Here is a 72,089-nt window from a genome sequence, read left to right on the forward strand (position 1 = left end):
ACAAGTTTCCAATAAAAGGAAAATTGCAAGGAAATAAAAGAAAACCCTAAAACTAATCTTCTAGTAATCTTTTCTTCTTTTTCTTCACTTTATCCCTGCAAAATGTAAAAAAATAAACAGAAAGACAAACAAACTATTTATAACATGTCAATACTGTCATTTTTTATGCAGAACTAGATATGAGCATATATTTCCAGCATTACATGGTAAGTAGTGCAGCATCTGTTGTTAAGTAATGATGAGAACCTCAGGACACCATCATTGGCATGGCAAGATTAAGGAGCACCTATTCTTATCAGTGAGAGTAGGAGAGAAAGAAAGAAAGTGAAGAGACCAGTGTAGCATCTGTCCAAATCAGATTTAAGAGAGAGGGAATTGGCAAGGAAAGATATAGTCCATAACCCGCAAGAAGAAATAGGCCATTGATAGCACATTTACTAAACATCTGCTGTAAGCAGAACACATACACCCACTTACACATGGGTAATATTCTGTATATAGGTACACAAGCACAACACATGCACCTGGTATAGATAGGAGTATAAGCATGGATCTAAATCATGTGAAACATATGAAATAGCTAATGCAAAGAAAGAATTATCACTACATGCAACCATCAGGACTATGTCCTGTACAATATACAACTAAACCACCAGTAGATGATGTACTAAACCATACAAGAAATACCAATACATGGTATTTAGATAAAGACTAGTATATATCAAACACAATACCAGCTTGAAAGAGAAACTATAATTTTATACCACTACGGGAGCAAGTCATGAACTACAGAGTAATTGCAGTAAAGAGATGAATCAATATATGTTGATCAATAAGAGAGTTACAGCTATATACAAATGAAGGACTATATCCTTTATAAGATAACAAAGAAACATTAGCACTTATACATATGAACAAATAGAACCAGCAGCCAACTAATAAAGAAAGTAGCATGTGCTATATGACAGGAACAATAACATCTATAAGACCAAGATAATTGCAATGATAACAGTAGGGTCATGCCATCATTCGATCCAATCATTGCAGAACTAGTTGAGCGACAAATCAAATATAACAGTAGTTCCATTGGTTCAGCCAACAAGTTAACAAAAGTTTACTTCCTACTAATTTTGCAACTCGTGATAATAAAGAAAGCAGAGCTCGACATCACAGCAACAAAAGTGGTAGACTGGGAGCCTGGAACCATGCACGTCAAATTGCAGAGCAGAAAAATAGCAGTACTACCTGGAGCAATAAGAAACTCAACAGACTGGGGCAACATTTGGAAGGAGACAAGCAAGTACTACAACAGCTAGCTAGGCTGAATTGAAGATTAAAAAAATCATATCTTGAGCATGATTATACACGTCAAGGGGAAGGGGTTCACGGCAGGGACCTTCAGGTCATGGCATGGCTTGCATCTCTCCTCCGCATGTGCATTGGTTTGCATCCAATCCTTGTAGTACAATCCATGGACGTCCCTCCCTCCCTGCATCTCTAGAACAACACGACACTTAAATGTCATCAACTTCCGTTGCTACTGAATAAAAGAGGAGCAAGATGAATATGCTGCATAAGACATACATGGAGAAGCAAGCTTCTTGAAAACAGAGGAGATCCATGATGGTTGTTTTCATTCGCAACAGAAGAACTCAAAAAAATGCGCAAGTGTATGCTATCTATGGATACACCACCTCCACCAGTACCTAGCTCCCAAACTGAGAAAAGAAATCCATTCATATGCAGCAACCCAAACTTGACTTTGAGAGAGCGGACTGATTAACATTTTTTTGTTGCGTCGAATTTTTCACAAATAGAAGCACTCCAGCAACTATGAGAATAAATCATAGAGGTTGGCCGAACTAATTGGTGCACTCAAACGATACCTGAGAGCGGCCTGATGAACACATTGTTAGGGACGCACATCTAGCTAGTTTCCTGTATATCAATTAAGCTACTAGCTTGGTTGCTTCTTTTAGCTAGCATACACGTACGGGATTTGTTATAGCATACATAAACAAACACACGTTTCTTTTAGCTAGCTAGGCAGAAGTGAAGATTGACCAAAATCACATTCATATCAAGCAATGTGAAGCATCATTATACAAGGAAAAGGGGGAACAGAGGAGTGCGGAGGGGCTCACCATGGGGGTGCTTTAGCCGATGCAGTGCACCGCCGTCTCGCCGGAGTTTACCCGCCGCGTGCGTCCGCCCCGCAGCCACCGGGTGCAGGAGCACCGACCACGAGGCGGAGCCGCCCATGGGACTTGCGGTGGGCGTCGGAGAGGGCGAGCAGAGTCGCCAGCGACACGGCGGAGTTCGAGGGGACGCCACCCTCGAAACCCTAGCCATGGGGAGGGGTCGTGGGTGAGCTCTCGGGGCCGCGAGAGGCGGATCTGGCCAGAGGGAAGGGAAGAGCGGCGGCAGGGGAGCACGGATCTGTGCTGCGCGCCGGCGAGGGCCGCCGGAACACGCCGGAATCGAGCGGCGTAGGCAGCGGTGGCGAGGGTTTCGTGGGTGGGGGGAGGGAGCAGGGAGAGACAAGCGAGAGAGGGAGAGGGAGAGGCCGTGCTGCAGGGTGCCTTTTCTCTAGATGGATGGATGGATGGATGGGTGGATGGATGTGGGGTGGAGAGCTAGTGGCGCACGGGGTGACTGGTGCGTCATTACTAGTTAACACTAGTAATGGCGCACTGTAACACGGTGCGCCATTAGTATTTTTGAAAAAAAAAACAAAAAACAAATTTTGTTAGTAGTGGCGCACCAGCACACGGTGCGCTATTAGTATTTTTTGGAAAAAAGAAAAAAAATTGTTAGTAGTGGCGCACCAGAGTTGTGGTGCGCCATTAGTGTGCATATTGTCTATAGCCTTTTTCCTAGTAGTGGGTGTTTGTCTAATCATTCCGTTTTTCGTGTTCCAGAGATGTTCCATATGAAGCAATAGATTATTTGCTTTAGTTATGTATCACGTTTGTCACCAGTTTCTTGTCTAGCTAGCAACAACGAAATTATTATTACAAAATCAGTAGAGAAGGTTGGGGAGACTATAAAGTATGGCCATTTAGATTTTCTTCCTCATTGTTTGGTAGTCAAAAAAATCTTGTAACCTAGTTTGAAGAAAAATTTCCCATTTTTTGCATTTCAGTTCCAGGTTCCATGGTTATGTTTCTGACACACTAATGATAGTTGATGCCATTCACATTTCATTAACATTTCTATGGTGGTATTTTTTTATGAATGAGGTAGTTAATTAATGTAATTGCGAATTATTGGTATGGGACCTAATAAAATTTAATTAGTCGCCTCCATCAGTTCCTTCATATAGATGCAGTATAAACACATACCTTTTACTCTCGGATTATGTTTCAAGTGACAAATCTCTTCGCAGTTGGTGCAGAAGTTTCCTTATGTACCTCTTATTTGGGGCGAACTTAATCTGAAGGGAAACCAATATTATGCGTTGTTATTCTGGTCAAGGATTATGTAAAAATAAATCAATTTGATTGAAGTAATTATTCACGTTGAAAGTCAATATTCCTCTCTTGCAACTTTGAGATCTTTTGTATTTTGTCTTTCGATCAAAGTTGGTCTAATAGAAAAGTTTGGTAATAGCTTATTGGCTTATTTACAAGAAAATAAACTAGGATACCCACTATGTTGTGCTGGGATACTGGATTCAATGACTAGAGACTGTTAGTAGTTCCAACATAATATGAGGTCCTTGTAGTTGACAAGCGTGCTAGGGAATGCAAATGTGATATTTGTAATACCCACTATGTTGTCATGAACAGAGGAATGCCAAAGTTGTGTGCAATGATTGTCAGAGTGGTTACCATGCTGCAAGCAAAACATATTGGTAGACAATATCATCTTATTTGTTGGTTTTATATGATCAAAAAAAGGGCAGCCCAGTGCATGTAGCTCCCCTTGCGCAGGGTCCAGGGAAGGGTCTAACCACTTTGGGTCTTTAGTACGCAGTCTTTCCCTGCAGAAAACACTTTGGGTCTTTAGTACGCAGTCTTTCCCTACATTTCTGCAAGAGGTTGTTTCCAGGACTTGATTGTTATGATCACTTCCGAGGAAATTGCCTAATACTTGATTGCTATGTTTCTAATTAGAGCACACTCTATGACTGACTTCAGTAGGGTGTTGTTTGATCAAGCTAATGCAGTTGCACCCGAGATGAGGGGATGGTAAATAGAAGATACTGGTTATAAATACATTACCATGTAGGTATTGTATATGAAAATATCAAGTAACTCTGATCAATAATTTACTATGCCATTTATGATCACCAATGATATCACTGGATGACCTGTTTCATGGTATTCAGAGAATAAAGATCCTATGAGTTGACTGCAGCCGAAGGGGCCTCAATTCTTTTGCGCCAAGAAAAGTAGATGGGGTCTGCCCAAAATATATTGAGCTATGAATAGTCGATGGGGAGTGGTTGAAATGTTTTGTGTCGCCATGGTTCCTAAATGGTAGGAGGTAGGTGTTTTGCTGAAGTAGTTCCTAAATTATAACATATATGGTTCCAAGCCCCTAATTTTATATGTAATAGTTTGCCACGCAGTTGTGTAATGCCAAATTTCTGGTTGTGGTATCTTGGAATATATTTTCCAAGGGAACAAGATCATCCATGTTTTTTCTTTAATTCATGGATAATATAAATAGACATTCTCCCTGAGATGATGCGGTCATTTGATAGGTAGCACCTGCATAAAAGGGCGTCCAGATGCTATCTAGTATATACACACATGAAGTATTTGATTTGTGCAATTTATTTATTCATAGGGCCAAACTCTATGGTTGGCAAGACACTTATGTGTTCACAAAGTTGTAATGCAATGCACAATAAAGTTACCCTATGTTTTCTTACCACTTCTTTTATGTTGTGCATAAGAAGTAATAGTATAGTCATTGAATTACATTTCTTATCTAAATAGATTGCAAACAAAGTGGAATTCAATTTTTCTATATATGTGAAATTTGACATGCATTATGTTTATATATGCAGCAAGTAAAAAAAAAGCCTGTAGCAAGGTAGGGGCATCTATCTATTATATAAAAAGTATTTGATGGGATCACTAGAAAAAATAGAATATTTTAGAAAATTCCACGATAATTGAAAAGATCTGGCCGCTTAATTCGTAGAAAAAGAAAACATAACCGTTGGATGGAGACAATCTTTTCTACAACATAAAACAGTAAAATTACCCACCTTTGCCATTACATAAATATATCTTTTCAACATCTATCTGTATATTATATATAAAAATTACCCACCAATGCCCTTGATTAATTTTTATCCTACCCCTTTGATTTATCTATCTACAAAAAGGTTAGATTAAGGTGTTTCCTCAACCATATTCTTCTGCCGCCGCCAAGATCTCCTCGGGGTGCCCTTGGACGGCCGGCCGGGCGGCCATTAGCCCCGTGCATGCACACTAGGGGCATCGTTTCATACTTGTTTAATGCATGCATCTACGTCAAAAGAAGGTATGTATGAAATCAAAAAAGACTATCTCTTACACATATATAGGCGAATGGACGAACTTGGCGGTGAGCGCAAGTTTACAAGATTAGCGTGCGGCGAGCTGCGACCATGCGAAGACTCTGTCCGCTGAGAGAGATCGAAGAAAGGAAACAGAGGTCTGACCATCAGGATTCCATCGCTGCATGGCAAGCTGGCTAGATCCAATGCCTTGTACGTGCGTGGTGCATGGCTGATGCCCTTGGACGGTCGGCCGGCCCCATGCATGTGTTGGCGAGCGTACGCGGACGGATTTGGCGACAAGCGTAGGAGGACGAGCTTGGTGTATGACGTGCAGCGAGCATGCGAGAACACTGTCGTCTATCCGCTGACAGCAATCGAAGCAATAAGACGGAGGTTTTACCACAATAGTTCCATTGTTGCATGGCAGGTTGGCCTCATACACGTACATGGTGCATCGCTTGCCAGCAGCTTGTGTGCTCAAGTGCACGGATACTTTATCAACCGGAACGGCCAGAACGATGACAGGTTTAGACGGATATATACAAGATCAATGGTAAACTTGTCTCATGACCACAGCTCAGGGATTGGTACAAGCACGTACATGTGAGGTATTATTTTCTATTGCTTCATCTATGCATGCATGTACAATACAACATAAATTCTCTAATTTTTTATTAGCAACAACTCTGTAAAACATGAGGTGTGCATCCTCAATTGGTTGAACCAAAATTATAAAAGAGCAACACACTATTGTAGGCTAATTAACAGGTAGGTAATAGTTCACAACATTTTTTCTTAATAACAATATCCCCATTTTCCGTCAGTTTTATGCACACATTTTCCACCCTCCTTTGGATATCTTAGTATCCATGGTCTAGCAACAACCGTACGATATAGATCGAAAAAATAAGATTCGGCTATTATAATTTTATCTCCATATATAGTATACTAATATATAGCTTTATATGTTGCCCTATTGCTTTCATGGGTTTCCAGTAAGATAATGGCCAATAGCATTAATTTTGTAGACTTACATGTATTATTCCAGCAACAAAATATGCTTCCAACTCTTGCTTACCCAATAGTGTAACATCTTGCCCTGTAATGTTCATTCAAAAGAAGACCCATCGACGGTTTTTCATGCCGGCATACATCACCATAACTAATCCGATGGGATGAAAGGTCAGTCACTTAGGTTGTTATAATGTTCATCTCAAAAAAATTGCATCGAATAACATCAAAGTTGGAAAACAAAATTGTGAGTGATGGTCAATGGAGACAAGTATCTCTTATTTACATACATAGTCTTTTTTTTAAATGTCGGAACTCTATGCAGGAAATTTCAGAAAAGAGAGGCCACATGCATGTGGCGTAGCAAGATCATTTACTCAACCTATCCTTTTGGGTTAGTATCTAATACCCATCTTGCAAATTGACCATTTAAAAATTAGATATGTTATGCACTTGATGCAGAATATTTATTGATAATAGGATGATCCTGCTTTCATTAGCCTTTGGCAAGAACAACCATGGCTTTACTTTTACAGATTGACATAAACTGATTAATGCAAAAATCTGTGATCACCAAAATAACGGCTAATCTGATATCTTCACTATATATCTATAATTTATATTTTTGCTCTTGATAAATCATAGAAATGTATAATTCATATCTTCATTATGGTAAATATACTCTCTGCCCTATGCAATCGACGGTTTGTCATGCCGGCATACATCACCATAACTAACCTGATGGGATGAAAGGTCAGTCACTTAGGTTGTTAGCATGTTCATCTCAAAAAAATTGTGTCGAATAACATCAAAGTTGGAAAAAAAAATTGTGAGCGATGGTCGAAGGAGAGCAGTATCTCTTATTTACATACATAGTGTTTTTTTTAAATGCCGGAACTCTATGCAGGAAATTTCATAAAAGAGAGGCCACATGTGGCATAGCATAAGATCATTTACTCAACCTATCCTTTTGGGTTAGTATCTAATACCCATCTCACAAATTGACCTTTTAAAATTAGATATGTTATGTACTTGATGCAGAATATTTATCGATAATAGAATGATCCTGCTTTCTCTAGCCTTTGGCAAGAACAACCATGCCTTTACTTTTACAGATTGACATAAACAGATTAATGCAAAAATCTGTGGTCACCAAAATAAGGGCTAATTTGGTATCTGCACTGTCTATCTATAATTTATATTTCTTCTCTTGATAAATCATAGAAATGTATAATTCATATTTTCATTACGGTAAATAAACTCTCTGCCCTATGCATTTTGTACTAAATTTGGAAGAATATTTTCTGCAGTGCTTAAAAAGGAGGAAGAAAGTGTAATCGGTCGCTAGCACAAAAGATATTTATTCTTGAACTCATGTAATGTTAGATGGTTAATATACTCTTCGCCCTATGCATTTTGTATGATCACCTTTTACTCATAAATAGAGTTTTTTGCGAGAAGTTCATAAATAGAGTTGCAAATATAGTATCTCTTGAATCATGGATTAAATTAGTTATTATAAGAAGTATGCAAAATAGGATATTCTTTCCTAAATGAAACATTGTCATATGATTTAATAGGATTTCACAAGTATGAGGATATATAGTACAATTTATGTTAACCTATAACAGAATTTGTATTCATTTTTGTGTAGCTTAAGACATGGTTTAAGAGTTAAGAGAATGTGGTTGGTCAACCAAGATGTGATCCTCTTACGTTGTTGATCCAAGCTAGGTCGGCCATGGCTGGGAGCAACTGAGAAGACTACATAATGGGGAAAGTGAAGTATCAGCCAAGTGGGACCCATGAAACCAGTGAAGTTTTGTACATTTTGTAGTGTGGACAACACTTTTAAAGGAAAGTAGTATCAACTGTGCTTCTTTCTAGAATATGGACAATGTGAGGGCAAGCTTTTCTTACATAAAAATATGAGCCGCCATTGGTCCTGTTTAGTGCACGTATTTTAACATTTTTTGCAAAAGAACTTCTTATCTATTCATCTTCAATCGTGGCAGCAAACGAACACTAGAAATAATAAATATTACATGCAGATCCGTAGATCACTTAGCAACGACTACAAGCACTGAAGCGAGCCGAAGTTGCGCCTTCGTCATCGCGCCTTCTAATCACTATATGAAATGATCATAGAAACAAATACCCACCACTACAGTTTTAATGAATATGTATACTGTATAATTTCATTCTAACTTAATAGGCCTAATTGAAAATAAATCACTTGCAGTTCAAAAATCACTAAATATATTAATATGTCAATCTTGCATAGCGTTAGCAAATTTACATATTCCTACACGAAATATGAGAACTATTAAATATGCGCTTAAAGAAAAATATAATAAAGCAATATGATAATAATGCTAGAAAAATGGTACAAATATAATTTGAATAATCTAACTGATCATAAACAAGCAGTTAGTATCACATACATAATTAGCTGGTAAATGATGAATGGATAACACATATTTACATATCAATAGAAATCCAAACATACCCAAGAAAATACTATATTCTCAAAAATTCTTATATACGTATCATCACATTTGGCTTCAACTTTTTTTTAATAAAACATTAAAGAATATGTTTTCATCATTAAAATTTATAAAATTCTAGCCCGCGCATCGAGCGGGCCACTCTGCTAGTAATAAAATAATGGAAAGATGTTACAGATCCATTATTTTCTCTTTATAAAAGAAATACGTGATGATATGGCTGCAAGATCGCTAGCCGGGTCCAGCGTCTTCATCCACAGGAGTATAGTGGACGTGTACGTACAGCCACACATGTCTGCCCATCCATCCGTCCGATGCCGTGCAAGTTGCTGCATTGCCTTCCCTTTCCGTATCCCGACGCCGCCGCGGCTCCTGCGCTGCACACCACACATTGTAATTTTCGGGCGGCGTTTGCGGAAGCGTCGCGTCCCTGTCTCTACCTCCTGTAGTCCTGTCCGTATCTTGGTGGCCACTTGAACGAGGGCATGGATAGGACATCAACATTGCTATCAGCCAGAATTTCCGTATCAGCTATATCTTCTATCATTGGAGAGAGAAATTATGGTCTGCTTAAGGCTAGTGGATATAGATATATCCTCAAAACAATTGCACATGTTTCATTTCACAACTTAAACAATGGAATAAACGATAAACTTTATCTGCTTCAGCTCAATACGGATTCAGGCACCCCCATGTATCGCATAGTTTCACCTCAGCTCCCATGGTCGATTGTTTGAATATAAGCAGTTTGCTTCAACACTTCCCGGGTATTCGTTTATTAGTTTTATTGCAAGGCCTTACTTGAGAAACCCCCCTTTCCCCCCCCCCCTTCCGCGACGCGACCACGCACGTCGGGGGGGGGGGGGGGGGGGGAGGGGGACCCTAGCCTCCGGCCCCGCCTCCCTCCCTTCCTCCCCCACCGTCGCCGGTAGGCGCTGATAGGCAAAGCTTGGTTAGCGTGGCGGCGGGGCCCTTCCTCCTCTTTCGGTGGGAGGCTAGCGCGGGGCGGCGCCCTCGGGTGGCGGCGTTGGGCTGCTGGGGGGTCCAGCGGCAGAAGGTGGGTCTATAATGCGGCGCGTGGCGGCATGGTGGCGGTTGGCCGGCGTCCTGCGCCCGGATGTGGTGTAGCGGCTGCGGAGCTCGCATCAAGGGAGGTGGCGCGCAGATGGGCGCCGAGCTGGATTCGGCCGGACCTGGCGCTGAGGGTCGGCCGGCGGCGCAGGGCTGCTGATCTCTGGTGGTGTTATGCCCTTTGGGTTTTTGTCCTCACTGGGGCCGGTGCAGGGGGCGGCGTGGTTGCCCTGGGCGGATCAACCGGTCCTCCAGGCAGCCTTGGGTGGCAAGCGCGGGTTGGGTCTGGTGGATGGCGCGAGATCCGACGGGTGGTGGCCTGAGGTGTGGCTTCGGTTCCTTCCCGCGGCGTAGAGACAGGGCAGAGGGTGGGTGGTGGGGATCTTGGCGTTAGGCAGGGGTGGTGGAGCTGGTCTGAGGAGCCGATTGGGGGTTCGAACGCCAGAGTTGCGGCTGCCATGAGTGGCCCTCATCCAGTTTGGCGGTGTCCGCTTCTTTCGGGTGTGTATGTTGGCAGGAGGCCGGTGGTACGGGCTTCTCGCCGTGGCAGGAGTTTGAATTGGTCCTCCTGCCCGAGATTGGCTGCTCCTCGGACGGCTCTGGGTTCTCTTCACTCAAGCCAAGGATGGTGTTTGCGGTTGGTTGGGGGGGGGGGGGAGTCCTCACGTTTTGGCATCGGCATAGGTCTGTGGCTCTGGTTGGTGGCACTTCATGATGCCGGCAGGTGGATCACTGCGTCAAACCGTGGACTTGGCGTTGTCTAAGCTGGTTCTCCACGACGGCTGTCTGCAGTCACTGGGTTATGCCCCCGGCACAACGGGATTGGGGGGACTAGGCGTGGGCGCTCCTACGCTGGTGGGGCCGATCCTGACTCGGTGGGTGATGTCGGGCTTTTCCTGCCATGGTTTGTGTTCTGCAAAGCGTGCGGTTGGCAGGGTCTCAGGGCTTGGATGCCGGGCCGGCGTCCCTGGGAGGTGGTCCGCATGGTTGGCCTTCAGGCGGGACTATGGCGGCGGTGTTGTCTGTGTCTCTTGGCCGTGTGGGCGGCAAGAGCTATGGCGGCGGGTGACTCGGGCGGGCTCTCTCTCTGGCAGCGGCGGCGCCCCGATCTGGACCTGGGGACCTGATCTCGTCGCTCTTACCCTTAAGACCTCGCGGTGGCACAGATGGGTTGCCGAGCGAAAGCTCTGCGCTTGGTCGCCGACGACGGCAACGCCTGGGCGTTGTTCTCTTTATGAAGACGTCATTTTGGAGCTCCTCTCCGTGTCTGGTTTCGCGTGAAAATCTTTGTCCATCTTGGACTCAACAGCGGTGGCGCCTCGCGCCGTGTTCCCTCTTGGGGCTTTGTTGTGGAGCGTACGTGTTGTAGGGTGTAGGGTGGCGGTGTTATCAGTTCTTCATGTATTCTTTGTCGATCAGGCACAGACATGTGTGATCCGGTTTCTTGGGAATGGGTGTTGTTTGAGGATTCCCTATCACTTTGGATCGTTTGGCCATATACTCTTGTGTGATCGCTTTATGTATAAAGCGGGGCGATAACCTGTTTCGAGTTTTATTGCAAGAAGAACACATTTTTATCCGGTTGCAGTGGGATGCCATCGGACTGGTCCTCTCAACAGTGGATGGATGGTGGCACCTTATTTCAATGTCAACCGATCATCTAATTTCACATCCTAACCCCGCACATTTTGGAGGGTGTACCAGCATCAATCAATTGGTACAGCTGGTGATGTTAACATTCCAATAACCTCATCATCAATTTTATTGGAAGAATCAATTAAATTACTTGCTAGTCTCTTCAGGGATTTTTGTGGGTTAAAGTTACCTGTGAATTCACTCTTCTTTTTGTGAGTATGAGGGACAAATTGGTCGAAAAATTCACCATGGCACAAGTCATAGTAAATAAAAGAAAAGAAAAAGCAATATTTGAAGTATTTCATTCGTGGTCTTTGTAACATCCAAATATTCCATACAAGTGGTCGAAAAATTCACCATGGCACGAGTCAGAGTAAATACTAGAAGTTTGCTACACAGAAAAAGTTTCTACCTACCCTCATACAAGTGCGAACTATGTCAGGACAGTACTGAAGAAACAACCCTCCACCTATTTTGGGACTGTCATTTTGCTTTAAGTTGCTGGGACTCGATTATACAAAACAGAAGCAGAGGTATCTCCATCAGGGATGAAGTTGTCATCACCACGCAAGCTTTCCCCTCTAACATTGCCATGGAAATTGTTATCATGGGCTGCTGGCATATCTGGATGCAACGAAATTCAAAGATCTTCCAAGCACAGGCGGCTTCTGTCCAATCGTGGAAAAGACTTCTGAAGGCAGATCTTTTGTTGCTCTTGCACAGGGCCAAAAGCAAGACCAAGGATCTCTTGTCTAGCTGGGTTGCAGATCATCTAAACTAATCTAAATGTTGAGCATCTTGTTCCCCCGTACTGGCATTGGCTAGGCCCACACGGCTTGTAATTTGGACTTGGCTTTTTGTACATATTTTTAATTAATATATTTGCCGTTTTCGGTTCAAAAAAATCCAAATATTCCAAATTAGGATGTTAATAGAAGCATATCATTTCATAGCATTATTTCGTGCACTTTTGGACTTTTTGAATATTCTAACCATTTTTACTTAAAAAAATAAATGAGAGAAGATAATATGACTTGAAAATGCCTTGAATATTACTCTGAATATTTGTTGGAGTTCAACAATAGTTTTCAATTAATTGAATCCCAAATGTATTTTTAGAGAATCATTTTAAGGCCCAAAACAACCGAAAAATTAAAATGAATTTCAAAACATGAATTTGGTTTGGAAATATTTCATAGTTTTGATATAAATATTTTTATTTCCGTAATTTTCATAGCGACAGCAGAATTAAGAAGTATGAGTTGGAAGATCGGGTTGCCCCTATGAGTATACATTTTGGAGCATATACGTATTGATATACATTTTGGAGCATATACGTATTATTATTTCCTTCATTTTCATAGCGACGGCAGAATTAATTGAACTCGTACAACATCGGTTGCTGGGCTCAACTACCAGCTCAATCAAGCGATTCTGCCGTCGCTATGAAGTACGAGTTGCCCCTTTCTTAACCCATCTTATTCTTTTGCACACGCGCCAAACTACTTCTATATGCTCCAAAATGTCCAGATCGAGTTGTTTGACCTGATCGTTGACAAGGGAAGCGAATCACCTAGATCCCACTTAGACTAGGACACCATGGCTGCCACTTAGACTAGGACACCATGGCTGCCAAGGAGAGGAGCAAGCGTAGACCAGCAAACTCGGGCCGAACTCTATTGAGATGCCATCACCGCCACCGGCTCAGCCACAGTGCAGGACGAAAGCTGTTAGAGCAGCTGCAAGTGAACAAGGCCGGCACAATGAGATATCACTAACCCCACCACAGAGATATTCGCCGGAGCGCAAGGCGCCCACCAAAACAGGTTGCCACTGCCGCCGCAGAGGGAACCCGATCCCCTCGCGCCGAACTCGAGGACGACGGCCTGCCAACGACACCAGCAGGGATCCTCCACTCATGGGGCAAGGCGTGATGTCGGAGAGAGAAGAGCCAAGCCGCCAGCCGCCAGCACCAGAACCACCACTGCGCACCCGCCACCACTGCTATCCCTGGACGACACCTCCAAGAAGGAATACGACGTCGCAACGCCGTCGCCGCCCAAACAGGGGACCAAGGCCTTCACCACTAAGCAGGGGGCAGAAAGAGGAGGAGAGGACCCTCACCGAAGCCTCCAAGGAGGGGATCGACGCCAAAGGCGCCGACTTCGTGTGGCCGCCATGCTGGCCAAGGGGTTACCCCAGTTCCCACTCACAACTTCGAGCTCCCAACAGCCCTATCCGAAGGACAGCACCAAGAGGGACGCCGGCCACCAGAATCAGAAGGGGATTGAGCAGATCGGGCAAGATGAGGCGGGCCTTCTCCATATGACGCCGACGCGGTCCGCGAGGAGACCATCGCGCAGCGACCCACGCCCGCGCCCCCTTGCTGCACACATAGACTTATGCAGCTTGTTTCCGGTGGTCATACAGCGGTGGCTGTCAATGGCTCGGTCAGCAAAGTCTTCGCCAATGGTCGTGGCCTAAGGCAAGGGGACCCGACCTCCCCAATTCTGTTTAATTTTTGAAGGAAATATGCCCTAGAGAAATTATAAAGTTATTATTTATTTCCTTATTTCATGATAAATGTTTATTATTCATGCTAGAATTGTATTAACCGGAAACATAATACATGTGTGAGTACATAGACAAACAGAGTGTCACTTGTATGCCTCTACTTGACTAGCTCGTTGATCAAAGATGGTTATGTTTCCTAGCCATAGACATGAGTTGTCATTTGATTAATGGGGTCACATCATTAGGAGAATGATGTGATTGACTTGACCCATTCCATTAGCTTAGCACTCGATCGTTTAGTATGTTGCTATTGCTTTCTTCATGACTTATACATGTTCCTATGACTATGAGATTATGCAACTCCCGTTTACCGGAGGAACGCTTTGTGTGCTACCAAACGTCACAACATAACTGGGTGATTATAAAGGTGCTCTACAGGTGTCTCCGACGGTACTTGTTGGGTTAGCGTATTTCGAGATTAGGATTTGTCACTCCGATTGTCGGAGAGGTATCTCTGGGCCCTCTCGGTAATGCACATCACTTAAGCCTTGCAAGCATTGCAACTAATGAGTTAGTTGCGGGATGATGTATTACAGAACGAGTGAAGAGACTTGCCAGTAACGAGATTGAACTAGGTATTGAGATACCGACGATCGAATCTCGGGCAAGTAACATACCGATGACAAAGGGAACAACGTATGTTGTTATGCGGTCTGACCGATAAAGATCTTCGCAGAATATGTAGGAGCCAATATGAGCATCCAGGTTCCGCTATTGGTTATTGACCGGAGACGTGTCTCGATCATGTCTACATAGTTCTCGAACCCGTAGGGTCCGCACGCTTAACGTTTCGATGACAGTTATATTATGATTTTATATGTACCGAAGGTTGTTCGGAGTCCCGGATCTGATCACGGACATGATGAGGAGTCTCGAAATGGTCGAGACATGAAGATTGATATATTGGAAGCCTATAGTTGGATATCGAAAGTGTTCCGGATGAAATCGGGATTTTACCGGAGTAACGGAGGGGTTACCGGAACCCCCCGGGGGTTAATGGGCCATAGTGGGCCTTAGTGGAGAAGAGGAGGGGCGGCCAGGGCAAGGGCCGCGCGCCCCTCCCCCTAGTCTGAATAGGACAAGGAGAGGAGGGCGGCGCCCCCCTTTCCTTCTTCTCCTCCACCTCTTTCCCCCTCCACTCCTAATCCAACAAGGAAAAGGGAGGGAGTCCTACTCCCGGTGGGAGTAGGACTCCTCCTGGCCCGCCCCTCCTGGCCGACCGCACCTCCCCCCTTGCTCCTTTATATACGGGGGCAGGGGGCACCCTAGAGACACAACAATTGATCATTGATCTTTTAGCAGTGTGCGGTGCCCCCTCCACCATAGTCCACCTCGATAATATTGTAGCGGTGCTTAGGCGAAGCCCTGCGTCGGTAGAACATCATCATCGTCACCACGCTGTCGTGCTGACGAAACTCTCCCTCAACACTCGGCTAGATCGGAGTTCGAGGGACGTCATGGGGCTGAACGTGTGCTGAACTCGGAGGTGCCGTGCGTTCGGTACTTGATTGGTCGGATCGTGAAGACGTACGACTACATCAACCGCGTTCTGCTAACGCTTCCGCTTTCGGTCTACGAGGGTACGTGGACAACACTCTCCCCTCTCGTTGCTATGCGTCACCATGATCTTGCGTGTGCGTAGGAATTTTTTTGAAATTACTACGTTCCCCAATAGTGGCATCCGAGCCTGGTTTTATGCGTAGATGTCATTTGCACGAGTAGAACACAAGTGAGTTGTGGGCGATATAAGTCATACTGCTTACCAGCATGTCATACTTTGGTTCGGCGGTATTGTTGGATGAAGCGGCCTGGACCGACATTACGCGTACGCTTACGTGAGACTGGTTCTACCGACGTGCTTTGCACACAGGTGGCTGGCGGGTGTCAGTTTCTCCAACTTTAGTTGAACCGAGTGTGGCTACGCCCAGTCCTTGCGAAGGTTAAAACAGCACCAACTTGACGAACTATCGTTGTGGTTTTGATGCGTAGGTAAGAACGGTTCTTGCTCAGCCCGTAGCAGCCACGTAAAATTTGCAACAACAAAGTAGAGGACGTCTAACTTGTTTTTGCAGGGCATGTTGTGATGTGATATGGTCAAGGCATGATGCTATATTTATTGTATGAGATGATCATGTTTTGTAACTGAGTTATCGGCAACTGGCAGGAGCCATATGGTTGTCGCTATATTGTATGCAATGCAATCGCCCTGTAATGCTTTAGTTTATCACTAAGCGGTAGCGATAGTCGTAGAAGCATAAGATTGGCAAGACGACAATGATGCTACGATAGAGATCAAGGTGTCGCGCCGGTGACGATGGTGATCATGACGGTTCTTCAGAGATGGAAATCACAAGCACAAGATGATGATGGCCATATCCTATCACTTATATTGATTGCATGTGATGTTTATCTTTTATGCATCTTATCTTGCTTTGCTTGACGGTAGCATTATAAGATGATCTCTCACTAAATTTCAAGATAAAAGTGCTCTCCCTGAGTATGCACCGTTTGCAAAGTTCGTCATGCCCAGACACCACGTGATGATCGGGTGTGATAAGCTCTACGTCCATCTACAACGGGTGCAAACCAGTTTTTGCACACGCAGAATACTCAGGTTAAACTTGACGAGCCTAGCATATGCAGATATGGCCTCGGAACACTGAGACCGAAAGGTCGAGCGTGAATCATATAGTAGATATGATCAACATAATGATGTTCACCATTGAAAACTACTCCATTTCACGTGATGATCGGTTATGGTTTAGTTGATTTGGATCACGTGATCACTTAGATGATTAGAGGGATGTCTATCTAAGTGGGAGTCCTTAAGTAATATGATTAATTAAACTTTAATTTATCAGGAACTTAGTCCTGGTAGTATTAGCATATCTATGTTGTAGATCAATAGCTCGTGTTTAGCTCCCCTGTTTATTGTTGATATGTTCCTAGAGAAAACTAAGTTGAAAAATGTTAGTAGCAATGATGCGGATTGGATCCGTGATCTGAGGATTATCCTCATTGCTGCACAGAAAAATTATGTCCTTGATGCACCGCTAGGTGACAGACCTATTGCAGGAGCAGATGCAGACTTATGAACGTTTGGCTAGCTCAATATGATGACTACTTGATAGTTTAGTGCACCATGCTTAACGGCTTAGAATCGGGACTTCAAAGACGTTTTGAACTTCATGGACCATATGAGATGTTCCAGGAGTTGAAGTTAATATTTCAAGCAAATACCCGAGTTGAGAGATATGAAGTCTCCAACAAGTTCTATAGCTAAAAGATGGAGGAGAATAGCTCAAGCTGTGAGCATGTGCTCACATTGTCTGGGTACCACAGTCGCTTGAATCAAGTGGGAGTTAATCTTCCAGATAAAATAGTGATTGACAGAATTCTCTAGTCACCATCACCAAGTTAGTAGAACTTCGTGATGAACTATAGTATGCAAGGGATGACGAAAGTAATTCCCGAGCTCTTCGTGATACTGAAATCGACGAAGGTAGAAATCAAGAAAAACATCAAGTGTTGATGGTTGACGAGACCACTAGTTTCAAGAAAAGGGCAAAGGGAAGAAGGGGAACTTCAAGAAGAACGGCAAGCAAGTTTCTGCTCAAGTGAAGAAGCCTAAGTCTGGTCCTAAGCCTAAGACTAAGTGCTTCTACTGCAAAGGGACTGGTCACTGGAAGCGGAACTGCCCCAAGTATTTGGCGGATAAGAAGGATGGCAAAGTGAACAAAGGTATATTTGATATACATGTTATTGATGTGTACTAGTGTTTATAGCAACCCCTCAGTATTTGATACTAGTTCAGTTGCTAAGATTAGTAACTCGAAATGGGAGTTGCAGAATGAACAGAGACTAGTTAAGGGTGAAGTGACGATGTGTGTTGGAAGTGGTTCCAAGATTGATATGATCATCATCGCACACTCCCTATACTTTCGGGATTAGTGTTGAACCTAAATAAGTGTTATTTGGTGTTTGCGTTGAGCATGAATATGATTTGATCGTGTTTATTGCAATACGGTTATTCATTTAAGTTAGAGAACAATTGTTGTTCTGTTTACATGAATAAAACCTTCTATGGTCATACACACCAACGAAAATGGTTTGTTGGATCTCGATCGTAGTGATACACATATTCATAATATTGAAGCCAAAAGATGCAAAGTTAATAATGATAGTGCAACTTATTTGTGGCACTGCCCTTTAGGTCATATTGTTGTAAAGCGCATGAAGAAACTCCATGCTGATGGGATTTTGGAACCACTTGATTATGAATCACTTGATGCTTGCGAACCATGCCTTATGGGCAAGATGACTAAAACTTCTTTCTCTGAAACAATGGAGCAAGCAACTGGCTTATTGGAAATAATACATACTGATGTATGCGATCCGATGAGTGTTGAGGCTCACGGCGGGTATCATTATTTTCTGACCTTCACAGATGATTTGAGCAGATATGGGTATATCTACTTGATGAAACATAAGTCTGAAACATTTGAAAAGTTCAAAGAATTTCAGAGTGAAGTCGAAAATCATCGTGACAAGAAAATAAAGTTTCTACGATCTGATCGCGGAGACAAATATTTGAGTTACGAGTTTGGTCTTCAATTAAAACAATGTGGAATAGTTTCACAAATTCGTGCCACCTGGAACACCACAGCATAATGGTTTGTCCGAACGTCATAACCATACTTTATTGGATATAGTGCAATCTATGATGTCTCTTACCGATTTACCACTATCGTTCTGGGGTTATGCATTAGAGATAGCTGCATTCACATTAAATAGGGCACCGTCTAATCCGTTGAGACGATACCGTATGAACTATGGTTTGGCAAGAAACCAAAGTTGTCATATCTTAAAGTTTGGGGTTGCGATGCTTATAAGAAAAAGTTTCATCCTGATAAGCTCAAACCCAAATCGGAGAAATGTGTCTTCATAGGATACCAAAAGTTACTGTTGGGTACACCTTCTATCACAGATCCGAAGGCAAGATATTCGTTGCTAAGAATGGATCCTTTCTAGAGAAGGAGTTTCTCTCGAAAGAAGTGAGTGGGAGGAAAGTAGAACTTGATGAGGTAACTGTACCTGCTCCCTTATTGGAAAGTAGTTCATCACAGAAATCTGTTCCTATGACTCCTACACCAATTAGTGAGGAAGCTAATGATGATGATCATGTAACTTCAATCAAGCTACTACCGAACCTCGTAGGTCAACCAGAGTGAGATCCGCACCAGAGTGGTACGGTAATCCTATTCTAGAGGTCATGTTACTTGACCATGACGAACCTACGAACTATGAGGAAGCGATGATGAGCCCAGATTCCGCGAAATGGTTTGAGGCCATGAAATCTGAGATGGGATCCATCTATGAGAACAAAGTATGGACTTTCATTGACTTGCTCAAATGATCGGCGAGCCATTGAGATTAAATGGATCTTCAAGAGGAAGACGGACGCTGATAGTAGTGTTACTATCTACAAAGCTAGAATTGTCGCGAAAGGTTTTCGACAAGTTCAAGGTGTTGACTACGATGAGAGTTTCTCACTCGTATCTATGCTTAAGTCTGTCCGAATCATGTTAGCAATTGCCGCATTTTATGAAATCTGGCAAATGGATAAACAAAACTGCATTCCTTAATGGAGTTATTAAAGAAGAGTTGTATATGATGCAACCAGAAGGTTTTGTCGATCCTAAAGGTGTTAACAAAATGTGCAAGCTCCAGCGATCCATCTATGGACTAGTGCAAGCATCTCGGAGTTGGAATATACGCTTTGATGAGTTGATCAAAGCATATAGTTTTATGCAGACTTGCGGTGAAGCCTGTATTTACAAGAAAGTGAGTGGGAGCACTACAACATTTCTGATAAGTATATGTGAATTGATCAGAATAATGTAGAATTATTCTGCAAAGCATAAAGGAGTGTTTGAAAGGAGTTTTTGAAAGAAAGACCTCGGTGAAGGTGCTTACATATTGAGCATCAAGATCTATAGAGATAGATCAAGACGCTTGCTAAGTTTTTTCAATGAGTGCATACCTTGACAAGATTTTGAAGTAGTTCAAAAGGGAATAGTCAAAGAAAGAGTTCTTGCCTGTGTTACAAGGTGTGAAATTGAGTAAGACTCAAAGCCCGACCACGGCAGAAGATAGAAAGAGAATGAAAGTCATTCCCTATGCCTCAGCCATAGGTTCTACAAAGTATGCCATGCTGTGTACCAGATCTATTGTATACCCTACCACCGAGTTTGGCAAGGGAGTACAATAGTGATCTAGGAGTAGATCACTGGACAGCGGTCAAAATTATCCTTAGTGGAATAAGGATATGTTTCTCGATTATGGAGGTGACAAAAGGTTCATCGTAAAGGGTTACGTCGATGCAAGTTTTTGACACTGATCCAGATGACTCTAAGTCTCAGTCTGGATACATATTGAAAGTGAGAGCTATTAGCTAGAGTAGCTCCATGCAGAGCATTGTAGACATAGAATTTGCAAAATTCTTACGGATCTGAATGTGACAGACCCGTTGACTAAAATTATCTCACAAGCAAAACCTGATCACACCTTAGTACTCTTTGGGTGTTAATCACATAGCGATGTGAACTAGATTATTGACTCTAGTAAACCCTTTGGGTGTTGGTCACATGACGATGTGAACTATGGGTGTTAATCACATGGTGATGTGAATTATTGGTGTTAAATCACATGGCGATGTGAACTAGATTACTGACTCTAGTGCAAGTGGAAGACTGAAGGAAATATGCCCTAGAGGCAATAATAAAGTTATTATTTATTTCCTTATTTCATGATAAATGTTTATTATTCATGCTAGAATTGTATTAACCGGAAACATAATACATGTGCGAGTACATAGACAAACAGAGTGTCACTAGTATGCCTCTACTTGACTAGCTCGTTGATCAAAGATGGTTATGTTTCCTAGCCATAGACATGAGTTGTCATTTGATTAACGGGGTCACATCATTAGGAGAATGATGTGATTGACTTGACCCATTCCATTAGCTTAGCACTCGATCGTTTAGTATGTTGCTATTGCTTTCTTCATGACTTATACATGTTCCTATGACTATGAGATTATGCAACTCCCGTTTGCCGGAGGAACGCTTTGTGTGCTACCAAATGTCACAACGTAACTGGGTGATTATAAAGGTGCTCTACAGGTGTCTCCGAAGGTACTTGTTGGTTTGGCGTATTTCGAGATTAGGATTTGTCACTCCGATTGTCGGAGAGGTATCTCTGGGCCCTCTTGGTAATGCACATCACTTAAGCCTTGCAAGCATTGCAACTAATGAGTTAGTTGCGGGATGATGTATTACAGAACAAGTAAAGAGACTTGCTGGTAACGAGATTGAACTAGGTATTGAGATACCGACGATCGAATCTCGGGCAAGTAACATACCGATGACAAAGGGAACAACGTATGTTGTTACGCCGTATGACCGATAAAGATCTTCGTAGAATATGTGGGAGCCAATATGAGCATCCAGGTTCCGCTATTGGTTATTGACCAGAGACGTGTCTCGGTCATGTCGACATAGTTCTCGAACCCGTAGGGTCCGCACGCTTAACGTTTCGATGACAGTTATATTATGATTTTATATGTAGCGAAGGTTGTTCGGAGTCCCGGATGTGATCACGGACATGACGAGGAGTCTCGAATTGGTCGAGACATGAAGATTGATATATTGGAAGCCTATATTTGGATATCGGAAGTGTTCCGGGTGAAATCGGGATTTTACCGGAGTACCGGAGGGGTTACCGGAACCCCCCGGGGGTTAATGGGCCATAGTGGAGAAGAGGAGAGGTGGCCAGGGCAAGGGCCGCGCGCCCCTCCCCCTACTCCGAATAGGACAAGGAGAGGAGGGCGGCGCCCCCCTTTCCTTCTTCTCCTCCACCTCTTTCCCCCTCCACTCCTAATCCAACAAGAAAAAGGGAGGGAGTCCTACTCCCGGTGGGAGTAGGACTCCTCCTGGCGCGCCCCCTCCTGGCCGGCCGCACCTCCCCCCTTGCTCCTTTATATACGGGGGCAGGGGGCACCCTAGAGACACAACAATTGATCATTGATCTTTTAGCCGTGTGCGGTGCCCCCCTCCACCATAGTCCACCTCGATAATATCGTAGCGGTGCTTAGGCAAAGCCCTGCGTTGGTAGAACATCATCATCGTCACCACGCCGTCGTGCTGACGAAACTCTCCCTCAACACTCGGCTGGATTGGAGTTCGAGGGACGTCATCGGGCTGAACGTGTGCTGAACTCGGAGGTGCCGTGCGTTCGGTACTTGATCGGTCGGATCGTGAAGACGTACGACTACATCAACCGCGTTGTGCTAATGCTTCTGCTTTCGGTCTACGAGGGTATGTGGACAACATTCTCCCATATGATTGCTATGCATCACCATGATCTTGCGTGTGCGTAGGATTTTTTTTTGAAATTAATACGTTCCCCAACAATTTTGTCGTTGATGCTTTATCATGTATGCTTGACCGGGCAGCCTCGGTCGGTCATATCTCCCCTGTTATTTCCCACAACCTTCCCCAAGGAATCACTCATCTCCAGTATGCGGATGATACGATCATTCTAGTGGAGCTAAACGACTCCTGCATTGCTAATCTCAAGTTCATTCTGCTCTGTTTCGAAGCCTTGTCGGGGCTCAAAATTAATTTATCTAAGAGCGAGGTCATTGTTACATGAGTAGATGAGGCCGAAGCTTTGCGGGTTTCCCAACTGCTCAACTGCTCTATGGTGGCTTTTCCTTTCAAATATTTGGGTCTCCCTATTTCCCCCTGCCATTTATGTTCTAAGGATTTCAAACCTTTGGGGTCTAAGGTGGGGAATAGAGTTTTGTTGTGGCGTGGCAGATATAACACTTCTGCTGGGAAAGTAGCCCTCATTAACTCTTGCCTCTCCTCCCTTCCTCGTTCACTATGGGCTTTTTCAAACTTACTAAAGGCACACATGAGGGTTTTGACAAACACGGAGGGGCTTTCTTTTGGAATTCAACAGATAACAAAAGTAAGTATAGACTTGTTAAATGGGACACTATTTGCAAACCAAAAAGCCTGGGGCGGGGGGGGGGGGGGGCTCGGGATTGTGAACACACAAGTGATGAACACTTGCCTCATTATTAAATGGTGGTGGAAAATTATGACTGCCAACCCAGGCACCCTCTGGTTTGACATTCTTAAAGCTAGGTACTTCCCAGCTGGGAGTCCGATGTTTGCCTCGGCGACCGGTTGCTCACAGTTCTGGAAAGACTTAGTCAAAGTTAGGGAGGTGTTCCGTCTTCATGTTAAGTTTGTGGTCAATGATGGGGCCTCGACTCTTTTTGGTTGGATTGGTGTACTGGGGACGCTCCCCTTTCGACCTCGTTTCCGATTCTGTTCTCTTATTGTTCTAATCCAGAGATCTCAATCTCTGAGCTCTCTCGCAAAAGCTGGGTCTTGGGTTTTCGGAGAACCCTTTCTCCTGAAGAGTTGGGTGACTGGCATCGTCTCGCTGCTCTATTCCCTTCGCTCTCCGAGGAGGCGGACTCCGTGTCGTGGCCTCATTCGGCGTCTGGGAAGTTCTCGGTTAAGTCTTTATACACTCGGATTATTTCTGGTACCAATTCTTCTAAATTTAAGCAAATCTGGGAGGCCAGGATTCCTCCGAAGATCAAAATTTTCCTCTGGCAGGCCTTCAGGAGTCGGTTACCCTCCGTTGATCAGATATAGAAAAGGAAAGGGCCTGGCTCTGCTTACTGTGCCTTATGCTCTGCTCTTGAGGATACTAATCACATCTTCTTCCATTGTGTTTTGGCCAAATTGGTTTGAGGATGTGTTCGCTCCTGGTACAATACTTCTTGGGCCCCTGGCTCCTTTGCCGATGTTCGCCTGTTGACTGCCAGCTTGCAAGCCCGCTCCAGGAGATTATTTTGGACTGGTCTGGGCGCCCTTTGTTGGGCGCTCTGGACTAATCGAAATAAATTCACTATTGAGGGTGTTTTCCCTAATAAGCCTGCTGATGTCTTGTTTAAAACGTCTATATTCCTGCAGAAGTGGAAATTATTGACTAAATCAGCGGATCGTAACGGTCTGGAGAGGCTGATCAACAAAGTGCTGTTGTCTGCTAATCTGATGTCTTCTCCGTCCGCTGGCGCTCCGTCGTACCTGCTTGGGTCTTTTGTGTGCGTAGGTGGTGTCCTGCGTGCCCCTTGTGTGGATTTATGGCCTGCGTGCTGCTGAACTGTTGCCCTCTATTTGATACCCAGTGGTGGGTCGTTCATGTGACTTTAAGTGGATGTGTGGTTTGTTGACTCTCTTTGTATGGCTTTATTTATAAATTCGGGCATGAACCTTTTCTCTGAAAAAAGCTCCCCCAGTCGCCTTAGGTCATCCTTTAAGGAAGCCCCTTCAGCTCTAGTCGGAAGATCGGGAAGAGTTGCTATATAACAAGAACAAGAGTGCATAAAAGTTAGAACATGTCAAAAAAGCCGAGGTTATGAGGTCATACATAAAGTCACTTACCAAATATAAACTCGCATGCTTGCTTTACCTCTTGTTCGGCAGTAGCCAACTAACATTTGACCAGTTACAGTTCCAACCCTTGTCACCTTTCCTCCTGGCACAGACGTGTTCTAGGTAGGGTAACACAACAGAAAACAAAGAAAATCGATCCTACACACCAGCCCAGGAGAGTTGATGAAGATGCATAGAAAGTTTGATTTGATCATTACCAACTCATGGAGCAGCGCAAGAAGAGTTGGTGAAGATCGTTGGGGCGGATTCCCGCGTCTGTGATTTACAACCTCCCAAATGTGAGAATTTTCTCCCTCAAACAGTGTATCAAAGAGAACCTTAGATAGTTCCTAGAAGAGAAGATCAAACATACAATCTCTTTACCGGATTGCACACATAGGTTGTCACCTATCCAGAACTAATCACTACTAGAGACTAGGTAGCCTTTCAACGCTACGAAACTATTTCCTGGAGGGAGATAGAGAGGCAGATCATTGCATGCCATTTGTGTGAGAACCTGAATGAGATGGAGAGCACCTATCCACCTCTATTATAGTGGAGGAAGGGTGGAGGATGGCCGCCCAAAAGGCCCCCCTTCAACCAATAGTGGGCTGCCGCCAAAAAATGGGGCCCCAAAAAATACCTCCCCACATAAAGGGAGATCTTGTCTCCCTTGCGAGAACATGGTGTTTTTGGCGCGCGTTCTATCTAGAAAAATTCCGAAAGGTCCGAGAACATTTTTGGCACCCTCCAAGAAATTCTGGACGTGTTCCGAATTTTTTTTGGCTTGATGGTTTACTTCAAAACAATTATTAGTGTAACATCCCAAAATTCTAAATTTTGGAATGTTATATTAAACAAATAATTATGATTGTTTGTTCGATTGTTGTGCGATTGATTGTGTGAAATTGAGTGAATTTGAATTTTTGTTTGAAACTTGGAAGAGAAGGAATAAAAGGACTTCCCCATAAGTGTTTCCATTTGAAAGGATTTGAAATTTCATTTGAAAGCAATTCAAAACTTCATGCCACTCAAGGACCTTCAGGAGAGAAGATGAAATGACTCCTTCAACTTTAAATGAAAGGGAGTGGGGAACCATTTTTGAATTCCATTTGGAATCCATTCCATTTTTGGATTTGAATTATTCCAAATTCCACTAACAAATTTCAAAAATAAAGAGAGGGGCAATATCACACACCAAACCAGGTGAAAATTTTAAATATAATTGAATAAGAGAAAAATAGCAAAGATGTGAAGGTAGTTTGAAATTCAAATTCAAACCCAATTAAGAGTTATTTGGTAATATGGGTAAAGTGATTCCCTTCAATGAAACATTAGGAGAAAATAAATTTGAAATCATTTTGGTATTTTATAAATGATTTTTATTGGTTTTAAATGCAACAGTGGCATTGTTTGCATTATATGAATTTCCGTAGAATTTATTTGAACTTGAAAAGTAGTTCATCATTTTGTCAACCACCCGCATAGACCGCACCCTCGCTTGCCTCTTCCCATTGACGCTAGGCCCCACCCCTTCTCTTTCCCCTCGCCCACGCCATGTCGCCCCAGAGCGCGTCCGAGCCGAGCCGAATCCCGGATTTTTCGGGATCGCGCTCCAATTATTCTCCTCGCCCAAGCTTCTGTCCTACATAACCCCACAGACTCCTCTCTCGACCCCCCTTCAGCCCCGACATAGAAAGTCACCCCAGCTAGCGCCCTCGCCCAACCAATCTCTGCCACCAAAGGTTCGGGCGCTGTTGATTTCATCGCCAGTGAGACACCCCGAGGCCTCTCCTTTTGTTCACAGCCCTCCCTTGCCGTCGCGTACCTGTTTGGCATGATCTCGCCTCTTCTTTTCCGCTGTAGTGGCGTCTTCGTGCCTGCACGCCCTCGACGAAGCATGTAGAGCGCCGAAGCTCCTCGAGCGTCGCCCCGCCGCCGTCAGTCGTCCTCGACCTTCCCCGACACCACCACCAGACGCCCCTCGCTCCACCACATCTCTTCGACACCTTGGCCGCCGCCAATGACCGCTGGAGACACGCCAGTGTCGACCACCGAGCCACCTCGCCGTCGTCTTCCTCTTCCCCACCACTATAAGCCACCACGCATTTCCCTCTATCTGATCTAAATTCAACGCCCGAGATTAGACCTAGAGAATAGTTAGGTTTATATTTAATAGATTAGTGTTATTTACGGTTAAGTCTGGTTTAGGTCGAACCAAGTCGCCTTGGTCTTTCCCTGTTAGTCGCCGCGCGCCATTTTTCTTAAGTTTCGGGCATCCGCTCGCTAGCTCCGACATACCCCCCCGGAACCAATAGCATAGTGCCACGTGTACCCCAATCCGTTGCGTATAGTTTTCCCTTATCTTTATTTCCTTTTTCTTTTACATATTGTTTTCTGTTTTTAAATTATTTATATCTTTTATTTTTTTAATTATTTTTGAGTGATTCTTTTTGCAGATGCAATTTGAGCCAAATTTGGAAAGTTTAAATTTTATTTTTTTTGAAATTTGTAAACTTGTCTGAATAAAAAACAATACTATTTTGAGTATGGTTTTGTTTTACTCTTAATATTTTTGTTTCTTTTGGTTTTAATTATTTTCATTTTTTTCACTTTTGACAAATGTTGTTATGTTTTTGTTAGTCAACAGTAGACAATTTTTTATAGGTTTTAAAATTATTTTGCTACTGTTTTGTATTAGAATTTGTTTAGGTCATAAATAGAGTTTTGTATTAGCCTTTTTGTGTTTCTTTTTGCTAGTAAGAACTTTAGTTAAATTCTTTCTTATAGCTTAGCTATTTTATATTTTCTTTTCTGTTAATTTATTAGTTTAGTATTTTCCTTTGCTATTAAGTTTTTACTTACGACAAAAGTATTTTGGCATTGTCAAGTCATGGAGATATTCTTTATAGTTTTCTTTATAGTTTATTTTGAATTTTTCTTTCGATTCTGATTCAGTTTTTCTTATTGATTTATTTGTTGCATTCAATTGTTAATTTTTATTTTGAGTGCTAGAATTTTTGCTTATATGAGTGCCATGATTTGATTAACATAGATATCTCGAAGAGTGACGAATAGTTCCATCAAGTTATTTCTAAGAGCGATAAAACTTCATCAACTTTACCAGGAAAGTTCACTTTGACCATATTGTTTACACCTATGGTTTTATTGCATTTAGTGTCACCATTTCAACAATTCCTCCAGTAGGTATATTGAATCTTGCGGTTGAGTAGAAGCATGAGGTAGGAACCCACACCCCTATTTCTAAAGCCCCGGAAATGCTATTTATTTTAATGCTACGCCATAGTAGACGGGAATTGATATGAGTGTTCGGGAGTGGTGTGAGAAGGAGAACTCTACGTCAATGATGACAACTTCAAGGCATGTAAGACCTCAAGACTTCGAGACTCGAGAAAAGATTTGAAAACACACTACTGGGTGGAATGGTCGGAGGTACCTAGATTAACCAGGAGAATTGCCTAATGTGAGCTAGAGTAGGCTAGTAATCAAGCGGAAAGTTCCACCCAGACTCAAAGAGACGAATGAATACTTCATGCGCAGAAGCTTACCTATGCAGCCACAAGTCATTATGGGCTCTGGCTCGGTTGATCTTAGTTGTGACTCTGGTTGGACAATGCGTAGATGTAGATGAACAGTAGGATTGGATGGGCACTATCAATGGTTAGTGAAGCTCTTTGAAGTACCGTGTGTGCCAGCATACTAATCCAGGGATGTCACAGAAAGCACAAAGACTTGACCGTATTGGGTCAGGTCTCTATAGAGATGGTATCAGAGCACATGTTGACTGTAGGATGTGACCCTAGAAAATGGGTTAGTGATAGGAAGACCATGATAGGAACAACTTCATTTTGTACTACTCTCGTTACCCTGAATTCTTTTATTAAACTTTCCTTATTTCAAATTGTAGATGGAGAGCTACATTCTGAACAAAAGAGAGCACTACGAGGATGTTCTTGGAGGCCCATTCCTTATGGAGCTTGTCAAACTGCTGAAGGTGCCGATACCTGAGATCAAGATGACTAAAAGGAAGTCTAGATCATGGGGAGTCAAGACTCAAGTTTTTGAATGTAAAGAAGACTGCATGACTACATACATTACCTATGGGACGTTAAATCATGACTATGACATGGGCATAAACACTGCCATCCATGATGCTATCGCATGTTTATGCTATCATCACCGTGCTGATCTACGAAATCACTACTTTGGAAAGGTTGGATGGCACAAGGTTGAGGGAGCAAATATTGCCCTAACAAATGAGCAGAAGATGAAAATTTCACCTCTGTTGGTGTATAACCAGGATCTGGAACAATACGTCAAGAATCTTCAGATGGACCTTCCGGAAGCATTCTTTGACAAGGAAGCACTAAGTGAAGAGATGAAGACCCAGAAGCTGAAGGTAGCCAAGCTGAAGGAGCAAAACCTTGCGATCCAGAAGATTTTTCAGGAACTGAAGGGTAGTGGGACCATGGCTCATGCCAAAGATCCTGAGATCCAGAAGCTCAATACCCAACTCTAGGAAATACAGGGACGTCACAAGAAACTCCATGACAACAAGGATGATCTAGCAAAAGAACTTGATGAGATCAAGTCCATGCAGAAGAAGCCAAGTGGAGACAAGGATCAAGTCCTGGATAAGCTAGCTTAGTAGTAGCCCCACCATGAGAGAATAAAGATGAACATTTTGCGATTAAATTATCTGACCATACCAACATATGTGGGTGGCAATACTATTGGACTGATTGAATAAATGAATGTTTGGTTGTTTTTATTTTGTGTTTATTGATGTGGTTTGATAGATTATACCTTAAGATACGATATTCATATGTTTGAATTTATTTCAACCTTGAGAGATGTGAGACACGGAAGAGTAACAGGAGGCCTTCATATGGGAGAAGCATCAGTAATTGGAAACTTCTAAGCATTGAAGACCCGAAGTAATGAAGACTTTGTAACGAAACCATAGAAAACTAGCCCATTACAAACAGTAGAAACCATGAATTAGGAATTGTTTGTTGATTGTGGGTGGGCATTTCCCTCTCTATCTTCCCTAGACCCAAAACCTTGAACCTATGGACAAGCCGATCATTAAACCTTTGATGTAAAGAACCACAGTACACCCAAGGAGATACATACTTTATTATGAGTACCCATTTTCTTACACCTGCAGATGACAACCCTTTATGAGTCTTTCCTCAACGGCCCAGAAACGATCATGACCCTGCACTGGTGCAGAGACGTGCTATACAAACGGTTTTAACCCCTTTTCCGCGATGGAGTTTTAAACTGTCGCCTTGCTAGTGTGGGCGATAGGGGGGTCCTTCCCACACGACCCAGAAAACGTCGGGGATAGGTCTTCCGATCACACATCCTGGGAAAAATGAGCTCATGTGTGATAGAGTGAGGCATCAGAGACGATTATGCAAGCCCAATCATTTCCGTTCATATGTACATCCCACACAATGAATCCCACAAAGACGTTTCCATTCGTATGTATATCACACATGATTTTTTATGTGCAAATGTTTGTGCAAGGTGGCCTAATGCAAATAGTTCTCTCGGTGAAGTCATGTGTGATTATTCATTGATTCAACACGCCTAATTTCTAGAACTGTGTGGGTTGTCTGAGTTCATCGCCCACGGTGTTGTCTGAGAAACCGTCTATAATAGAAAACCCCAATAAGCAGGCTAATTGGCCTATTACTGATAATCCATTTAGTAATCAAATTGATATTTCCTATAAAACACACCATATATTTCATATCCGTATTACGGCAACCAGGATTTCATAATTGAATTACATCTGATAGCTTCAACACTCAGTTACACCATATAGGCATATAGCTAGCTACGCCATTACACAATAGGACCAACTTTCACATGCAACATCGAAAACCTTTGGAAAGTAGCATCATACACGGTAAATAGACAGATGAATCTCATCTGGGAAACTGCAGAAGCGGAAGGCAAATATTGAGCCTTCAGTGATGTTGAATGTGCTTGCAACTTTAGGCCAGCGGCTATGGATAATTGCCCGCCTAACCTTCTTGCTCTAGAGGAAGACTTTGATATTTTACTGTGGGAGTTGAATGGATACCTTCCACGCCTCTTGACCATGCAGGTAGTTTGAGAGGTAATCACCGGTGAACTGTTTTGGAAAGGACTGAAAACAAAGATATGCATAAATAATTGTTCTAATTTTTGAAATGGCACAAGGAAAAAACACAAGGTAAAAGAGTTAGTACCATTCTATAGTTGACTGTTGTGTTCTTCATTGTGCAAACAAAGATCTTGCTCTTAATCGTCGTAAGTTTCTTTATCCTAACAATCTTTCTGAGTTTCTTGACTTGACTGATATTCATGGACGTCTCATTTCCCCATATGCAAGGGTTGAATAGTGGGTCTAAACCTCTGACAGCAGGACCTACATGTGGAAGACCAAAATGTTAAAAACCTAAATATTAGAATGATTCCTGCAACTGCACAATAATGTGCTATTAGCCAAAGGGCCATGCATGTGCAAACCTTGAAGGTAAACCTCATAGCCTCCCATTGTTTATGTGCAACACATATCAGGCAGATCTTGATCAGGTTATCTGGGAGTTGGCATACTATCAGTAGAATATGTTAATGAAAAATAGAAAAATTGCAGATTCAACAGATTAACTCGACCTAGACCAGCCTCATGCCATTGGCGATGAGGCGAATCACAAAGCAACCAAGCCGCTACACACCAACTCCGAAGACCTCTACAACACTACGAAGACCCAAGGATAGCACATACCTTGCTAAACAACTTGGAAATAGAGCAATTGTATATGTTTCTCGTGTATTTAGTAGAGCCAAACTCGATTTATTTCTCACATGCATAACAATACCAACTGTACCCACGACAAATGAACATCAGATTGCAGAATTGAACAAAATAGTTAACTAGACAGTGGAACAAAAGAACCAAAGAGTTAACTGAGCACCACATTGCACAAAAAATCGTATACTTGAAGATAAGACAGTTAACCAAACCAATAATGCTTGATAACTACTAGCAGATGAAGCAATCGTTGGACCATATAGTTAACTAAACATTACATTTTAGAAAATAAGATTGCATATTAACATTACAGAGGACAATTCACTAGAAGGCACCGGTGCGTCGAGAAAATACTACTAACTGTATTTTAATGTAGCCAACCGCGTGGCGGCGTCGATGGCGAGATGCTCCTCCAAGATCTGGGGGTCGACATGAATGGCAGTCATCGCGACCTCATCCACGCATGTGGCTGCAATTTGCTTCTCCACTGCCAAATGCTCCTTGAGCTCCTGGCTATATTCGTGCAAAATGGTTGTGGGGGCGCTTATTTGGAGTCGGGGTTAGTGATTTGGGTGGAAGGTGTCGCGCTGTTGGTCGGGGCATGTGGGATGCAGAAGGAGGAGGAGGATGGGGTGTGGATTACCGATCATATCGACAAGGCCGTGCAGCAAGAAGAAGGGTCACCGGCAGGAGGCGGCGCTGCAAGTTAGCAGTGGAGTTTTGAAATTGGAAAGGAAGGAGGAACAGTGGAAATGTGGCTTCTGATCGGGGGGACGGTGAGCTAGTTATTTCTGTGGTTGCCAAAAAATTTCGCTCGGTGCCGCAAGAAATTGGCGCGAAGTGTGGTTGAAGCGCGGGCGGTGGACTGTAGACGACGAAGCTTCCAGCGTAAGCCATACAAGAGGGTGCGCCAAGATATTTTATATCGCATCGCACATGATTCTTACTAGTAAACTGTTTGTGGTGTACCTGATTTTTTTCATTTTGATTTGAAAGACAAAATGGTGTTACGGAGGGAAAGGACGGTGTTTGAATTGCTAGAACATTTATCTACAGTGAACATGCAACTATATGAGTGTCGTGTTAAAATTTGGAATTATTCAGGGTCCGTTTGTCCTTTTTAATACATTAATTGAGTATCAAGGCATTTAATTTGCATAATTCAAATTTGAACTACAAGCACATGCTCAGTGCACCAAAATGAGTTGAAAAATCATATATGTGTCCTTGGGTGTATGTTTAGGTCCCATGCAAGAAATGGGGATGAATTTCAAACGCCTCAGCATCGGGGCTTGGCTGGAAACGTTGAAATACTTGGTTATTAAATTCCTGTAAATACAAAAATCACATAAAAATCACAAAACTTGGCACTTTATCATGAAATGGAACCAACATGCTGTGGTAAAAAAATGTCCGATTTGGGACAAGTTTTGGTGTAAATTTCTTACAAAACAGAACTTCTCTCAAGAAGCCCCGTGGTTCCGAGAGGGGAGGTGACACCTGTGTGTGCGAAACGACATAGACCGCTTCTTCCCGCCTTGATTTTTTTACAAATGCAACATAGACCAATAGGAGTATCGTGCTAATTTTATTAATTAATCCGGTTTTGTATGGCCTTTTATACATTAACTGAGTTTTATACGCATTTAATGTGCATAATTAAAATTTGAACTACATGCACATGCTCTAGTGCACCAAAGCTGGTTGAAAAATCATATGTGCACTACTGCAGGATGCTGCTAACGCGACACTACGATCAGAGACCCTTTCACGAAACTGTGTGTGGTGCATTAATCGCAAAAGGTGATGTAAAAAAAGATGCAAAATGTTTGCGATGGCAGATACATCAAACACAGTTCAGATTTTAGTTGCATGTGCGATGCTGGGCATAAAGTTCAGTTCAATAAACTGTTTGCGATGAGGCAGAAGAACAGAAACGGGCAGCCAGATGAAGGTGTGTGCGATATACGACATACAGTTCACTCGGATGAACTATTTGTGATTAGGCTGTTGGGGAACGTAGTAATTTCAAAAAAATTCCTACGCACACACAGGATCATGGTGATGCATAGCAACGAGAGGGGAGAGTGTATCCACGTACCCTCGTAGACCAAAAGCGGAAGCGTTAGCACAACGCGGTTGATGTAGTCGTACGTCTTCACGATCCGACCGATCCAAGTACCGAACGTACGGCACCTCCAAGTTCAGCACACGTTCAGCTCGATGACGTCCCGCGAACTCCGATCCAGCAGAGCTTTGCGGAAGAGTTCCATCAGCACGACGGCATGATAACGGTGATGATGTTGCTACCGACGCAGGGCTTCGCCTAACCACCGCTATGATATGACCGAGGTGGATTATGGTGAAGGGAGGCACCGCACACGGCTAAGAGATCAATGATCAATTGTTGTCTCTCCAAGGGGTGCCCCCTCCCCGTATATAAAGGAGTGGAGGAGGGGGAGGGCCGGCCCTCTCTATGGCACGCCCTAGGGGAGTCCTACTCCCACCGGGAGTAGGATTCCCCCTTTCCTAGTAGAACTAGGAGCCCTTCCAAGTAGTAGGAGTAGGAGAGAAGGAAAGGGAAAAGAGAAGAGAAGGAAGGAGCGGGCGCTGCCCCTCCCCTTAGTCCAATTCGGACTAAGCCTTGGGGGGGGGGGCAGCCTCCCTTCTCTCTTTCCCCTAAAGCCCAATAAGGCCCATGTACTCCCTAGCGGATTTCCGTAACTCTCCGGTACTCCGAAAATACCCGAATCACTTGGAACCTTTCCGATGTACGAATATAGTCGTCCAATATATCAATCTTCACGTCTCGACCATTTCGAGACTCCTCGTCATGTCCCCGATCTCATCCGGGACTCCGAACTACCGTCGGTACATCAAAACACATAAACTCATAATACAAATCGTCACCGAACGTTAAGCGTGCGGACCCTACGGGTTTGAGAACTATGTAGACATGACCGAGACACGTCTCCGGTCAATAACCAATAGCGGAACCTAGATGATCATATTGGCTCCTACATATTCTACGAAGATCTTTATCGGTCAAACCGCATAACAACATACGTTGTTCCCTTTGTCATCGGTATGTTACTTGCCCGAAGTTCGATCGTCGGTATCTCAATACCTAGTTCAATCTCGTTACCGGCAAGTCTCTTTACTCGTTCCGTAATACATCATCCCGCAACTAACTCATTAGTTACAATGCTTGCAAGGCTTATAGTGATGTGCATTACCGAGTGGGCCCAGAGATACCTCTCCGACAATCGGAGTGACAAATCCTAATCTCGAAATACGCCTACCCAACAAGTACCTTTGGAGACACCTGTAGAGCACCTTTATAATCACCCAGTTACGTTGTGACGTTTGGTAGCACACAATGTGTTCCTCCGGTAAACGGGAGTTGCATAATCTCATAGTCATAGGAACATGTATAAGTCATGAAGAAAGCAATAGCAACATACTAAATGATCAAGTGCTAAGCTAACGGATTGGGTCAAGTCAATCACATCATTCTCCTAACGATGTGATCCCATTAATCAAATGACAACTCATGTCTATGGCTAGGAAACATAACCATCTTTGATCAACGAGCTAGTCAAGTAGAGGCATACTAGTGACACTCTGTTTGTCTATGTATTCACACATGTATTACGTTTCCAGTTAATACAATTCTAGCATTAATAATAAACATTTATCATGAGAATAAGGAAATAAATAATAACTTTATTATTGCCTCTAGGGCATATTTCCTTCAATCTCCCACTTGCACTAGAGTCAATAATCTAGTTCACATCGCCATGTGATTTAACACCAATAGTTCACATTACCATGTGATTAACACCCATAGATCACATCGTCATGTGACCAACACCGAAAGGGTTTACTAGAGTCAATAATCTAGTTCACATCGCTATGTGATTAACACCCAAAGAGTACTAAGGTGTGATCATGTTTTGCTTGTGAGAGAAGTTTAGTCAACGGGTCTGCCACATTCAGATCCGTATGTATTTTGCAAATTTCTATGTCAACAATGCTCTGCACGGAGCTACTCTAGCTAATTGCTCCCACTTTCAATATGTATCCAGATTGAGACTTAGAGTCATCTGGATCAGTGTCAAAACTTGCATCGACGTAACCCTTTACGACGAACCTTTTGTCACCTCCATAATCGAGAAACATATCCTTATTCCACTAAGGATAATTTTGACCACTATCCAGTGATCTACTCCTAGATCACTATTGTACTCCCTTGCTAAACTCAGTGTAGGGTATACAATAGATCTGGTACACAGCATGGCATACTTTATGGAACCTATGGCTAAGGCATAGGGAATGACTTTCATTCTCTTTCTATCTTCTGCCGTGGTTGGGCTTTGAGTCTTACTCAATTTCACACCATGTAACACAGGCAAGAACTCTTTCTTTGACTGTTCTATTTTGAATTACTTCAAAATCTTGTCAAGGTATGTACTCATTGAAAAAACTTATCAAGCATCTTGATCTATCTCTATAGATCTTGATGCTCAATATGTAAGCAGTTTCACCGAGGTCTTTCTTTGAAAAAAAAACTCCTTTCAAATACTCCTTTATGCTTTCCAGAAAATTCTACATTATTTCTGATCAACAATATGTCATTCACATATACTTTATCGGAAATGTTGTAGTGCTCCCACTCACTTTCTTGTAAATACAGGCTTCACCGCAACTCTGTATAAAACTATATGCTTTGACCAACTCATCAAAGCGTATATTCCAACTTCGAGATACTAGCACCAGTCCACAGATGGATCGCTGGAGCTTGCACATTTTGTTAGCACCTTTAGGATTGATAAAACCTTCTGGTTTCATCATATACAACTCTTCTTTAATAAATCCATTAAGGATTGCAGTTTTGTTATCCATTTGCCAGATTTCATAAAATGCGGCAATTGCTAACATGATTCGGACAAACTTTAAGCATCGATACGAGTGAGAAAATCTCATCGTAGTCAACACCTTGAACTTTGTCAAAAACCTTTTTCGACAAGTCTAGCTTTATAGATAGTAACACTACTATCAGCGTCCGTCTTCCTCTTGAAGATCCATTTATTTTCTATGGCTTGCCGATCATCGGGCAAGTCAACCAAAGTCCATACTTTGTTCTCATACATGGATCCCATCTCAGATTTCATGGCCTCAAACCATTTCGCGGAATCTGGGCTCATCATCGTTTCCTCATAGTTCGTAGGTTCGTTATGGTCAAGTAACATGACCTCCAGAACAGGATTACCATACCACTCTGGTGCGGATCTCACTCTGGTTGACCTACGAGGTTTGGTAGTAACTTGGTCTGAAGTTACATGATCATCATCATTAGCTTCCTCTCTAATTGGTGTAGGAGTCACAGGAACAGATTTTTGTGATGAACTACTTTCCAATAAGGGAGCAGGTACAGTTACCTCATCAAGTTCTACTTTCCTCCCACTCACTTCTTTCGAGAGAAACTCCTTCTCTAGAAAGTATCCATTCTCAGCAATGAATTTCTTGCCTTCGGATCTGTGATAGAAGGTGTACCCAACTGTCTCCTTTGGGTATCCTATGAAGACACATTTCTCCGATTTTGGGTTTGAGCTTATCAGGATGAAACTTTTTCACATAAGCATCGCAACCCCAGACTTTAAGAAACGACAACTTTGGTTTCTTGTCAAACCACAGTTCATATTGTGTCGTCTCAACGGACTTAGATGGTGCCCTTTTTTTAACGTGAATGCAGCTGTCTCTAATGCATAAACCCAAAACGATAGTGGTAGATCGGTAAGAGATATCATAGATCACACCATATCTAATAAAGTGCGGTTACGATGTTCGGGCACACCATTACGATGTGGTGTTCTGGGTGGCGTGAGTTTGCGAAACTATTCCGCATTGTTTCAAATGAAGACCAAACTCGTAACTCAAATATTCTCCTCCACGATCAGATCATAGAAACTTTATTTTCTTGTTACGATGATTTTCCACTTCACTCTGAAATTCTTTGAACTTTTCAAATGTTTCAGACTTGTGCTTCATTAAGTAGATATACTCATATCTTGCTCAAATCATCTGTGAAGGTCAGAAAATAACGATACCCGCCACGAGCATTAAAACTCATTGGACCGCATACATCGGTATGTATTATTTCGAACAAGTCAGTAGCTCGTTCCATTGTTCCAGAGAACGGAGTTTTAGTCATCTTGCCCAAAAGGCACGGTTCGCAAGCATCAAATGATTCATAACCAAGTGATTCCAAAAGTCCATGTTTATGGACATTCTTCATGCGCTTTACACCAATATGACCCAAACGGCAGTGCCACAAATAAGTTGCACTATCATTATCAACTTTGCATCTTTTGGCATCAATATTATGAATATGTGTATCACTACGATCGAGATCGAACAAACTATTTTCATTGGGTGTATGACCATCAAAGGTTTTATTCATGTAAACAGAACAACAATTATTCTCTGACTTTAAATGAATAACTGTATTGCAATAAACATGATCAAATCATATTCATGCTCAACGCAAACGCCAAATAACATTTATTTAGGTTTAACACTAATCCTGAAAGTATAGGGAGTGTGCGATGATGATCATATCAAGCTTGGAACCATTTCCAACACACATCGTCACTTCACCCTCAACTAGTCTCTGTTTATTCTGTAACTCTTGTTTCGAATTACTAATTTTTAGCAACTGAACAAGTATCAAATACCCAGGGGCTACTATAAACACTAGTAAGGTACACATCAATAACCTGTATATCAAATATACCCTTGTTCACCTTGCCATCCTTCTTATCCACCAAATATTCAGGGCATTTCCCCTTCCAGTGACCATTTCCTTTGCAGTATAAGCACTCAGTTTCAGGCTTTAGTCTAGCTTTGGGCTTCTTCACGGAAGTGACAACTTGCTTGCCATTCTACATGAAGTTCCTTTTCTTTCCCTTTGCCCTTTTCTTGAAACTAGTGGTCTTGTTTAATCATCAACACTTGATGTTCTTTCTTGATTTCTACCTTCACTGATTTCATCATCATGAAAAGCTCGGGAATCGTTTTCGTCATCCCTTGCATACTATAGTTCATCACGAAGCTTTACTAACTTGGTGATGGTGACTAGAGAATTTTGTCAATCACTATTTTATCTGGAAGATTAACTCCCACTTGATTCAAGCGATTGTAGTACCCAGACAATCTGAGCACATGCTCACTGCTTGAGCTATTCTCCTCCATCTTTTAGCTATAGAACTTGTTGGAGATTTCATATCTCTGAACTCGGGTATTTGCTTGAAATATTAACTTCAACTCCTGGAACATCTCATATGGTCCATGACGTTCAAAATGTCTTTGAAGTCCCGATTCTAAGCTGTTAAGCATGGTGCACTAAACTATCAAGTAGTCATCATATCGAGCTTGCCAAACGTTCATAACGTCTGCATTTGCTCCTGCAATCGGTCTGTCACCTAGCGGTGCATCAAGGACATAATTCTTCTGTGCAGCAATGAGGATAATCCTCAGATCACGGATCCAATCCGCATCATTGCTACTAACATATTTCAACTTAGTTTTCTCTAGGAACATATCATAATAAAACAAGGGAGCTAAACGCAAACTATTGATCTACAACATAGATATGCTAATACTACTAGGACTAAGTTCATGATAAATTAAAGTTAAATTAATCATATTACCTAAGAACTCCCACTTAGATAGACATCCCTCTAGTCATCTAAATGATCACATGATCCATATCAACTAAACCATGTCCGATCATCACGTGAGATGGAGTAGTTTTCAATGGTGAACATCATTATGTTGATCATATCTACTATATGATTCACACTCGACCTTTCAGTCTCCAGTGTTTCGAGCCCATATCTGCATATGCTAGGCTCGTCAAGTTTAACCCGACTATTCTGCGTGTGCAAAACTGGCTTGCACCCGTTGTAGATGAACGTAGAGCTTATCACACCTGATCATCACGTGGTGTCTCGGCACGACGAACTTTGGCAACGGTGCATCCTCAGGGAGAACACTTTTATCTTGAAATTTAGTGAGAGATCATCTTATGATGCTACGGTCGATGTAAGCAAAATAAGATGCATAAAGGATAAACATCAGATGCAATCAATATAAGTGATATGATATGGCCATCATCATCTTGTGCTTGTGATCTCCATCTCCGAAGCACCATCATGATCACCATCGTCATCGGCGCGACACCTTGATCTCCATCGTAGCATCGTTGTCATCTCGCCAACTATTGCTTCTACAACTATCGCTACCGCTTAGTGATAAAGTAAAGCAATTACAGGGCGATTGCATTGCATACAATAAATCGACAACCATATGGCTCCTGCCAGTTGCCGATAACTCGGTTACAAAACATGATCATTTCATACAATAAAATATAGCATCATGCCTTGACCATATCACATCACAACATGCCCTGCAAAAACAAGTTAGATGTCCTCTACTTTGTTGTTGCAAGTTTTACGTGGCTGCTACGGGCTGAGCAAGAACCGTTCTTACCTACGCATCAAAACCACAATGTCAAGGACCGGGCGTAGTCACACTTGGTTCAACTAGTTGGAGAAACTGACACCCGCCAACCACCTGTGTGCAAAGCACGTCGGTAGAACCAGTCTCGCGTAAGCGTACGCGTAATGTCGGTCCGGGCCGCTTCATCCAACAATACAGCCGAACCAAAGTATGACATGCTAGTAAGCAGTATGACTTGTATCGCCCACAACTCACTTGTGTTCTACTCGTGCATATAACATCTACGCATAAACCAGGCTCGGATGCCACTGTTGGGGAATTTAGTAATTTCAAAAAAATTCCTACGCACACACGGGATCATGGTGATGCATAGCAACGACAGGGGAGAGTGTGTCCACGTACCCTCGTAGACCGAAAGCGGAAGCGTTAGCACAACGCGGTTGATGTAGTCGTACGTCTTCACGATCCAACCGATCCAAGTACCAAAGGTACGGCACCTCCGAGTTCAGCACACGTTCAGCTCGATGACGTCCCGCGAACTCCGATCTAGTAGAGCTTTGCAGGAGAGTTCCATCAGCACGACGGCGTGATGACGGTGATGATGTTGCTACCGATGCAGGGCTTCGCCTAAGCACCGCTATGATATGACCGAGGTGGATTATGGTGGAGGGGGGCACCGCACACGGCTAAGAGATCAATGATCAATTGTTGTCTCTCCAAGGGGTGCCCCCCTCCCCGTATATAAAGGAGTGAAGGAGGGGGAGGGCCGGCCCTCTCTATGGCGCGCCCTAGGGGAGTCCTTCCCCCTTTCCTAGTAGAACTAGGAGCCCTTCGAAGTAGTAGGAGTAGGAGAGAAGGAAAGGGAAAAGAGAAGAGAAGGAAGGAGGGGGCGCCGCCCCTCCCCTTAGTCCAATTCGGACTAAGCCTTGGGGGGCGCGCAGCCTCCCTTCTCTCTTTCCCCTAAAGCCCAATAAGGCCCATATACTCCCCGGCGAATTCCCGTAACTCTCCGGTACTCCGAAAAATACCCGAATCACTCGGAACCTTTCCGATGTCCGAATGTAGTCGTCCAATATATCGATCGTTACGTCTCGACCATTTCGAGACTCCTCGTCGTGTCCCCGATATCATCCGGGACTCCGAACTACCTTCGGTACATCAAAACACATAAACTCATAATACAAATCGTCACCGAACGTTAAGCGTGCGGACCCTACGGGTTCGAGAACTATGTAGACATGACCGAGGCACGTCTCCGGTCAATAACCAAAAGCGGAACCTAGATGCTCATATTGGCTCCTACATATTCTACGAAGATCTTTATCGGTCAAACCGCATAACAACATACGTTGTTCCCTTTGTCATCGGTATGTTACTTTCCCGAGATTCGATCGTCGGTATCTCAATACCTAGTTCAATCTCGTTACCGGCAAGTCTCTTTACTCGTTCCGTAATACATCATCCCCCAACTAACTCATTAGTTACAATGCTTGCAAGGCTTATAGTGATGTGCATTACCGAGTGGGCCCAGAGATACCTCTCCGACAATCGGAGTGACAAATCCTAATCTCGAAATACGCCAACTGTCGTGGAATTGTCACGGCAGATGTCCTCGTGCAAGGACTTAGACGTGGAGCCATCGCGGCTAGGAAGCTTAAAGGGGTTAAACGGGACAAGGGACACGAGGATTATACTGGTTCGGCCCCTTACGGTGAAGGTAAAAGCCTACGTCCAGTTGAGGTGGTATTACTTAAGGTTTCGATGACCAGGAGCTAAATCGCTCTGCTTGGCTATCGATCTGATCTTACTTGTCCTGAACCGCCGCCGGGTCGTCCCTTTATATAGAGAGGTTGACGCCCAGCGGCTCTCAGAGTCCCAGCCGGCTTATAACAGTGTCCGGCTTGGACTCTTAACTATTCTTGCCTTACACTACAAGTCTTGCCATAACGGCGGTTTATCACTACGGGCCTTAAGCCGCCTCCGGGTCTTAAGCCCATTATTGAACCACCATCGTCAAGCTTGGTACTGGGCTTCACGTGATGATCATTATGACGTAACCCGGCCCCTCCTGGGCGGGTGACTCTAATGGTTATATCCTCAACATTAGGCCCCAGATTGATTTGAACCGGTTCATGTCAATCTTCAATACCTTTAAGAGAAAATCTTTCAGCTTGTGCTTGTGCGAAGGTTATGACCTGCCGTGACGTCATCTTCTGGATTCTTGGTAACCCGCCATGACGTCATCTTCCATTAAATTCATTTTTTTATTCTGTCATATCCCAACGGATCTTATCTTAATGACCATCCCGAGAATCGAGGCGTTTCTGCGGCAAGATCATCATGTCTTCAGCCTCCTCGTTTCTCACGCCCATTTACCAGCCGGCCCTTATAAATAGGCCCGGCCCGTAAGCCTTCGTCACTCTTCTCGATCCATCGTCTTCCTCCTCTGACGCCCCAGAGCCCGAGCTCCGCCGCCGCCGCCGCGTACCTCGTCTTCACCGACCAAGGCCGCTGCATCAACCTGTCTTGACCAGAAACCTGCGGCGCGCCTCCGCTGCTCATCAGCACCAGTAAGTCCTCGCCGTCCCATACCTCAGACCCGCATTAGGGCTCGCAAGTTCTCTGTGTTCTTCGTAGTTCATCGCGATTTCTTCACTGTTCCGCCACCGGGGTTCCTTTTGATCCAAAACGGTACAGACTCCCTGCGGTAGTAGTTTCTCACCCATTTTTATGCTAGTAGATCCCTTTTGTCCGCAAAAAGACCTCGTATAGAGCTCATGAACTTCTCTGTATCAGCTTTTTAGGTCTAGAAATTTTTCCTTTCTGGACGATCGTTTGATCCAAAATAATCCCTGCAATCTGTGAAACTTGTTTATGCAACACTTAGACAAAAGCTACATCTGTTAGCCATGGCGGCTCATATCGCCGTCTTAAAAGAAGCCATGCTTTGTGAAATTTCCGGCTTACTCATAATAGAGTTAAATAACTTAAATTGCTTATAATACCAACAGCGGCTTAAATAACCTGACACAATTAGTCGTATATCATTAGGCCCCTTCATAAACCGCCGTCCTGAATACTGAACTGAAATCTTTCTCCGGCTTAAATTTGAACCGAAAATTTTCCTTTGTCATAGGCTTCCATTTTCCACAATGCCGCCCAAGGCTCCCAAGGCGCCCATTACGTGCAACTGGGTGAGGTCCAACGTTACTGAAAGCACCTTAGATGACTTCGTAAAAACGGGTTACCTGCCTAAAAAGGAGGTCATGTCCTACCGTGCGCCTGACCCGTCCGAAGAGAGACCTCAACCAAAAGACGGAGAGGTTGTTATATTTGCTGACCACATGAGCCGGGGCTTTGCTCCTCCTGGCTCAAAATTCTTCAGAGATGTTCTGAACTTTTTCGATCTGCGACCTCAAGACATTGGACCCAATTCTGTGTCGAACATTTGTAACTTTCAAGTGTTCTGTGAGGTATACCTTGGAGAAGAACCCAACCTGCTACTCTTTAGGGAGTTATTTTACCTGAACCGCCAGAATGAATGCGCCAACGGGCCTAGCTTGGAACTTGGTGGAATCTCAATTCAACGACGGAGAGATTGTCTCTTTCCTTATGCTGAGCCGCCAAGCCACCCAAAGGACTGGAACCAGACATGGTTCTACTGCCAGGATACTTCTCCGGCTGATGAAAACCCTCTGCCCGGCTTTCGCACCCTGCGTCTGGAGTCAAATCACCCCCTGCCAGACAAATTATCTCAAGCTGAGCGTCAACCACTTATCCCCACCATCAACAAAATCAAAGCTCTTCTGGGAAACGGCCTTAACGGCGTTGATCTGGTCCGGGTCTGGATTGCTTGGTGGGTGATTCCTCTAAGCCGCCGCCCCGGCTTAATGTGTGATTACACGGGCCGGAAGGATGATCCTCTTCGGCACAGCCCCAACGACATACCTGAGGACGTCGTTGATGACATGACCAAGTCCCTTCTGAACGAGAGCTTAGCAGATTGCAGGAGGACAGGCTTAAGTCCCTTCTGCAAAACTAACTCGGCTCCGACGGTAAGCTACTGATCTGAACACCTTACTTTCCATTTTAACAATTTTCGTCTTAACTTCAAGAAACCTTTGTTGTATTTTTTAGGCTAATGATAAGTTCTGGAAGGTCAGGTATCACCATGAAGCTGCTAAAAAAGCCAGGAAGGTTAAAAAAGCCGCCAGGAGAGCCGCTCCCCGCAAGAAGGGGAGTAAGCCTAGCGCCTCAGACCTGCTTCACCTGGATGACACCTCCGAGTCAGAGGTAGCCCTTGATTCTTAGGCTCTTCTTTGTTTTTGTTTGTTTTAACCACCTTATTGACACTGATTATTAGCAGGAGGATACCGGAGCGAGTAACCCGGTGATTGAAGAGGTAACTATACTTTCCTCCGACTCAGAGCCCTTGCCAAGGCTGAAAGTCCGAAGAGTAACCCGGAAAGTAAGATTTTCACATCCTTTAGCTTATCAAGATCCTCAATTTCTTTTGAAGCGACAGATTCATGAGAACCGGAGGCAAACCCGGACCAACAAGGATGCAGACCTCTCCTCCGGCTTACCTGAAGCATCAAGGAAGCGCCGGACCGAGGTTATCTCCAACTTATATCCTTTTCATCCTTTGGCGGGCGTCACTCGTCAACCACTCAATTCTTCTGATTCAAACTATCAGGAAACTTCACCTTCCTCCGGTGACTCCATGCAATCTAACTTGGCGGCTTTCAAGACCGCACCCGGGTAATGATGATCAGCTTATTTTGTGCTTATCTTACTCATGTTTTTGCACTAACCTTTTGACTTTCAGTGCATAAGCAAAGCCCAGCAAGAGGGCAAAGAAAAGTAAACCGGTCGAAGAGCCGGTCTTGACTGAACCCAACGCCTCTGACTCTGAGCCGCCGTCTGCACCAGCTCCAGAAACCACCACCGCCCCATCTGACGAGCAAGTTATGGAGGGTTCTGATAACCCGGAGATCCCCAGCCCGGCTCACCCGGATGAACCGGATGTGGTGATTACCCGGACCGAATTTGTTGAACCGGGAAGACCCACCGTGCTGGCTAAGTGCTCTGCTAAGGAGGAACTTCTGGAACGCCGCAGAGCCAGGCTGGACATTACTAACTATGCCAATCTGAGCATTGGAGATATTGTCGCTGGTTATATTGGTCAAGTGCACAACAGCCGGGACCTGGAAATTGACATGGTGAAGCAGATACAGCAAAAATCTGAGGTACAACTCTCTTGCTTACTCCATAGTCATCCTTACCATGCTAGCCCCCAAGTCTATTACTTATGATAGAATATGTTGTAGACTTAAACCGGCTTACCTGGTAACACTCAAGGGCCGGGTTAAACAGCCTAAGTGAACCGGTCTTTTACCTTATGTTTTAATCAAGTAGTTGAGCAACTTTGCACATTAGCCCCCAAGTGCCAAGCACCTTTGCCTGCAAAGTGCTTGGGACTTATTTTCATGAACCGGCACTATAAATAGAGCTTCTCAGCCTACATTAGCCCCCAAGTGCCAAGTGTCTTTGCTTGCAAAGGGCTTGGGACTTTAATGTTGCATGATAATCACTCAAACTGTAACCCGGAATTTGTACAGGTTGCCTGCAAGAAATTTGAATCGGAAATCTTTGATCTGAAGAACCGCCTGAAGACTCAGGAAAATGAGACCCAAAAGGCCAATGCCAAATTTGAGCTCAGTGTATCTGCACAAGAGAAACTGAAGAAAAAATTTGAAGCAGAAAGGAAAGCCTGGGCAGATAAAAAAGCTACTTTGCTCAGCCGGGCCGAACAGGCGGAGGCCACTCTTACTGAGAGAACCGCCGAGCTGTCCGGCTTAAAACGCCATGTCTCTCAGATGGTCTCCGCAATCTTTGGTAAATTTCTAATCAGTTTACATCATTTAATTCCCAGAAACATTTCAATTGCCAATAGCTCACTTGACTTTGTAATGCAGGTCCCAGGAGTTCCAACCTCAACCAGAGCGTGCTGACCAAGCTGAAGGCGGTTTACACTTTGGTGGAGCAACTTTACACCGGGTCACAACGTGCTTTAGCCGTTGTGGCTCTGTCCAATGAAGTTCCCACTCACCTGGCAGATGTACTCAGGTGGCTTGCCGTACTTCCTCAGCGCTTCCAAGAGCTGAGACGGGCTTCTGCAAGAGCCGGAGCTATAGCTGCTCTGAGCCGGGCCAAGGCGTTTCTACCGGAGCTAGACCCGGCCGACATCGCTCTTGGAAACCCTAGCCTGAAGGAAGACGGCACCCCCTTTGACCAGAAAGACTTCGCCGCCTGTGTGAAGAGCGTGCGCCCGGTGGCCACCTTGATTGGGAATGACACAGACCTTACCAAGTATCAACCGGGCTATGACGCGGAAAATCAGAGGATCCCAACTCCATGCTATGAAGCAGTCAGCCTGATCCCTCCGACTCGTAAGCATACCTTCGCCCCAGAAGTTGACCCGGACGGGTTAATTGATGATGAGGCTCAATTTAAAGCCTTGAGTGGCATTGACTGGAAATCATCAACCTTCCAGGTCATGGAAACAGCCGGAGGAGCGGAGAGGGATGAGCCGGGAGCTTCAACCCAACAAGCACCTTGATTTCTTAGGCGGCTCATGGTTATGCCTTAAAAACAATGCCTCACCTTTTGGACTCGGGGAGTCCTGTAATAGAGTAGGACAAACACTTAATTTTGTCGTGCCATCGTGCACATGTGCAGCGCTTAACTCCGTTGAAGCTGCTCTTTTATATTCCTCCGGGTTATGTTTGATCATTTACTTTCCTTAAGCTTAAAGAACTGTCTTTAATTGTCCTGCATAGAAAAACAAATCACAAGTCTCTAGGCGGCTTACCGCATGGAGAGTCATATATTTTACATATAACCCGGAATATGAACCAAGGTCATAAAAGACCGGCTCTCAATCATATCTTCGAGATAACCATAATAGCATACCTGCAAGCCTTCAAGTACACTTCCGGTTCATGTAACCCAAATAATGAGGTTGAGAACTCAACTCCGGTTCACCAGCACCTATAATGCTTATTGTGTGCTATCAACATTATTAATCAAAGTTAAGCCGGTGGAGTAAGAACCACCCGTGCACACTTTTGATATGATCAAAAGAACTTGTTGCAAACCAAAAGATCAAAAACTAGGGGCTTCTGATTCGAATACGACCAGAGAACCGTCCCAAAGGGGTTAAGCTAAGATTCGAATGCGATCATATAGCCCCCAGTGGCTTTGGCGTTGCCGATCAAGAGGGTACCGACAGCTATGTTCTCTTTGGTTCGAATACGACCTATGTTTGAACAGGAAGCCCCCAAATGACCTTGAGAGTTGTTTAACGACGCTGATTCGAATACGATCCACGTCGGTTCCCAAAGGGGGTTGAGCTATGATTCAAATATGATCAAGAAAAACTCCCCAATGAGCTCGGCAATTTGCCAATCAAGTGGGTATCGACAGCTATGTTCTCTTTGGTTCGAATACGACCTATGTTTGAACAGGAAGCCCCCAAGTGATCATATTGTTAACGGCTAGATTCGAATACGATCATAAGCCGGATCAACCTCCAAGTGACCATGTAATGTTGTAATGGAAATAACAATAACACATTTACCTTTGGAGGAAAAAAGGACAGAGGTCCTGCTTTATTATTTATCATAATATATACATGGCTATAGAAATATGTACATTATGAGAGCCGGTGGCTCAAGTGTACTAAGGCCGAAGCTGAGCTATGTTCCACGGCCGACGGGTTTCTTCCTCCGACTTACGTGAATCTTTGTGCTCCCGAACATCGATAAGGTAGTATGACCCATTGTGCAAGTTCTTGCTGACCACAAAGGGCCCTTCCCAAGGCGGGGATAACTTGTGTGCATCTGTTTGATCTTGGATGAGCCGGAGCACCAGATCACCTTCCTGAAAGACCCTGGACTTAACCCGGCGGCTGTGATAGCGGCGCAGGTCTTGTTGGTAAATCGCCGAACGAGCTGCTGCCACATCACGCTATTCGTCCAACAAGTCAAGAGCATCTTGATGCGCCTGCTCATTATCCGCCTCAACATAAGCCGCCACTCGAGGCGAGTCATGACGGATGTCGCTAGGGAGGACCGCCTCCGCTCCATAAACCATGAAGAAAGGCGTGTAACCCGTAGATCTGTTAGGAGTAGTATTGATGCTCCATAACACGGAGGGTAACTCCTCCACCCAACAACCCGGCGTCCGTTGCAAAGGGACCAAAAGCCGGGGCTTGATGCCCTTCAAGATTTCCTGATTGGCGCTCTCAGCTTGACCATTGGATTGAGGGTGAGCCACCGATGAAACATCAAGCCGAATATGCTCTCGTTGACAAAACTCCTCCATGGCGCCTTTAGACAGATTGGTACCATTGTCAGTTATAATGCTGTGTGGAAAACCAAAGCGAAATATCACCCTTTTCATAAACTGAACCGCTGTGGCTGCGTCACACTTACTAACTGGCTCTGCCTCAACCCACTTTGTGAACTTGTCGACCGCCACCAAGAGGTGGGTCTTCTTATCCTTGGACCTTTTAAAAGGCCCAACCATATCAAGCCCCCAGACCGCAAATGGCCAAGTGATTGGAATCATCCTCAACTCTTGAGCCGGCACATGAGCCCGTCGTGAGAACCTCTGACAACCGTCACATTTACTGACCAAGTCCTCTGCATCAGCATGAGCCGTCATCCAATAAAAACCATGACGAAAAGCCTTGGCCACAAGGGATTTTGAGCCGGCATGATGGCCACAATCCCCCTCGTGAATCTCACGTAAAATTTCTTGAACTTCCTCAGGGGAAACACAACGCTGGAAAGTTCCAGTGACACTGCGACGATGCAGCTCGCCATTGATAATTATCATTGACTTAGACCGCCGGGTTATTTGTCTGGCCAAAGTTTCATCCTCAGGCAATTCTCCCCGGGTCATGTAAGCCAAGTATGGTACTGTCCAGTCTGGGATAATGTGGAGAGCCGCCACCAACTGTGCTTCCGGGTCAGGAACAGCCAAGTCTTCCTCTGTAGGCAACTTAACAGAAGGGTTATGCAAAATGTCCAAGAAAGTATTAGGCGGCACCGGCTTTCGCTGAGAGCCCAGCCGGCTTAATGCATCAGCCGCCTCGTTCTTCCTGCGATCGATGTGCTCTACTTGGTAACCCTGAAAATGTCCAGCAATGGCATCAACTTCGCGGCGATAAGCCGCCATGAGGGGGTCCTTGGAATCCCACTTGCCTGACACTTGTTGGGCCACTAAATCTGAGTCGCCAAAGCACCTTACCCGGCTTAAGCTCATCTCCTTAGCCATCCGAAGACCATGGAGCAAGGCCTCGTACTCAGCTGCATTGTTAGTACAGGGAAACATCAACCGTAGCACATAGCAAAACTTGTCACCTCGAGGGGAAGCTAATACAACTCCAGCCCCCGAGCCCTCCAATTGCCTGGACCCGTCAAAGTGAATAGTCCAGTATGTATTATCCGGTTTCTCTTCAGGCACCTGCAGCTCTGTCCAATCGTTGATGAAATCCACCAATGCTTGAGATTTGATAGCAGTGCGTGGCACGTATTTTAGACCATGAGGCCCAAGTTCTATAGCCCACTTAGCAACTCTTCCTGTGGCTTCTCTGTTTTGGATGATATCTCCTAGGGGAGCAGAACTAACCACAGTGATAGGGTGACCCTGGAAATAATGCTTAAGCTTCCGGCTTGCCATGAACACACCATAAACAAGCTTCTGCCAATGTGGATACCGCTGTTTGGACTCAATGAGTACTTCGCTGACGTAGTAAACCGGCCGCTGAACCGGATACTCCTTACCCGCTTCCTTACGCTCCACCACCACAGCCACACTGACGGCTCGTGTGTTAGCGGCTACATACAGCAATAAGGGCTCCTTGTCAACGGGAGCAGCAAGGACTGGTGGCTCAGCTAGCTGTCTTTTCAAATCCTCAAAAGCAGTATTAGCAGCATCATTCCAGATAAAGTCATCTGTTTTCTTCATCATCTGGTACAGTGGCATGGCCTTTTCGCCCAACCGGCTTATAAACCGGCTCAAAGCAGCGATGCGACCCGCCAGACGCTGGACGTCGTTTATGCACGCCGGCTTAGCCAGAGAGGTGATTGCCTTGATCTTTTCCGGGTTAGCTTCAATGCCTCTGTGAGAAACCAGAAAACCCAAGAGCTTGCCTGCAGGAACACCAAAAACACACTTGGCCGGGTTAAGCATCATCTTGTAGACCCGGAGATTATCAAAGGTCTCTCTCAGATCATCTATCAAGGTCTCCTTCTCCCTGGATTTAACCACGATATCATCCACATAGGCATGAACATTGCGCCCAATCTGGTTATGAAGACAATTCTGCACGCAACGCTGGTAAGTCGCCTGTGCACTCTTGAGCCCAAAGGCATAGACACATAACAGAAGGCTCCAAAGGGAGTGATGAACGCCGTCTTCTCCTGGTCCTTAACTGCCATTTTAATCTGATGGTATCCAGAATAAGCATCCAAAAAACTTAAACGCTCACAACCCGCCGTAGCATCAATAATTTGATCAATACGGGGGAGAGCAAAAGGATCAGCCGGACAAGCTTTGTTTAAATCCGTATAGTCCACACACATCCGCCAGGTGCCGTTCTTCTTAAGCACGAGCACCGGGTTAGCTAACCATTCTGGATGAAAAACTTCAACAATAAACCCGGCCACCAAGAGCCGGGCTACCTCCTCACCAATGGCTTTCCGCCTCTCCTCATTAAACCGCCAGAGGAATTGCCTGACCGGCTTAAATTTCGGATCAATATTGAGAGTGTGCTCAGCGAGTTCTCTAGGTACACCCGGCATGTCAGAAGGTTTCCATGCAAAGATGTCCCTGTTCTCACGGATGAACTCGATGAGCGCGCCTTCCTATTTCAGATCCAGATTGGCACTGATGCTGAACTGCTGAGATGAGTCACCTGGAACAAAATCAACAAGTTTAGTCTCATCAGCTGACTTAAATTTCATTACCGGCTCCTGCTCCGTGGTTGGCTTTTTTAAAGACGTCATATCTGTCGGGTCAACATTGTCCTTTTAAAACTTCAACTCCTCTGTTGCACAAACAGATTCCGCGTAAGCCGCGTCACCTTCCTCACACTCCAAGGCTATCTTTCGGCTGCCATGAACCGTAATGGTCCCATTGTGACCCGGCATCTTGAGCTGCAAATACACATAACACGGCCGTGCCATGAACTTGGCGTAAGCCGGCCGCCCAAATAAAGCATGGTACGTACTTCTTATCTTAACCACCTCAAAGGTTAGTTTTTCCGCCCTGTAGTTGTACTCATCTCCAAAGGCCACTTCCAGCTCGATCTTACCGACTGGATACGCCGACTTACCGGGCACCACCCCATGGAAAACAGTATTAGACTGGCTGAGGTTCTTATCAGTTAATCCCATACGACGGAAGGTCTCATAATAGAGGATGTTGATGCTACTGCCTCCGTCCATGAGCACCTTAGTGAATTTATACCCCCCAACCTGAGGGGCCACCACCAAGGCCAGGTGACCCGGATTATCGACCCGAGGAGGGTGATCTTCCCTACTCCATATGATAGGCTGCTCAGACCATCTTAAATAGCGTGGAACCGCCGGCTCAACAGCATTCACAACCCTTTTATGAAGCTTCTGATCTCGCTTGCACAGACTGGTAGTAAACACATGATACTGTCCACCATTGAGCTGCTTTGGATTGGTCTGGTACCCCCCTGCTGCTGCGGCTGATTACCCTGGCCAGATTGCTGATTAAAACCCCCTTGGAAATTCTGAGAATTGGGATTTGAGCCGCTGCCCGGGCCGTGAAAACCGCCGGCACCTGAGCCACCGCCCGGGCCATTGTTGCCATTGAAAGCATTGGAATTTTTAAAGGCCTTCATGATTGCGTAGTCCTTCCATAGATGAGTGGCCGGCTTTTCCCTAGAGCCATGCCCTGGACAAGGCTCATTCAACAACTGCTCAAGCGTCGGGCCTGACCCGCCGGCTCGGGGAGGTGGTCTCCCCTTACACCGGTGGTTGTTACCCTGTGAACTAGCGTTGGCCACAAACTCCATACTGCCATCAGCCTTACGCTTGTTACCTCCCTGGTTCGCTGGGTTATGCTGGGGGCCCTTGCCATTGCCATTCCGTTTTCCCTTCCCTGTCCTTTCATCATCCGACGCGGGATCCTTGGTACTATCAGAGTCGGCGTACTTGACCAGAGCCGCCATCAGCGTACCCATATCATTGCAATCGCGCTTGAGCCGCCCGAGCTTCATATTCAGGGGTGCAAAACGAAAATTCTGCTCCAACATTAAGACTGCAGAGCCAGCATCCATCTTATCAGATGAATGTATTATCTCTTTGACCCGGCGAACCCAATGGGTTGTAGACTCACCCTCTTGCTGCTTGCAGTTAGTCAAATCCACAATTGACATAGATTGCCTACATGTATCTTTGAAGTTTTGGATGAAACGGGCTTTTAGCTCAGCCCAAGACCCGATAGAGTTAGGCGGCAGTCCTTTCAACCAAGTGTGGGTAGTCCCATCTAACATCATGGTGAAGTACTTGGCCATTGCCGCTTCACTGACCTCCAGCAACTCCATAGCCATCTCGTAACTCTCGATCCATGCTCCGGGTTGTAAATCAGCCGTGTAATTAGGTACCTTCCTAGGCCCTTTGAAATCCTTGGGCAGACGTTCATTACGGAGAGCCGGCACCAGACAAGGAACACCTCCAGTCCTCGTAGGTATACCCGCGTCGATAGAAGCCGTCGGATAAGCCGGGAGTGGCTGGTAAGCCGTCAACTGAGCCGCCTGCTCCGCCTCTTGTCGTGCTCTATCATGGTCTACCATGTTAACGGCTTCATTATGCGCCGGGCCGTGGCCAGCTGGTAAGTTGCGGCGCCGGACGTTGCTTGAGCTGGTCGCTGATTCCATGTGCCTGCTATAACTTGGGCTCTGGTTTGGACGAGGGGTTGAATGAATCATGTCCCGGCTATATGAGTATGCCTCTTGCTGCGCCAGAGCCGTATGAAGAAGTTCTCTGACACGGCGGGTTTCGACCGTCGTTGGAGAGTCGCCCTCGATTGGAAGAGCCGCCAGTCGCGCTGCCGCGGCGATCATGTTTTCCAATGGGTTGGCATAATGACCCGGCGGTATTGGTACGTACTGAGGCGGGGTAGTGCTCACACGGGGAGGCCCCATCACTTGTGGCTGAATCGGCGTTCCAGCCCCGGGTGCCATGATCTCCGGCGGGTTACTGGGTCCTGCACCAGGCGTGTTGAAGAGGTTTCGAGGGTCGTAAACCAGAGGGAGTCGAGATTGAGCCTTATGATGCCTCCTTCTCATGATCTCATTGGATCCGTTCTGATCCATCGTGAGCCAGAAAGATTGCGCCTGAATCAGCTGAGTCTGGGCGTCGAGAGCCGCTTGTTCCGCAGCCATGCTAATCCCTTCCGCTGCCAGGTCTTCCTTGGCTCTTGCTATGTCCAGCTTTAACTGTGCTATCTCCGCATCATGTTGAGCCTGATCTGCTGGGGCGACCGTAGCAGTTAACAGTGCCAACATCTTGTCTGTGGCCGGCGAGTGCACAGGGCCTCCTGCCCCAGTGGCGGAGTTTTGAACAGGTTGTGCGCCGGCCATGAAGATTCCAACCCGGCTGGGCGGCTCAAAGGGATCCGGAATACTGTCGCCATCGGAACAACCCCTGAGCCTGCCATCTTGAAGCTGGTATAACGAGTCGGTCTCATCCGTGGACGACTCACCGTCAGAGCGAGCGGCCGCCTCATTGCCAGATCCAGATCCTTCGGAGAGTCCCCCATGGACGCATCCCACGAAAGCACGCTTCAAGGCAGGCAGAGTCCGGGCGGGTTTCGCACGCTGAGCCATCTCGATGAGGTCGGCGCAGAGGTCCGGCTCAGGGCCCAGCTCGCCAATCTTGCCAATGAAAACGTGGATTCCGCCGAAGGGGACCCGGTACCCGTACTCGATTGAGCCGGCGTCGGGGCCCAAGCTCGCATCGTCGATGTAAAGCTTGCCGCGACGACTCTTGGTCATCCGGCCCACAGCGTATCCCTTGAGCCCTTCGAAGCTGCCCTTCAAGAACTCAAATCCACCGTGCGCTGGCCCCACGGTGGGCGCCACCTGTCGTGGAATTGTCACGGCAGATGTCCTCGTGCAAGGATTTAGTCGTGGAGCCATCGCGGCTAGGAAGCTTAAAGGGGTTAAACGGGATAAGGGACACGAGGATTATACTGGTTCGGCCCCTTACGGTGAAGGTAAAAGCCTACGTCCAGTTGAGGTGGTATTACTTAAGGTTTCGATGACCAGGAGCTAAATCGCTCTGCTTGGCTATCGATCTGATCTTACTTGTCCTGAACTGCCGCCGGGTCGTCCCTTTATATAGAGAGGTTGACGCCCAGCGGCTCTCAGAGTCCCAGCCGGCTTATAACAGTGTCCGGCTCGGACTCTTAACTATTCTTGCCTTACACTACAAGTCTTGCCATAACGGCGGTTTATCACTACGGGCCTTAAGCCGCCTCCGGGTCTTAAGCCCATTATTGAACCGCCATCGTCAAGCTTGGTACTGGGCTTCACGTGATGATCATTATGACGTAACCCGGCCCCTCCTAGGCGGGTGACTCTAATGGTTATATCCTCAACACCAATCCAACAAGTACCTTTGGAGACACCTATAGAGCACCTTTATAATCACCCAGTTATGTTGTGACGTTTGGTAGCACACAAAGTGTTCTGCCGATAAACGGGAGTTGCATAATCTCATAGTCATAGGACCATGTATAAGTCACGAAGAAAGCAATAGCAACATACTAAACGATAAGCTAACGGAATGGGTGAAGTCAATCACATCATTCTCCTAATGATGTGATCCCGTTAATCAAATGAAAACTCATGTCTATGGCTAGGAAACATAACCATCTTTGATCAACGAGCTAGTCAAGTAGAGGCATAGTAGTGACACTCTGTTTTTCTATGTATTCACACATGTATTACGTTTCCGGTTAATACAATTCTAGCATGAATAATAAACATTTATCATGAGAATAAGGAAATAAATAATAACTTTATTATTGCCTCTAGGGCATATTTCCTTCATAGGCAACACAAAAGAAACGGTCAGCCAGGTGAAGGTGTGTGCGATATACGGCATACAGTTCACTCGGATGAACTATTTGCGTTGAGCCAAGAGAACAGAAATGATTCAACTTTATAAGATGTGTGTGATACGAGGCAAACAGGTATGTAACCGGAAATGTGTGGGAAGACCGATAACAACACAGACGATCCCTGTTAACAAGTCGTGTGTGTTGTGAGCAAACAATTGCTGGTATACAATTGCGAATGATTTATGAAATCATCACCGACGGTTTCCATTGTTTAGTCTGTGTGTGATGTGATTTGCTCTATCTACAGAACATCAACATATATACTTATAAGAACAACATTGCATAACCGAATTAAGCATACAATTACATAAGTGACTACACACATAACATTTCCACATGCCAAAGTAAGCAATTGTTGGGGAACGTAGCATGCAATTTCAAAAAAATTCTTACGATCATGCAAGATCTATCTAGGAGATGCATAGCAAAGAGAGGGGGAGAGTGTGTCCACGTACCCTCGTAGACCGAAAGCGGAAGCATTAGTTAAACGCGGTTGATGTAGTCGAACGTCTTCACGATCAAACCGATCTTAGTACCGAACGTACGACACCTCGGTGTTCAGCACTCGTTTAGCTCGATGACATCCCTCAAACTGTTGATCCAGCAGAGGGTCGAGGGAGAGTTCCGTCAGCACGACGGCATCGTGACGGTGATGGTGATGTGATCCGCGCAGGGCTCGCCTAAGCACTACGACGCTATGACCGAAGTAGTAAACTGTGGAGGGGGGCACCGCACACGGCTAAGAGAACAATTGATGTGCCTTTGGGGTGCCCTTGCCCATGTATATAAAGGAGGGGAGGAGGAGGCCGGCGGCCAGGAGGGGCGCGCCATGGGAGGAGTCCCACTAGGACTCCTAGTCCTAGTCGGCTCCCCCCTTCCTTCCAACGGAGAGGGGAAAGGGGAAAGATGGGGAGAAGGAGAAGGAAAGGGGGCCACCCCCCACCCCTTGTCCAATTAGGACTGCTTTGGGGGGGTGCCACCTCTTGTGGCCTGCCTCCTCCTCTCCACTATGGCCCATGAGGCCTATTAACTTTCCCGGGGGGTTCCAGTAACCTCCCAGTACTCCGAAAAATCCCCGAACCTCTTCGGATTCATTCCGGTGTCCGTATATAACCTTCCAATATATCAATCTTTACCTCTCGACCATTTCGAGACTTGTCGTCATGTCCGTGATCTCATCCGGGACTCCGAACAAACATAGGTCACCAAAACACATAACTCATAATACAAATCGTCATCGAATGTTAAGCATGCGGACCCTACAGGTTCGAGAACTATGTAGACATGACTGAGACACATCTCCAGTCAATAACCAATAGCGGAACCTGGATGCTCATATTGGTTCCCACATATTCTACGAAGATATTTATCGGTCAAACCGCAAAACAGCATGCGTTATTCCCTTTGTCATCGGTATGTTACTTGCCCGAGATTGGATCATCGGTATCATCATACCTAGTTCAATCTCGTTACCAGCAAGTCTCTTTACTTGTTCCATAATGCATCACCCCGTAACTAATTCATTAGTCACACTGCTTGCAAGGATTATAGTGATGTGCATTACCGAGAGGGCCCGGAGATACCTCTCCGATACTTAGAGTGACAAATCCTAATCTTGATCTATGCCAACCCAGCAAATACCTTCGGAGACACCTGTAGAGCATCTTTATAATCACCCAGTTATGTTGTGACGTTTTATAGCACACAAGGTGTTCCTCCGGTATTCGGGAGTTGCATAATCTCATAGTCAGAGGAATATGTATAAGTCATGAAGAAAGCAATAGCAATAAAACTTAACGATCATTATGCTGAGCTAACGGATGGGTCTTGTCCATCACATCATTCTCTAGTGATGTGATCCCGTTCATCAAAGACAACACATGTCTATGGTCAGGAAACTTGACCATCTTTGATTAACGAGCTAGTCAAGTAAGCAACTAGGGACACTCTGTTTTGTCTATCTATTCACACATGTACTAAGCTTACGGTTAATACAATTCTAGCATGAATAATAAACATTTATCATGATATAAGGAAATATAAATAAGAACTTTATTATTGCCTCTAGGGCATATTTCCTTCAGTCTCCCACTTGCACTAGAGTCAGTAATCTAGATTACACAGTAATGATTCTAACACCCATGGAGTCTTGGTGCTGATCATGTTTTGGTCGTGGAAGAGACTTAGTAAACGGGTCTGGAACATTCAGATCCGTATGTATCTTGCAAATCTCTGTCTCCCTCCTTGACTTGATCGCGGATGGAGTTGAAGCGTATCTTGATGTGTTTGGTTCTCTTGTGAAATCTGGATTCCTTCACCAAGGCTATTGCTCCAGTATTGTCACAGAAAGATTTTCATTGGACCCGATCCACTAGGTATTACACCTAGATCGGATATGAACTCCTTCATCCAGACTCCTTCATTTGCTGCTTCCGAAGCAGCTATGTACTCCGTTTCACACGTAGATCCCGCCATGACGCTCTGCTTGGAACTGCACCAACTGACAGCTCCACCATTCAATATAAATACGTATCCGGTTTGTGACTTAGAGTCATCCGGACCAGTGTTAAAGCTTGCATATCGACGTGACCATTTACGACAAGCTCTTTATCACCTCCATAAACAAGAAACATATCCGTAGTCCTTTTCACGTATTTTAGGATGTTCTTGACCGCTGTCCAGTGATCCGCTCCTGGATTACTTTGGTACCTCCGTGCTAAACTTATAGCAAGGCACACATCAGGTCTGGTACACAACATTGCATACATGATAGAACCTATGGCCGAGGCATAGGGAATGACTTTCTTTTTCTCTCTATCTTCTGCAGTGGTCGGGCATTGAGTCTGACTCACCTTGTAATACAGGCAAGAACTCTTTCTTTGACTGATCCATTTTGAACTTCTTCAAAACTTTATCAAGGCATGTGCTTTGTGAAAGTCCAATTAAGCATCTTGATCTATCTCTATAGATCTTGATGCCCAATATATAAGCATCTTCACCAAGGTCTTTCATTGAAAAATTCTTATTCAAGTATCCTTTTATGCTATCCAGAAATTCCGTATTATTTCCAATCAACAATATGTCATCCACATATAATATTAGAAATGCTACAGAGCTCCCACTCACTTTCTTGTAAATATAGGCTTGTCCAAAGTTTGTATAAAACCATATGCTTTGATCACACTATCAAAGCGTATATTCCAACTCCAAGAGGCTTGCACCAGTCCATAAATGGATCACTGGAGCTTGCACACTTTCTTAGCACCTTTAGGATCGACAAAACCTTCTGGTTGCATCATATACAACTCTTCTTTAAGATATCCATTAAGGAATGCAATTTTGACATCCATTTGCCAAATTTCATAATCATAAAATGCAGCAATTGCTAACATGATTCGGACAGACTTAAGCATCGCTACGGGTGAGAAGGTCTCATTGTAGTCAACTCCTTGAACTTGTCGAAAACCTTTCACAACAAGTCGAGCTTTGTAGACTGTAACATTACCATCAGCGTCAGTCTTCTTCTTGAAGATCCATTTATTCTCTATGGCTTACCGATCATCGGGCAAGTTAACCAAAGTCCACACTTTGTTCTCATACATGGATCCCATCTCAGATTTCATGGCCTCAAGCCATTTCGCGGAATCTAGGCTCATCATCGCTTCCTCATAGTTCGTAGGTTCGTCATTGTCTAGTAACATGACTTCTAGAATAGGATTACCGTACCACTCTGGCGCGGGACGTACTATGGTTGACCTACGAGGTTTGGTAGTAACTTGATCTGAAGTTTCATGATCATCATCATTAGCTTCCTCACTAATTGGTGTAGGAATCACTGGAACTGATTCTGTGATGAACTACTTTCCAATTCGGGAGAAGGTACAATTACCTCATCAAGTTCTACTTTCCTCCCACTCACTTCTTTCGAGAGAAACTCCTTCTCTAGAAAGGATCCATTCTTAGGAACGAATATCTTGCCTTCGGATCTGTGATAGAAGGTGTACCCAACAGTTTCCTTTGGGTATCCTATGAAGACACATTTCTCCGATTTGGGTTCGAGCTTATCAGGTTGAAGCTTTTTCACATAAGCATCGCAGCCCCAAACTTTCAGAAATGATAGTTTAGGTTTCTTGCCAAACCACAGTTCATATGGTGTCGTCTCAACGGATTTAGATGGTGCCCTATTTAACGTGAATGCAGCCGTCTCTAAAGCATAACCCCGAAACGATAGCGGTAAATCGGTAAGAGACATCATAGATTGCACCATATCTAATAAAGTACAGTTACGACGTTCGGACACACCATTACGCAGTGGTGTTCCAGGTGGCGTGAGTTGCGAAACTATTCCACATTGTTTCAAATGAAGACCAAACTCATAACTCAAATATTCACCTCCACGATCAGATCGTAGAAACTTTATTTTCTTGTTATGATGATTTTCCACTTCACTCTTAAATTCTTTGAACTTATCAAATGTTTCAGACTTATGTTTCATTAAGTAGATATACCCATATCTGCTCAAATCATCTGTGAAGGTCAGAAAATAACGATACCCGCCGTGAGCCTCAACACTCATCGGACCGCATACATCAGTATGTATTATTTCCAATAAGTCAATAGCCCGCTCCGTTGTTCCGGAGAACGGAGTCTTAGTCATCTTGCCCATGAGGCATGGTTCGCAAGCATCAAGTGATTCATAATCAAGTGATTCCAAAAGCCCATCAGCATGGAGTTTCTTCATGCGCTTTACACCATTATGACCTAAACGGCAGTGCCACAAATAAGTTGCACTATCATTATTAACTTTGCATCTTTTGGCTTCAATATTATGAATATGTGTATCACTACGATCGAGATTCAACAAAAATAGCAATCATCAAGGGTGCATGACCATAAAAGATATTACTCATATAAATAGAACAACCATTAGTCTCTGATTTAAATGAATAACCGTCTTGCATCAAACAAGATCCAGATATAATGTTCATGCTCAACGCTGGCACCAAATAACAATTGTTCAGGTCTAAAACTAATCCCGAAGGTAGATGTAGAGGTAGCTTGCCGACGGCGATCACATCGACCTTGCAACCAGTTCTGACGCGCATCATCACCTCGTCCTTAGCCAATCTTCGTTTAATCCATATCCCCTGTTTCGAGTTGCAAATATGAGCAACAGAACCAGTATCAAATACCCAGGAGCTACTACGAGCATTAGTAAGGAACACATCAATAATATGTATATCAAATATACCTTTCACTTTGCCATCCTTCTTATCCGCCAAATACTTGGGGCAGTTCCGCTTCCAGTGACCAGTCCCTTTGCAGTAGAAGCACTCAGTTTCAGGCTTAGGTCCAGACTTGGGCTTCTTCCCGGGAGCAGCAACTTGCTTGCTATTCTTCTTGAAGTTCCCCTTCTTCCCTTTGCCCTTTTTCTTGAAACTAGTGGTCTTTTTAACCATCAACACTTGATGCTCCTTCTTGACTTCTACCTCTGCAGCCTTTAGCATCGCGAAGAGCTCTGGAATTGTCTTTTCCATTCCTTGCATGTTATAGTTCATCACGAAGCCTTTATAGATTGGTGGCAGTGATTGAAGAACTCTGTCAATGACACTATCATCAGGAAGATTAACTCCCAGCTGAGTCAAGTGGTTATGGTACCGACATTCTAAGTATGTGTTCACTGACAGAACTATTCTCCTTCATCTTGCAGCTATAGAACTTGTTGGAGACTTCATATCTCTCAACTCGGGCATTTTCTTGAAATATTAACTTCAACTCTTGGAACATCTCATATGCTCCATGATGTTCAAAATGTCTTTGAAGTCCCGATTCTAAGCCGTAAAGCATGGCACACTGAACTATCGAGTAGTCATCCGCTTTAGTCTGCCAGACGTTCATAACGTCCGGAGTTGCTCCTGCAGCGGGCCTTGCACCTAGCGGTGCTTCCAGGATGTAATTCTTCTGTGCAGCAATGAGGATAATCCTACGGACCCAGTCCGTGTAGTTGTACCATCATCTTTCAACTTAGCTTTCTCTAGGAATGCATTAAAATTCAAGGGAATGGTAGCACAGGCCATTGATCTACAACAACATAGATATGCAAAAACTATTGGGACTAAGTTCATGATAAATTAAAGTTCAATTAATCATATTACTTAAGAACTCCCACTTAGATAGACATCCCTCTAGTCATCTAAATGATCACGTGATCCATATCAACTAAACCATGTCCGATCATCACGTGAGATGGAGTAGTTTTCAATGGTGAACATCTCTACGTTGATCATATCTACTATATGATTCACGTTCGACCTTTTGGTCTCAGTGTTCCCAGGCCATATCTGCATATGCTAGGCTCATCAAGTTTAACCCGAGTATTCTGCATGTTCAAAAGTGGCTTGCACCCGTTGTATGTGAACGTATAGCTTATCGAACCCGATCATCATGTGGTGTCTCGGCACGACGAACTGTAGCAACAGTGCATACTCAGGGAGGACACTTATACCTTGAAACTTAGTGAGGGATCATCTTATAATGCTACCACCGTACTAAGCAAAATAAGATGCATAAAAGATAAATATCACATGCAATCAAAATATGTGACATGATGTGACCATCATCATCTTGTGCCTTTGATCTCCATCTCCAAAGCACCGTCGTGATCTCCATCGTCACCGGCTTGACACCTTGATCTCCATTGTAGCGTCGTTGTCATCTTGCCAACTATTGCTTCTACGACTATCGCTACCGCTTAGTAATAAAGTAAAGCAATTACATGGCGATTGCATTTCATACAATAAAGTGACAACCATAAGGCTCCTGCTAGTTACCGATAACTTTTACAAAACATGATCATTTAATACAACAATTTATATCTCATCACGTGTTGACCATAACACATCACAACATGCCCTACAAAAACAAGTTAGACGTCCTCTACTTTGTTGTTGCATATTTTACGTGGCTGCTACGGGCTTCTAGCAAGAACCGTTCTTACCTACGCATCAAAACCACAACGATTTTTCGTCAAGTGTGTTGTTTTAACCTTCAACAAGGACCGACCGTAGTCAAATTCGATTCAAGTAAAGTTGGAGAAACAGACACCCGCCAACCACCTATGTGCGAAGCACATCGGTAGAACCGGTCTCATGAACATGGTCATGTAATGTTGGTCCGGGCCGCTTCATCCAACAATACCGCCAAATCAAAATAAAACATTGGTGGTAAGCAGTATGACTATTATCGCCCACAACTCTTTGTGTTCTACTCGTGCATATCATCTACCCATAGACCTGGCTCGGATGCCACTGTTGGGGAACGTAGCATGCAATTTCAAAAAAAATCCTACGATCACGCAAGATCTATCCAGGAGATGCATAGCAGCGAGAGGGGGAGAGTGTGTCCATGTACCCTCGTAGTCCGAAAGCGGAAGCGTTAGTTAAACGCGGTTGATGTAGTCAAACGTCTTCATGATCCAACCGATCTTAGTACCGAACGTACGGCACCTCCGTGTTCAGCACACGTTCAGCTCGATGACATCCCTCAAACTCTTGATCCAGCAGAGGGTCGAGGGAGAGTTCCGTCAGCACGACGGTGTGGTGATGGCGATGTGATCCGTGCAGGACTTTGCCTAAGCACTACGACCTTATGACCGGAGGAGTAAACTATGGAGGGGGGCACCGCACACGGCTAAGAGAACAATTGATGTGCCTTTGGGGTGCCCCCTGCCCACGTAAATAAAGGAGGGAAGGAGGAGGCCAGCGGTCAGGAGGGGCGCGCTATGGGGGGAGTCCCACTAGGACTCCTAGTCCTAGTAGGCTCCCCCTTCCTTCCAACGGAGAGGGGAAAGGGGAAGGGGAAAGAGGGGGAGAAGGAGAAGGAAAGGGGGCCCCCCCCACCCCTTGTCCAATTAGGACTGCTATGGGGGGCACCTCTTATGGCCTGCCTCCTCCTCTCCACTATGGCCCATGAGGCCCATTAACTTTCCCGGGGGGTTCCAGTAACCTCCTAGCACTCCAAAAAATCCCCGAACCTCTTCGGAACCATTCCGGTGTCCGTATATAACCTTCCAATATATCAATCTTTACCTCTCGACCATTTCGAGACTCCTCGTCATGTCCATGATCTCATTCGAGACTCCGAACAAACTTCGGTCACCAAAACACATAACTCATAATAGGAATCGTCATCGAACGTTAAGCGTGAGGACCCTACGGGTTCGAGAACTATGTAGACATGACCGAGGCACATCTCTGGTCAATAACCAATAGCGGATCCTGGATGCTCATATTGGTTCCCACGTATTCTATGAAGATCCTTATTCGTTAAACCGCAAAACAACATACGTTATTCCCTTTGTCATCGATATGTTACTTGCCCGAGATGCGATCATCGGTATCATCATACCTAGTTCAATCTCATTATCGGCAAGTCTCCTTACTCATTCTGTAATGCATAATCCCGTAACTAACTCATTAGTCACATTGCTTGCAAGGCTTATAGTGATGTGCATTACCGAGAGGGCCCAGAGATACCTCTCCGATACTTGGAGTGACAAATCCTAATCTCGATCTATGCCAATCCAACAAACACCTTCAGAGACACCTGTAGAGCATGTTTATAATCACCCAGTTATGTTGTGATGTTTGATAGCACACAAGGTGTTCCTCCGGTACTCGGGAGTTGCATAATCTCATAGTCAGAGGAATATGTATAAGTCATGAAGAAAGCAATAGAAATAAAACTTAACGATCATTATGCTAAGCTAATGGATGGGTCTTGTCCATCACATCATTCTCTAATGATGTGATCCCGCTCATCAAATGAAAACACATGTCTATGGTCAAGAAACTTAACCATCTTTGATTAACGAGCTAGTCAAGTAGAGGCATACTAGGGACACTCTGTTTTGTCTATGTATTCACACATGTACTAAGTTTTCGGTTAATACAATTCGACTATGAATAATAAACATTTATCATGATATAAGGAAATATAAATAACAACTTTATTCTTGCCTCTAGGGCATATTTCCTTCAACAATTACATGCATACTAAACTACGAGAAATGAGCATCTAATCATCTACATCTTGTTGCGACGATGCTTTCCATTGCTCTGCTTCCGGCTGGATCCTTGGTTGTGAATGTATAATAAAATCTAAGTCTATTGCATATTAAGGTCAAAATAGTACTACCAATATACGAGTCCCATATGATGCCATGTCAACGATAGTACCACAAAAGCCCGAAATATTACAAGGTTCAAATTCCAGAGTTACATGGCTCAAATTTGAAGAGTACAAGGTTCAAACTGATATTAGAAATGAATCAGCTCATTCAGCTGCAAACGCCCATGCTGATCAATTGAACATGGATATAAGAGAGGTTCAAACACTACTAGGAAAAGGCCTACTAATGGCGCACCTAATTTGGCCATTAATGGCGCATTAGTGGTGCGCCATTAGTAGCACGCCATTAGTATATTTTACTAATGGCGCACCCCAGATGCGCCATTAGTATATACAACAGTGCGCCATTAGTATGCCTCCCAGGGGGCCATGTATACCCAGGTGCTTTGGCATACTAATGGCGCACAACAACAGGATGCGCCATTAGTAACTTCGGCATACTAATGGCGCACTGTTTAGTGATGCGCCATTAGTATCCTTTGGCATACTAATGGCGCACTATGATGTGATGCGCCATTAGTATGAATATTAGGTTTTTTTTCTGTTTTTTGCACAGGTTACAAAATGTATAATTGGACAAAATATAGACAGCACACATCAACAACAGATTCATCGAATACAATAGAAGATTAGTCTCTGAATACAATTCATCATTTTAGTCTCCGAATACAATTCATCATATTAGTCTCCGAATTGAAAAGACCGAGCAAAGATAGAACATTATATTACAAGTCTCGAGACCGCGAGTTTGTCTTCACATTACAAGTCGATATCGATCATCTAAACTACCATCACATAGAAGAGAGCTGCGGTCATCACGATGAAACTCGTCTTCATCCGGTTCCTCCAACGCTCCCTCCCCTCTCCCGCTAGATAGCGGGCGTATCTAGATTCGGCCTCGGCCCTAGTGGCGTACCCTTTGTAGCTGTTACCGCTGAATCGGTGAACCTGTCTCCGACACTCCTCCCAGTCGTCGTAGACTCCGGGAACCTTACCCTTGTACACGACATACCACGGCATCACTATGCAGTAGCCAAACGAAACGTTAGTACCAATTCATAGACAATACATAAGCAATATATAAGTATGCAACAGAACAATCGGAAGAGAAAAGCAAGACATTAATAGCATCGATTACATCTAAGTTGAAGGACTCTCGAAACCAAAGAGACATACTACAAGTTCATTAAAGTTTAATTACAACATGAGCCAATCGATGTTTCAGAACTAGACACAGCATCACTGCTTTTGACTCGACTCAAGGGACCGGAGCGTGGATGAAGCCGCCGTCTATCGTGGGAGTCATGAAACAACGGGCGTTGTCAGCCTGCATTTGTAGGATTGTGTCGATGTCACTGTTGGACGGTTGATTTCTGAGGTAGAACTGCCCCGAGGTACGAAGGACATCTTGATGGATGATTTCCGCAAACTCCAACTGGATGCGAAAGAATTCTTGTCTGATGTCCGCGTCCTGGATTGCCGACACGCTCGCGGCCCAATCTTTGAGTCTACTCGGTAGCAGTAGTTGATGATGGTCCCGTACGATCGCCCGCATGTGATGGATGGCGTAGTAGGCACCCTTCTGACCGCCAGGCGGCTGCTTGACGCAACAGAACGTCGTATTGTGGGAGAACACGTGCTTGCCGTACTTACGAATAGGCCTGGTGAAGGTGCCTCCAGATTTGACGTAGCCGGGGAGAACATCATCAAGAACCTTCTTGACATTTGTGTAGTCTACGTTCAACTGACGGTCCGGGTCGAAATACGTGGCCATGGAATATTTGGGGCTTAGGAGGATGAGCGTGCAATGTGTGTCACTGCAGAAAACACGGAATGTTAAAAGAAAAACGATCGAAATCTAAGAATTCATATGTTACGGGGCAGTTGAGGGGAGGACTTACTCGGGAAAGTAAGGCACGAGGAAGTTATCCTTATCTTGGTTTGCCAGAATGACGCCTTCGAGGTAAGAACTCGCGACTTGCCGGTCCCCAGCGCTGCCCAAGATCTTGGCACGCATGTAGAAGGGGTCGACTATCATGATGTCCGGGGTCTTGTCGCGAATGATCCGCATCTCCATACTCAGCGAAAATAGCCGAACAAAGGTGTAGTGCAGCGGATGAAGGTTCAACATAGCGTGGATGTCATCAAACCGCAGGACGATCGTACCCCCGATGGAGTTATCCACAAAGCCCTTGCCCTCTGGCACCTTGGCCGCGAAAACCGGGTATGCCACATCCTTCTCTCCGAGACGCCGCTTCTCCAAAGAAAGAACACTGTCATGCAGACTCCGCATAGCACCGGTTGCAGCATCGAGCATATTTCTCGCTAGCATCGGCCTACCCGCCACATGCACCCTCCTCGAGATATCCGCAGTTGAAGGTGGCCCGTCCTGAGCACGGATCGTACTCGGTGCCGGCTGGCCCGCACCCTTGTTAGTCTTTCTTTTGCGTGCCTTCTTCTTCTCCTGTAATGGGACCGAGTTCTGCTCACAGACCGCCTTCTTGAGTGTGTTGGGGCTGATCATATTTCGCACCTCGCCTATCTGAGGCTCGGTGAAGTCGGCAGCTGGAGGCGTCTCCTGAGAGCTGAACTGCAGACGACGCCTGTTGCAACTTGGCTTCTCCGCGGTACCAGCTAGATCGCACACGTCTTTTGTTGGGTTGGGTTCTTGAGAAGGAGGCCCCATGAAGTCGCCACCGTCCCCATGATCGGCAAAGTACTGATCGACGTTGGCAAATGCATCGTCGTCGTCGTCGTTCTGATCCTGTGCCATATGCATGTTTGGATCTAGTGGCATAGGGATGTCCGGCACCGTTGCGGCGGTCTTGCCATGGGGCCGACTTGGCGCCGGCACGACTGGCGGTGTTGTCTTTGGGGTGGTGTCCCCCGCCCCCAAACGAATCTGGCTCTTCGGCCAAAGCAGGGGCCAGCTCAGGCAGGCGCTGAGGGTCATCACGTCATCATCGTCGGCCCCGATGGGTCGAATCGGAGGTAACAACTCGTCGCAGCCTGGCAGCACCCGAACCACTTGAACCCTAAACAAGTTGGGTGGCATCTGGGTACCGTGGAACAAGGGGTTGCCCGGTTGAACGATTTTGCCCTTGGCGACATCGACCAACTCGTTGTTCACGAAGTGCAGGAGAGTGCACGGAACGTCGACGGTGCCCTACGAAAACATGTAGGGCGTTAGGGATGCCCAGTCAAAGGCAAGGAGATGAAGTCCTCGGCCGAGAGAGGCTTAATTAGTTACCGTGATGATGGCGTCGAGCTCGGCTAATGTCGAGGCACCACCAACGGCGGGTGTGCAGTTGACGGAGGGGCCGCTTGCTGCAGAGGTGCCGGCCGGCGTACACCCGGGTGCATTAAGCTCCCGTGCCGGCGTCGGAGACACCAATGCCACCTCCGCCGGAGACACCAATGGCCCCGCCATCGCGTTATGCGAGTTGCTGGCCGTGAAGCTAGGAATCGGGGGCGGCCCCTGTTGGCCGCCCGCAATCCACGCACTAATCCCCTGGATCAAGGTAGGCACAATGGCGGTGATCGTCGCTCCGAGTTGTTGTTGCACTTGCTCTTGGACAATCTCCGGAATCCGCGCCACCTGTGCCCTGAGTTCTTGAACCTCGCGCGCCTGGCTTTCCGAGCTGGTCTTTTTCTCCTTTCGCCCACCAGTGTTATAGTATGACGACCATTTTGTCGACAAGCCTTTGCCGGTGACACGACCAGCTGACGTCGGCTTACTGAGCTTATCCTTGTTCTTCATTACATTCAACACCCTATTTAGAGTGGTGTCCCAAGGGTTGCTCTTAGTCGACCCCGCGCTACTGCTTTCAGTCGCCTGCGGAAGGAATGTGAACCATTTAGAAATTTGGCTTCATTAATTAGAATGCAACCATATGGAGCTAATTACGCGGGGGTGTATTCCTTACCAGAACAAGCTCAAGCGCCCTGGTCTTCGGATCCGTGGTAAGCTCCTTTGTTTTCGGGTCCTTCTTGTACCGGGCCCTGACAAAGTTCCTGGTCTGCTTGTCACCGTATTTTTCGAAGAGGGGCGGTAGGCCTTGCTCGGCATGGTCCGCCTCCTCCTTGTCCCATATAGGCTCCGCCACTCTGTAACCGCCGGGACCGAGCGTGTGTTCCCCTAAGTTCAGCTCCCGCATTTCTTTCCCCCACTTACTTGATTCGGAGTTTGCGGTGCTCGAGCAATTGATCTTGAAGTCGTTGTAGTCATCTTCGGTGATCAAAGGATTTTTCTCCTTGATCTTCTCATAACTCTCACCTTTCTCGATCATTCTCTTCACATTGCTTTTCCAAGTAGACAGGGCCTTGCTCATCTTCGTGAGGGCAGCATTGTTCACTTTATTCCCTTTGAGGCTTGTGTTTTCAAATTCAGCGGGGAACTTGTATCGTTCGTGCAGCTTCGTGAAGAGGAGGTTGCGCAAATTCCCTCAGTCAGGATGCCTCAGGTTCTCGGTGTTGATCGAGACGGTGCTCCGGAGAATGCACCCGAGCTGAAGCGAGTACCCCTTGACTATTCATTCGGGCACCGTTGGATTCCCGTCGGAGTCCACTTCAGTAACTTCCTCCTTGAGGGTGCGGAGCACGGTCAGGCGCCGGTCCTTCCGTTGCCTCTTCGGTTGGCTGCCATATGTGCGTGCGCCGCCATCATCAGTGGTGGCATCCTCGGCGGCACCATCAGTGGTGGCATCAGTGGGGTCATCCTCGGCGGTACCATCAGTGGTCTCAGGATCGGTGGGGAAGGCGGCGTCCTCATACAAGTGAGGTTGTTCCTCCATCTCCTGGGACAGCTTCCAGAATGCCTTGACGCCCGAACCCCCGGCCTCATCGTTGTTGGCCATGTTTCTCTCTAAATAGGAACAAAGTTTGGTCAAAAAGTTGGTTATTGTCAAGGAACAAGATCATGGTCTCATCATTTAGGGTTTGTCGACACCGAGGCATCCTAAAAGCTAAGCTTTTATCATTGAGGGTTTTTCGACGCCGAGGCACCCTAAAAGCCTAAGCTTTCATCATTTCGGTTTTTATCGACACCGAGGCACCCTAAAAGCCATGCATTAGTCACAAGTATGCCGGGGCACTTGATCCTACTTAATTACCTACTAAGATACCCCGGCCCATGCATTAGTCACAAGTACCCCATATGTCCTATTTTTAGCAAAGTCATGCTAAAATTCACGGAAAATTTCAGCATGACCTTTGCTGAAAATAGGACATATGGAGTACCCGAATTTGCCGGAACGGAAGTTAATCGACATTCCGGCAAACTCAAGGGCCTCTCGGGTGGACAAGGCAAAAAAGGCCTCCATCACAACATGGAAAATACATTGGCATGTGAAGAGGTGAAACAATATATGCATCTCCAAGCAGTATCATTCAACATTTTGGACAAAACACTACAAGCAACATGAGACACTGAAAACAATTGCTACCAATGAATCTACACTTCTATAACAAAATAAATCAGAAACTTAGTCTGTCATCATTAGGCAGCCACCATTAGTTATTCCGTTATGTTAAAGCAAATAAAACAGAGAATTGACTTGTGCAATCTGCAGGTAGCAGTAGCAGGGACGTGCAGGTTACTGCTGGTGGCATCCGAGATGTTTCACGAACGTCGGGTGTGTGCCAATGTATGCAAAGAATTGAAGATTGAAAAAGTTTCGAGCTACGCTGGAAGTTGATTGTGTGATGAGCTTCTTTTAAACGACAGTCGCTTTCAGAAAGAGATTGTTTGGTTTTTGTAATAGACTAAGTAAAGTTGTTGGAGTGAGATGATCTCTTACATGGATAGCTTGCTTTGGTTTGGCTGAGAGCCATCCTTGTCGCTTTTACATGTGTTTGTTTTTCTTAGCTGAACCTAACAAACCTGAGGGTGCATCATCATATTTGTAATGACTGAAAATATTTACTTCAGGAAATATTTACTTCAAGTTTGTCCTAGCTATATTTCAGGATGATTTTTCAGTTGCTTATGCTTTTTACAAATTGTAGCTACTGTTTTTTATACCTAAACAAAATTGCCCTAGCTATATTTGCTGAAATATAGCTATTCCGAAGGTTATGCCCAACTGTATGCAAAATTGTGCCGTATGATCTACAAAAATTGGATGAAATAACCCTATTCCGAAGGTTATGCCCAACTGTATGCAAAAACATCGCTAATTGTTGCTCCACGCTAAGATGTGGACTGTGTTCTAGCAAATTGCGATCCCTCAGTATGCCACACAAGCAAAAGAACGCAGCTCTTTCAAACCTTAACATGTTTTTACACAAGACATCGCTTTGCCAAAATTTGTGGTTTAGATAATTAAATCTGATTCAATCTCTTTCATGCATTGGGCCATATGTAATACGTGGTCTTCTCTTCCTTATTATAGCTCAAACAATGACTGTCATTGCAGCAAGTGCGAAAAAAACTGCGGCTCCCCTAACCATCATTTTTCTTTTCTATACATCTTCTTGACCATCTACTACAATTGATACATCCTATCAAGAATGGTACACATCACCATATATTGCAAAGATGTACTGGTCAGCAGCAATTTTAACAAGATGTACTGGACAGCAGCAAATTGAGCAAAAAAAATGTACTGGACAGCAGTATATACAGGGGGAGAGGAAGAGGGGTTGGTACCTTGGGAGAGGAGGGTGTGCTTGGCTTTGCCGCCGTGCCTGAGTAGCAAGCACCTACGCCCCTGCCTTGTTCCACTTGTATCCTGCAGATCGAGAGAGGATGAGATGAATCAGATCAGTTGCTCATGCTTTTTACAAATTGTAGCTACTGTTTTTATACCTAAACAAAATTGCCCTAGCTATATTTGCTACTGTTTTTATACCTAATTTTTTGCTACTGTTTTTTTAATTTGCTACTGCTTTTTTTATTTGCTACTGTTTTTATACCTAAACAAAATTTCCCTAGCTATATTTGCTACTCTTTTTTATTTGCTACTGTTTTTATACCTAATTTTTTTGCTACTGTTTTTAAAATTGCTACTATTCTTTTAAAATTGCTACTGTTTTTTATACCTAAACAAAATTACCCTAGCTATATTTGCTAATATTTTTTATTTGCTACTGTTTTTATACCTAATTTTTTTGGTACCGTTTTTTTAAATTGCTACTGTTTTTGCTAATACCCTAATTTCCTAAAAGATTTCTAACTTTGCTAACTGTGCTAGATTTGCCCTAAAATTTACTGCCCTAACCCTAAAATTTGCAAACCCTACACCCTAAAATTTACAAAGGGGAAGGAGGAGGCCGGAGGGGGAGGGAGAGGTGGGGGCAGTACCTGAGGAGGCGGAGGAGGCCGGAGGGGACAAGGAGGAGGTCGGAGCGGCGCGGCGGTGGCGCGGACGAGGAGGAGGGCGAGGACGAGGACGACGGGGCGGCGGCGTCGGGAGAGGAGAGGGGAAGGGGATCGAGGGCGAGGGCGAGGGAGAGAGAGGGGATAGGTTATCTTCCAACAGGTACATCCATACTAA

Source organism: Triticum aestivum, chromosome 6D (genome assembly GCF_018294505.1).
Source record: "Triticum aestivum cultivar Chinese Spring chromosome 6D, IWGSC CS RefSeq v2.1, whole genome shotgun sequence".
Taxonomy (NCBI): domain Eukaryota; kingdom Viridiplantae; phylum Streptophyta; class Magnoliopsida; order Poales; family Poaceae; genus Triticum; species Triticum aestivum.